The sequence below is a fragment of the Ammospiza nelsoni genome, chromosome 3 (assembly GCF_027579445.1).
Source record: "Ammospiza nelsoni isolate bAmmNel1 chromosome 3, bAmmNel1.pri, whole genome shotgun sequence".
Classification (NCBI taxonomy): Eukaryota; Metazoa; Chordata; class Aves; order Passeriformes; family Passerellidae; genus Ammospiza; species Ammospiza nelsoni.
Genome location: NC_080635.1, coordinates 50,631,494 through 50,703,582, shown reverse-complemented (window position 1 = coordinate 50,703,582; position 72,089 = coordinate 50,631,494). Strand labels below are relative to the sequence as shown.

The 72,089-nt window shown below is 40.7% G+C and overlaps 2 protein-coding genes across 2 annotated transcripts; both read right to left on the bottom strand.

The window, feature by feature from the left end:
- Positions 1-22,748: 22,748 nt before the first annotated feature.
- On the bottom strand, positions 22,749-26,005 carry SLC35D3 (solute carrier family 35 member D3). Its single transcript, XM_059469248.1, has 2 exons — positions 25,570-26,005; positions 22,749-24,461 (listed from the first exon to the last, which is right to left on the bottom strand). Exons 1-2 carry the CDS (start codon positions 26,003-26,005, stop codon positions 23,632-23,634), a joined length of 1,266 nt encoding a protein of 421 aa, XP_059325231.1. The 3' UTR covers positions 22,749-23,631.
- A 3,189-nt stretch (positions 26,006-29,194) lies between these two features.
- On the bottom strand, positions 29,195-71,683 carry PEX7 (peroxisomal biogenesis factor 7). The gene is made up of 10 exons (XM_059468599.1): positions 71,528-71,683; positions 70,163-70,220; positions 68,532-68,682; positions 64,049-64,126; positions 63,637-63,745; positions 53,180-53,286; positions 52,666-52,779; positions 49,606-49,661; positions 43,170-43,269; positions 29,195-31,827 (listed from the first exon to the last, which is right to left on the bottom strand). The coding sequence occupies exons 1-10, from the start codon at positions 71,649-71,651 to the stop codon at positions 31,759-31,761; spliced, it is 966 nt and encodes a 321-aa protein (XP_059324582.1). The 5' UTR covers positions 71,652-71,683; the 3' UTR covers positions 29,195-31,758.
- Positions 71,684-72,089: the final 406 nt, after the last annotated feature.

The following is a 72,089-nucleotide window of genomic DNA, read 5'->3' as shown; positions in this document are numbered from 1 at the left end:
AAGTACTCCTGTTTTCCCAAGATTGCATCAATGCCACTAATAGAAACAAGCTGGCCAAGATTAACGACATAGGGCAGCTAAGCTACAACCTTTTTCTACAGCAGAATGCTGTGCAATATTACATTGCAGCTGGCCTTGGGTCTCTATACTACAGGCTCTATTGTTTTCATTCTCCTGGCTGTAGTACCTTATTACAGCAGGTGTTTTACCCTCCTGCTTTTACCCTGTGCCATGCTCTGTTTCCTCAAATTTTTTAAGGTTAACACCAGTTTTCCTTTCCTAATTAACCTCAAAGGAAATCTCAACTTAATCCTGACGTTTTAGTGCTTCTCTGAGATCCATTGTGTAACCTGGCCGCCTGAGCATGTAGGACATTCAAAAGAAGCCATTGCCAAATTGCCAGCTTTCTTCTCAATGCCACATGAAAAATGTGAGAGAGAGAAATCCATGGCTTCTGCCAGGGCTAAGGAGTTTGAAAAACGGGGTGGTCAGTACCCAAAATACTGTGGTTGCACTGGACACTCCTGCCAAGGATTGGAGCACTTGAAATAGAAATTCCACCTTCTCCCAGGAACGGGAGCTAAGTGCTACATTTGATGTAATACAGATAATAAACTGAACTGGAACTGAAGATTTTGTTCAGAATGCCATGAACATTCTATAACAATTGATAATTTTCTGATATTTCCTGATATTTCATTCAGAAATGCAGAATCTCTCATTACTAGATTTCTTCATAATAACTATGATTGTTTTGAGGTCCATCCTGCAAAAGCAAAACCATTCTACCTATCCTCTGGAGCTTGTGCAGTGATCATGTTACTACTGGCTCCGTTAAAAATTAGCATTTTGCTCATGGCTGATCCAATGCCAAATATTCCAGTAAATAGCAATAATCAAAATCCATTAAGTCAATGGGACAGTTGTGGCTTGTTTTCCCTACCTTTTTACTGTTCTGTTTTTCATTAGTAAGAAGGCAGATCTGTTCCACATAACTTTGTTAACATTTATCTGAAAGTTATCTGCTATAGAGAGGCCATCAGAGTTCCCGGGAAATACAAATAAAGACCAAACCAAGCAACTTTATTGAGACTAGGTTTGTAAATTTGCTTATCTTCTAACTTCTGGTCACCATGACACAGGGCAGATGGCTAAGATTACTTTCAGTCTGATTCGATTTATACTTGTTTTTGTCTCTTCTGCAAGAGAGCACAAGAGATCCCACACTGAGTTAGCTGGGGAGAACCTTGTCCTAACAGTCTCACCAAGGGTATCTCATTACTCCACGATCCAGAGTGCTCTCCAGTCTCAGCAGCAAAGAAACATCAAAAGTCAGTGCACATGGTTGAAATTCAGTTAAAGTGAGCACCTGAAATATATATGTAAATATTATCAGAAATAGAAATAAAAATAGAAATATCATGGCAACAAGAACAGTAGAAATACCAACATGTACCTGCAGTTAGAGATGGAAAACTCTTGGTAGTTCAGATTCAGCTCAGGGATTTAGCACTTAATCCTTAGGCTTGCAACACACTTCACTAGGGCTTCAGGCAAACCAATCTTTTTTCTTCCTGTTTTCTATTTCTGCCTCTATTACTCCACGTTTAGTATTTAGAAAGCTCCCCAAATCTCTCTCAGCTTTGCTCTGCCTGGTGCAGTACATGCAGGGACTCAGACTCTGCCTCAGGCAGTTTTCCTTCTCTGAAGGAAGCAGGAGCATTTTGGCTGCCAAGACAAATTGCAACTTCTTATAACTAACACTGGGAGCTGCAGGGGAAATCCATTGATTCATTCTCTCAACCATGAAAACTGCTTGGCAGAAATGTGTCACACCACTGTGTGTCTTGTCTGCAGGTTCATGAGCACCCCAAGATGAGAAGTCCCTAACTTTCCAAAGCTCTTGCTTCCTCAGAGGGAGGGATTGGAGGCCAGGCCCTCTGTGCCTTACAGAAACCAAGGATGTTTGAGTCTTCCCATGCAGAGGGAAGCCTTCCAAAGGAAGTTGTTCATTGAATAAGAAAATCTTCACAAATTGAGTAGGACTACTCAATGAATGGACTAAATGGATAGACTAAATCTGCTTTATCTTTTTAACATTTTAAAGGTGTTGCCACCAGTGCAAGAGGAAGTAGAGAGCGAGATGCTTGTTAGGCACAGTTTCAAAGAGAGCAGATGACTGGGAATTTAGCTACTCTGAATTATGCTGAACCCCACTGTTCACTGCCTTTTTTCTCAGTTACTCCATTTCTGTGTTACTTGTCTAGGTTTTAAGAGTTTCAGAGCCCAGTTCAGACCCACCTGGTTTCCTCTGCAGCTTGTCAGTAATACAAAAAGGATGAAAATGGCAATGGCACATTCAGCATGGGCCTTCTGGTCTATAATGAGCACATCTTCAGAGGCAAAAACTTGCAGTGGGTGACATCCACTTGTTATTTCAATATCTAAAAACATAAACCAAGTGGATGTCTCCCAGATAAATACATTACAATATATAATATAATGCAATATAATATAACATAATATAATAATAACAACAACAACATCATTTTAGAAGGCTAAACCAGACAGGCTGTTCTGAAGAAGCATGAGTGCGATACATAACTCAGGCTATTGCAGAAACCTGGAGCAGTCTTGGCCCTGTAACTAACCACAAATGAGTACACACACTGCTCAGACTCCCTTTCGTCCATCCATTTGTATTTATTTCCGAATGAGACCTCTTTGGGAAGGCTATCTCATGACTTTGCATCCCGTCTCAATGACTGCTTATAATCTTGCCTGATTTCCATTCATCAAAATTAGTGTCTCACACTAAATAGCATTAGCTGGTTTATCTACCTGGGCAGTTTCATCTATCATGTGTCCAACATCCATGGGAATGTTCCTCTACAGGAAACCTCTGAAGGGAACAAGCTGAAGGGAAACCTCAGATACAGGCACCCAGCTGTTCACCCAGCAGTTCATCCGTCTGCAAGCAGGCCAGCACAAACTCGGGTCTGAGGACACCCTCATATTCAGAGAGAAGAGTCATCTTTTATGGAAGAGGGGGCAATGAGCACTTGGGGATGAGCTCTTGCCGGATGAGTCAGAGGCCTCTGGTCACACTGCCCCAAGCAGGACAGGGGTACCCTTGGATTTCAGGACAAGTGAAAGTAAAACAAAGATTATTTTTTTCTCAACCACTCTTTAAATTCAGAGCCAGAAGGATTATGAGTCCACTTGCAGAATAGGTAACACCAAGAGACTGAGAGATGGGCTTTGTTCCATCCGAGTTTTTATACTTTTCCCTGAACTGCTTGTGAGTTTAGTAAAGACTCAGCCAGAAAACTGTCCATGGTGCAAAAAGGGAATCATGTCACTGAGAACTTATATGAAGCAAATCATGTCACTGAGAACTTCTTATATGAAGCAATCTGTTGAGGGTGAAAAAGCACATGCAGAATTACAGGTCAAAGCAACTGCAATATTAAGGACTTGGTGACTGCCACATTTCAAGGCTTTTGCAGTAATGCCTGAGAGCATCAAAAGAACACATTTCTAATGTAAACCTGGACCCTAACCCTAAGCAGAGAAGGAAAAGCAGCCTTTTCCTGAGGTTCTCACCACATGGGTGGTGCCAAGGACCAAGATGTGGAGGGAGCAATGTTGTGGCAGTGCCATGCTCCCCTTGGCATGCCTTTTGCAGTTATAATGTCCCTGGAGCTTTAAATTTTGTGGGTTTTTTTCAACCCTAATTGTAACCCTAAGCCTAAGCCCAAACACCTCTGAGACCTGGCATACATAACTTCAAGGACTCCTTGCAAAGCTTTTCCTTTCTTCTTTTTGTTACCTACATGAGAATCTTTCTCCAGGCTTCCCAACAACTTCCCCACCAGCACATTCAAGGGAAGAATTAAACCAGCAGCTGGCAGCTGGACTGACTTACCTGTCTAAACCCACAAGTCAATGACATCTCCTGGGGCTCCACAATTTTGCAAGCCAGGCTGATGGCAAGCTTTTAGCTGGGGTGACAGCTTTCTGCATTTCAGTACTTTGGTGTGCCAGTTATTTAGGAGCAGATGAGGGCACTGAACCCACCAAACTCCTGGAACCCATTTGTCCCCCCCACACCTCTGCTGTGGCACACAGAAAGGCCTGTTGGTGCTCCAGCAGTGCTGTGCTTCCCCAGCTCCTGCAGGCAGGTGGGAAAGGATGAGGAGTTTCCTTTGTATTTCTTTCTTTAAAAAGGAGTCAATGTATTTTTGCTTGCTAAAGTGCTTAGTGTGGAGAATGTTACCCTCGATCAAATTGTGGAAAGTGATAGTGTTATTTTAGCACATACCCAAAATACATATTTAGCTTGTTTGGGATGCCCTGAAAGGCACAAATAACCACAGTCTCCGGTGCCTATCTGGAGCATTTGTCACTGACAGCTCTGTAGCACAAGACGTCTTTTCCTCCGAGCATCGCACGGATTACGTTTCCCAATTTTTCCCGTTCCTGATTTTAAGGCGGGGCTTGGCGCCGCCTGGAGGTCACGGTGCGCCCGGCTTTGCTGCGAGGCAGAAGTGAAAGAAAAAAGAGAAAAACGTGATTCCTTTCCCCCCAGTTTCTTAGTTACGTGCACTCGTGTAATTTTTAACACTTCACTTTAAAAGTTCTTAAATACAGCACCAGCTGTGCATCCTTCAAGTGAAATAAAATATAGTCTCCCTGTCCTGATTTCAGCTGGAATAGAGGTAGTTTTCTTCCTAGGTGGCTGGTAGAGTCCTGTGTTTTGGATTTAGGATGAGTGCTAACACACTGACATTGCTGAGTGCAGTGCTTGCTCTAAGTCAAGGACTGCTCAGTTTCCCATGGACTGCCAGTAAGGAAGTGCACAACAAGCTGGGGGGGCCCATGGCCAGGACAGCAGATGGAAACTGGCCAGAGGGACACTCCATCCCAGGGAACATCACGGCCAGTATAAAAACTCTGGGGAATTGGCTGGGAGGGACCAACTGCTGCTTGGGGCTGGGCACATCATTTGCTGGTGGGTGGTGAGCAACTGTATTGTGTTTCTTGGGATTTGTATCTGTCTTCTTCTTATTACTATTATTATCATTATCATCATCATTATTATGTTTTACTTAGTTTCAATTATTAAACTGTCTTAACCCAGCATTTTTATTTTTTCCCCCTGATTTTTCTTTCCATCCCACCGAGGGGGCAGGGGGAGTGAGTGAGCAGCTGTGTGAGACAGTTGCTGCCAGTGCCCCCAATACACTGGAGTTAAACCACCCACTCCTTTTGCAGGTATTTTAACTGCATGAGTGCATCTAGGTTCAAACAAACCTTAGAGAGGATATTTTTCTCTTTATTCTTTTCACAGAAAGGATTCTGTGACAAATGTCCTCACATCAACGACATTTTGGAAAGGGAAGCAGGTTAAATGCAGCTGTTTAAAAGCCATCATCTCTGCCCAAAGTTACACACAGTAACCACCAAAATGCTGGCCACAGAAAGGCAGGCTCTGTAAAGGAACATGTATTGTGGCTCTTTTCATGTGTCTAGAAGCTCCCCATGAGGCTCTTCTCTGAGGGTTGTCCTGTCTTACTTTTTCCAAATTGTGGAGTTGTAGCCCAAAATCTTTCTAGCAGTTCCAAATGCAGTTGATCCTCACAATTCTCTCATTATTTCTGAAATGTATATTTCCCAATTTTTCAAGAAATGGTGAGAGCAAAGCAAAATTCAAGAAAGATTTTAAGTGCAGGAACCTGCTGTGTTAGTGCATCACCACCCTCCCCTGCGCTGGCCTGTCCCTTCTTAAAGAAACCTAAAATATTAGTTCATCACACCAGCCCCAGAGTGGACTCCAGGCTCTGAATTGGTGCCCAAGTTTGTTACTGAAGGACAAAATAGGGACAGTCAGACATCCCATGAAGTGCCAGAGCATTCAGGGTTCAATGGATCTTATGTCACCAAGCCTAGCCACCAAACAGGAATGTGCAGATGGAAATCTCATGCATTTCTAGGGTGTCAGCACCTTGTGCTAAGTGAAAAGACAGGAAGCTCCTACACTCAGTATCCGGAGCCCTGAAATAATACCTTTTGAAACCAGGTATTCTCAGCAAGAAAGGCTCAGTCTTCTCTTGAGCATGATCACTAGATGGTGAGGGGATCACCAGTAAATTTGAAAGGCTGGATCATCCACTCCAGAAGTGGGTCACAGAAATTAACCTCTTCCTCTGCCCAAGGAGGGATCCAAATCCATGTCAGTTTGAATATCCCCCACACCAGGAGCTTTTAAGCCTATATAGAAATTCAAGAAGGAAGACATTCCACCTCTCTTGAAGAACACAAGAGGAAGCAATTGTATCTTTTCTTGTTAGTAATGGGAAGTCATTTATACTTGTCTCTGCTCTCAATCCCAGTTATCTAATTTATGCACAAATGTAAATGCTGCCTACAGAGGAGAAAATGACACCTCCTCTTGATGTCCTGTAGGAGAACACTGCTGCCAGAATAAAACTCGTACAGAGATCAGACTTGTCAGTGTCTATGAGACATTCTCAGGGTAGACAAATTGATAAAGCCCTTAGGGGGATTTAGGGGAAAAAGTTATTTCTGAATCCTAGTCAGACTGAGACATAATTGAGATGTATCTCCTGCCAAGACTCAGATACTGCCAAATCTGAATTACCTTTATCACTATTTAAATAACTGAGTTCCACACACCCCAAACCTCCAGATACTGAAGAATTCTTTTCCCCAAATTGTTATTTTTGTAAAAAAACCCTCCATACTATTGTCATTTGAGAGACTAGAAGCACTTGGATAACTGGGCATAAACTCAGGACTAATCCAAGGATGGTAGCAAACTTTCAGCTTCAGTTGTTACCAGTGAACATGATGAAGGACAGGACGAGCAGGTGGACACAATGCCTCAGAGGCACAGAGATGCTAAACTGTAAATTGCTATCCATGATTTGGAAACAGAATTTAATTACTGAGAGAGAAGAAGGGGGGAAAAAGCTAGAAATGAGAACAAAGTTTCTCATAATTGGAGACCTGAAGCTCTGAAAATCTTTTTGGTAGCAGCAAAGAGCCCAAACCTGGAGCTTCATAAATTAGTGAAGGGGACTAAGGACTAGACTGAAATAATCCCAGATATCCTTAGCAGTTCCAGATTCATCTTTTTAAATCATGGAACAGAGAGTCAACAAAATCCCTTAGAGCTAATCACAGTGACCCTTCTGTAGAACTAAAAATACTGTTAGAATACAAAAAAAAAAAAAAAAAAAAAAAAAAAAAAATCATCCAGATCAAATAATAAGGCAGATGAAGCCAAATTTTGCTTCCAGTTCTTCAGATTTCACATTATCTATGAGTGAAGCTTCCAGTCTTGGCTGTAGTCTATAATTGATATGTTTCAAGCAAGTTTTGGACCATCTCCTCGTTTCCTGCATGGTCACATAGAGGCACAAGTCCTCAAAATAAATGGGAACATTTTGTTACATCTTACTAACAAATGGATGCTTACAGGAATCCTCCATGTCCTGTCCTGCCACTCTTACAAGGAGAAGGCATGAGGCTGCAAAGCCAGGGAAGCAGGGAAGTCTCACAGGCAGGGATGAGAAGGATGACTTTTCTGCAGTGAGTGCTTCCTCTTTCTGCCGAGGCAATGCCAAAAAAAAAGCATTTGAAACATAATTTTCCTTGCACCAGCACTAAGGCACGTAGCCAAAATGTGGTTCTCTTGACTTCTGTTCTGGTCCATCAGGAAAAATGAATTATGGTGTTCCCATCTTTTTTTTTTTTTTTTCATAGAGCTGCTAGAAAATGGCAGATTTGTTCCTGGAAGGGCAAGTGTTCTGAAAGATAAAGCTGGTACTGCCCAAGCTTCCTGGAACATTTTCAGGTCACTGTAAACAGCCTGATAATACTTTGAATCAATGACTCAAGATTAATAAAATTTCAGCAGGTAGGAACATCATAGGTAGAATGACCATGTGAACCTGGTAGCAATCCTGCAGGGATAATAATACCAGAAATTTGTATTGTGCTTTGAATTTATTTTCTTTTTTAGAATTGTTTAAATAATAGCAAACCCTTTTACAGGGAAAAAAAAAAATCAGGAGATCTGTCAAGGCTTCTTGATTTTCTCTTTGAAGATAAATAAGGTGCTTTTATGGTCATATATAGTCTTCTTCTAGGTAACTTCAGCCCATTGGAGACACTGACAGTCTCTGGAAACATCCAAAGGGACAGGAGGCCAGCTTTAATCATTTGCAGATAATACACTGTGCAACATAGAGAGACTGGGGAGAGCAATTCTACATGAGAAGGAAAAAGTACTGTATTCCTTACAATTACCCATCTTCAAAGGAAATAAAGGCTTTGGTGGTATAAAAAAACAAGTAAGAGCGGTGCTGTAGTTATGCCATATTTGCTGTATCCTGTGTGAATTAATTTCATTCAAGTATGAACTGTGCTTGTGGCTCTCTAATTTACATGATGTTGCTGAACAATTTTCTATAGCGCCTTTTGAGAAGAACTTGGGGTTTTGGACAAATTGAATATTGTTCTCTCTTCCATGGAGACCATCCAGAGCCAATGACGCAGTTTTTTATAGCCCTTTTAAAATTTCATCTTATTTTTAGAGTGTAGAACTTTTTTTTGTTGGTTGGAACCTATTCTTTTGCAGAGACACATTGTTTGAGAAATCACAAGTGGCTTCACATAAGCCACATAAATCAGGAAGGATCAGAGACTGGGGAAGCTGTAGAGACTGTAGGAAAAGCTGAGGCTGGAGCATGGCACCATACTGCAATGCAATAGATTGCAGCACATATCAGATGAGGTGGAAGAGCTACCTGCGGTTCAATATACCACATGCTTTTGCCTTGCTTGTGGTGGAGGGAAGGAAGGGAAGAGCTGGGAGCTGCATTTGCTGCAGAACACAGCAGCAACAGCAGGACACAAAGAAACAAATTGGCTGCACCCAGCCATGACAGAGCAATACTGCTGCTTCCCTGGGCAGAGGACAGCCATCTGCTGCCTCTCACAAAATGCAAGCCCTCCCATGTGGGCTCCAGCTCCAATCTTTAAATTCCCAAACCCTCTGACTCTAAGGACTGGGAAATAGAAACCTTAAGCCTGACTCCACTGAGGTCAGGCTTTTCCTCTCTCATGGACATCCCCAGATGAGGACCACAGAGAGAGTCCCTGGAGAAGGCAAACTTGGTTTGTTTGTTGCAACTTTCTGATGGCCACTATCCCATCACTCTCCATCTACAGCATATGGTTCTCACATCCATTTTCACTTGCTTCTCGAGAATAAACCATTCCCTGCTGTAGAAGCAGTTGTCTGTGGCAAGGACAGCAAGTGTACTGTAATAGGTGTCTGGGTAGCTGCTTCTACAGGTCTCACAGCATGCCCTCTGGTGTCAGGAATAGTAGGTTCCTGGTACCTGATTTAAAAATAAATAAATAAACACATTACAGAGGCACAGAAATCTGCCTTGCCAGGGCTTCTGAGGCCAGACATGTGAGTTGGGCAGCTCAGGAGAAGTGCAGCTCTGTTCACATGGTGCTACACCCATGTATATCAACCCAAGTAATCCAGTCTGTCTCTGCACCTAAGGCAATCTGTACCTGTGATAATCTTCCTAAAAACAATAAGGAGCTATTGAGAGTAACTCATACACTAATCCCCAAAGGAATGTTACAACCCAGTTTGTAGAGGAGGAGCAAAACTTGAAAGCCCTGCAGAAGGCTTTGGGCAAGGCAGTACCTGTTTCCAAGGCTCCCTGCTGCCTGTGGAGCCCTCTGCCCCGAGGAGGGATGCAGGCCTGGAGACAGCTCGGGAGAGCAATGGATGGAGCTCTAAGGGCAGGAGCTGGAGGGTCAGGCTGCCACCGTGACCTGCTAACATAGTAAATGCTAATCAAGGCAGTGTTTCTGAAGACACTGTTGTTTCAGCTCTTTTGTTTGTTTGGTGCCCATGGTAATTTGTCTAAAGTCTGAAGTTTGGCATTTGGTAATTTTTGCATAGCTAATGAGAATGTACCCAAGTCCCCAACATCTTGTAGCTCTCTCTCTGTGTTTAGTCACCCCAGAAACTGTCTTCCAAATGTAGATATTAGCCTCCAAAACACAAGAGATTTACAGTATGTGAATACAGCATAGGCTTATACTTACCAGTGAAATGAGTTAAACATTTTTTAGTGAAGCATGAAATTCAGATTTCTTCAAATGACCCCTCATTGTTTGTCTGTTTGATCCCATTGGAGTAATCTATAAAACTCCCATAAACTAAACAAGAAGCACATAAAAAAAGCTGCTTACCACTCACTCTCCACTTATCTTCTGAAGTAAGTCATGCTCATACATGCTCAAGCCCATGTCATCAGTAGCTCCACAAGCAGGAGTGTTTCTCCAAAGCATGTTAAAGAACACCCCACACTTTATTCTCTCTTACTTGGTTCACAGTCAGAGGCAGGTTATTTTTTTTTCCTCTACCAAAGAGTAAAAGGAGCTGTCAGAAGTCCCAGCACCATGTTCTATTTGCAATAAATTTGCTCAATTCCTTGCAGCAGAACCCCAGGCAGTACGAACCTGATCTATGGCTCAGCTGAGCCTTTTGCTGCAAACAATACCCCATGGGCTGGGAGGGCTTTTCTGCACAGAGTAAAAGAACATCTGGTGGCTGCTTTACAGGGCGACTCACTGCACCTTCTTTATCACACTTCTACACCTGTGATCTCTCTTCATTACTTCTTCTTCCTCTCTTCAGATACGAGTTATTACGAATTGTTAAGGAGTATTGCATAATGTCTTCTCCTAAGAAGGATTTACCCACAGATGGAACCTGGTATTAGATGAGGCAATGCTATCTGTCTGCCCTGACAGGTTTGTGAAGTGCAAGCACTTCTATTATGCACTTGATGCAGTTTTATCTTCTAGCAGCACATACAATTGCAGAGGATCATTCAGCGTTGTATTTTGATTGCCAAGTCTTTGGCCTGAGACCATCTCTTTTATAAGCAGAGCCTCATGCACTAGGGACCTCTTTTTGTCTGTGTCCTCCAGATACTTCTGGGATGAAAATTCTAAATATTATCAATCCACGAGACTGAACTATTCCTGAGCCCTTCCACTCCATAAAGTTGGCATAATCCATTTGGTGTTGTGCCAATTGCTTTACAAAGTTAAATCTTTGTACTTTTACTACAAAAGCACAAGGAAAATGTTAAAACTACATGTCCAAGGACAAACACAAACACACAGACATAGTATTTACAGAAATCCTGAGCTGATAAAACTCAGCTGCTGCCTGTCTCTAAAGTCCACAGTCTTTGAATCTTGTCTCATCAGATCACCAACCACCTATAGAACTCCAGCCCTACTCCCAGTTTCCATCAGTGCATCCAACCGTTGCAGCACTCAGAAATTTGTCATATTGTCCCAGTTCTCTTCAAGGCACAGGAGAAAGGGTTGAGCTCTGAGCTGGCTGGCCTAGCCAAAGGGGGGAGGATTGAGCTCCTAACATCAAGCCACAGATGCAACACACACAGCCCCCATCCTACTTTTCACAGCCCTGCTGTCTACACACAGCTCAGGGAAATCTGTACCCCAGCTACTCAGCATAGATACTCCTTGGGCTCCTGGGAGGGGCTGGTCACCTTAATATAGGGGTGGAGAGCTCTGCAACTGGAGGAATAACTAAAACCAGGTTTTGTACCACTGTTTTTTTTTTTTTTATGCCTTTGGAGTGTTCAGCCCTGCCTCTGTTCAGCTGTTAGTGCTTTAAACAGATATTCCAGCCATGTGAATGAAATTATCATTGAATGCAGTGATTTCAAATCAGATCAAGCATGAGTCATTAAATTAAAATATATACAATCAATAGAAGTATTTTACTATTGTACTCTTGGGATTATTTCAGAGATGCAGTTACAGATTTCCATTAGATGTGGCTAACCTGATTTACTAAAGAATTTTGCTGGTTTAAAACTCTCCTCTGTTGCCATGCATAAGACCCAGCTATAAAATCCTGCAGATCCTAATTTTCATCAACTTCAGAGTACCTTCTGTGCCACACCCTGAAGCACATCTATCATCCTGCAAAGCAAAAAGGTGATACTTGCAAAGGATGTGGAAGCAGAAAACAAATGGTGGATACAGCAAAGGAGAAGCATTTAAGACCACTGCCTCCTATAGCTGCAAGCATCTCTTAGTGCTGCACTGCAAGACATCAGCCCAGTTCCACACAAGTTTCATAGAAATGATGGATGGAAGTAAAATGGAGGTTTTGATGACTATCTGCTGACACAGCTTTGTACTGTGCTTGTAAACTGGAGTTTGTCTAGTAGCTCCCTGAGAGAGTTGGACCAGGTACATTATTCATTTATAGGGAATACTTGCTCACTCTTAGGAGCACGGTGTAAGTGGGCATTGCCTGTAATAATGACAGATACCACGTGTCCCTTTGTGATTACAGTGGTGTTTTATAGCAGAGGAGGTGAGGGAATCCAGCAGGTCATACACTCAAAAGCAGTCAGTTCTGGTGAACTTTTTCAGCAGAACTCAAAGCCTTTGCAAGGACCTTTCTTTACTTCTAACTGTGTTGAGTCACTATTTTGGTGCAGCAGGGTAAGCAATTTTCTGAAGGATAGGATTTATAAGACTTTTGAAGATGGAGTGTATCTTGAAGAAACTTTTATTAACTGCTCCTCCTCAAGAATGCATTAAAGAAAACATACAAATTACCAAAGGTTTATCTTGCCTGGTATCCCATTCTCAGCAGCACCACAAGCAGGTTCTCGGGATGAGAGCAGGGGGCTGTGCATGGTACACCCTCTGAATACTCTCCCAGGCTGAACATATTTCAATTTCAAAGAACTTCTTGATGTATATGAGGTTTTCTGTATTTATTGACCCTCAGGTACCTGGAGTACATGGGTGCAAGGAGTTCTCTTCACTGTGCCTATGACATAAAGGAAAGTTTCAGCTTCCACTGCATCCTTTGGCAGCAAGTGCCACCAGTCTAATGCTTCCTGTGTCAAGGACATGTCTATTGCTTTGAACCCAGAACTACAGCACAATCCTCCCATTATATCAGATAATTCTTCTTGGAAAAAAAATATAATGAGAATTACAGTTGTACATGAGACCCAGAAAAAACTCAGGGCCAAACATGGAAGAGGCCAGTCTGCCCTAGATGGCACTGAGTGGTCATGATAATTCTGCACCACTTGCAGTGTAAATATGGCTGGAAGGGTCAGCAATGCAAAACTAGCCTGGGATTTGACATTATGAAATGCAGCAGAAAAGTGAAGGATAAAAGAATGTAACTTCTAGCTAAAGTAAAGATTAATAATTTTAGATGCTGCTACCAGGAAGATGGGATGAGGAACCTGTCAAAGGACAGTCAGAAGTAGAAGGGCATTTATTGCCTCAAGTGGTTCTGGCACAGACTGCGGAAGTTTTCAGCCCCCACTGAGTTCATCCAATCCCCATTTCCTGTGCTGGACATTCCTGCCCCTGAATTTTGCCAAGTAGCAGATTCATGACTTGCAGACTGCATCTGAACTCAAGAGGAAGGTATCTGCACAATGTTTGTGGACACAGATAGTGGGGTGAAAATTAATGTCAAAATCACAGCAAGCCATATAGCACCAAGAGAAACAACAGCCAGTTCAGTCTCTCAGTTTCTGACATCCCTAAATGCAGGTAGACAACAATTCCTACAAGGAACAGTTCCAGAACGTGGGACATATGCAACAAACAAGGCAAAAATCCTGAGCTGCACCTCAGAAGCCCCTAAGACAGGTATATAAAATCACACTCCCCTCACAGGAGTTTTTATGCTTCTCTCTTCTGCCACAGCAGAAAAATGCAGTTTTATGTGCAGCATTTCCTGATCAGGAGAGATGCTTATAGATCATGAGGGACCTATTTGTCCTGAAACAGCTTTTTGCCAATCAATTTCATTGGCATCATTGTGGGACCATGTCAGTGTAGCAGAAGACAGCCAGCTCTTTTCTTGTTTTGAAGACCATTGATCTCTGCAAATATACAGAAGTAACCCACAGTCCAAAATCAATGGATGAAACCCCCAAGTACTCATGTGTCCTCTCACAAGAGTGAGTGACAGCAAAATTTCAGAGGGAGTGCAATTCTATTTACAGCTGAAAAGGTCCCAGCAATGAAAGACCTGGCTATAGTCCAAGTCTGGTGGACTTTGTTTAAACATAGACACCAGCCCTGGAACACAGCAGCTCTTGTCACAAGTGGTGTAACAAAAATGCCAAATTTGATGGATTGTCTAATCTTTATCTCACATATCAGATAGACCAAAAGCAAATGGAGTGGTTCATCTAAATCTTCACCTTTAAGAAAGCAAGTTAGCAGAAAAAAAAAAAAAAAAAGAGATGACTAAATTAACCTGCAGGCTGTGGTAAAAAATTAATCTACACTTCTGGGTTGTTCTTTTCTTTTTTTTTTCCTTTTTTTCTTTTCTGCTATTGTTTTGGGGTTGGTTTTTCATTTCCCCCCACCCCCGGCAATACTGTAATGTGAATGCCAGTTGAGGCATTGTCACAAATAAGAAATCTGGGTAGGGAGACATTTGCTCCTGAAGGAAAACAGTAAGCAAATGAAATGGCTGTAAAGTTTTAAATTTTAAAATTTAAAATTCTATACAAAGACAAAACAAGGCAGCAGATATATTTATTTCCAGCCTCACAGATCCCTGTATGTGGTGGGTTTCTCCAACCTTGAAAGTACTGTGATGCACTGGTATGCTCATGGCTCAGACTCTGGTGAGCTCCCTGCACCTGCATTTGGATCAGATAGCAGCACTGGATTTAAAATAATCAAAATTATTTATGTTCTTCTTGTTATTACTCAAATGTTTACTCATTATTCTGATTGAAAAAGGCTGAGTAACAGCACTGTAAATCTTTGGAAATGTGTCTGTGGGACTCTAGGTTTCTTTGCTTCTTTTGGCTTACCTTCTTCCTAGATAGCTTATAATACTTTATAGCTTATATTACGACTCAAGCTTAGCATTTTTAGTTAAAATGAGAGCAGTTTTTTGCATGAATCTGCAAAACTGCTCCTGTGTGTCTCTACTGGCAGCCACCCACAATCAGACTTTATGCACCCTAATGCTGGAAATGCACTTACCTAAATTAGATGTCCCATTGCAGCAGAGCTCACCGATGGCAGGGTAGATCAGCGCTGCCTACACCCTGGGAATCAGCTGGCCATTCCTTATCTAGCAGCAGATTGAATTTGTGGCATTTTTTATTCTAAGGCTCAGCTGTCAAGATGCCAGAATTGTTTGTCAAGTCAGCTTCAAGAATAATGGCAAATCCCTGACATTCTCAGACAGGCTTGAAGGTTCACTGTAGCAAAGCTGCTTTACAGAACTCATTCCTTATTACAGTCCTTACCTTCACATCTTCTTTTTCCCAGCCACTTCGAAGGCAATGAAAATAAGGCAGCCCCCAACCTAATCCATTCCATACACTGAATGATTTTGCAAGCTCAGCAGGAGTTGTATTGCCTGCAGGACCTACCTCTCTTCTGAAATAAATCTTTTCTTCTATAAAAACTATTAGTGCATTTGCATATTTCCTTTCAGAAGCACAGAGGGAACAGTGCCTGGAAAAAAAATGTAATAAAGGAAGAATTTTGCTGCAGTAATATCTGGACTGCACAGGTAAAATTTGTGCTGTTTCTTTCCCTTTCCATGATACCACTTTGCAGCTGAGCTGACCTGTTACCCTGCACGGGGAGGGACTGGGTTTTCACGTGTCAGCTCCCTGTAAGGAGCTTTGGAAAAGGGGCAAACCCCCGACCCCACAGGAGAGCACTCACCTCTGCAGCTGTAGTGTCCACAGCAACTCTCCAACAGCCTCTGCAGTCACAGCTCTTCATGTTTGAGGGTGCCAGCAGGGCCCTGGCAGCTGGTGGCCCTTCCCTGATGCCACGGAACACATCAAACTGACAGAAACTCCTTTCTCCTGCAGCAGCAGCTTTTACCGTCAGCTGTATTGCCACAGCAATGCCACCTAATAGATTTGGGGCAGAGGGGCTCTTTCTTTGGCTTTGCATTGCTGGAATTCTGAGTGGCAGCTTTTCAAGCACAGATCTCTGCTTGGCAGGATAGAAAATAATCCTAAAATCCACCTCTAACACTCTCCTTGGCTTGGGGAGGTAGAACACCAGACACTAGTGAGCCCCTAATACAGCAAAATGCTTTCATTTGGGCTCATGTCCTACTGAATGAAGGCATGGTCAAGGCAAAAAATGCAGAAATGTTTTAGTGCAATGAATGAGAGCATTCCTGAATGCAAGGAAGGGCTGTGGTGACTGCTCTATATTGCCACCTAGGAATCTGTTCACATCACAGCTTTTCTTTAAAGTTTGCCAATTTATGTGCCAACATGTTGGATCTATACAAAACACAAAGAGGAGCCCCACTAAAAAAATAATCTCCGTTTTCATACCATGCTTTAAATGCAGAGATGCAGCAAAGACTTCTTGGCTGTGAAGGTCTTACTCACTGTGCTTTTCATGATGAGTATGAATCTCAAGTACAGAACAAAGCGTCCTTATTTTTGACCCTGAAAGTGGCATCTGACATTTTTCGTCCACTGGCTACTAGTGTGTGCCAGGCACAGGACTCTGGGTGTTGCGCCCTATCTGATCAGTGACAGGGAGACAGGCAGTGGTGAAGTTTTCAGGAAGAAAAGTAAAGAACAGAAAACTCCATCAAGACCAAAATCAGCAGATTTTGAGGAAAGGCACTGAAGTAGATAAAGATGAGGAAAGACTAAAACTTGGGTAGCAAATAACCCAAACTCCTTCTGCAAAACCTTTTGTTGTCATCCTATTGCAAGGCTCCCATACCTTCTCAGTGATTTCTCAGGGGCAGCTCCTCACAGCACTGACTCCTTCTTCTTTATTGTACAGCCAACAAACTCCAGCTCTCTTCACAACGCAACCAACAAAGCCCAACTCCCTCCTCACCCAGCTAACCCACTTTTGTAGCACACATCTCCTTATTGGACACAGCTGTGGGCTGTTAAGGGCAGGCCTGTTCCTAATCTCTGGTGATTAGTACAGCTGCAACTCCTCAGGGGTGAGACCACCTTCTGCACTATTCTCTTACTTTCTATCCCTCCACAACCTTCCAATGAAAATGCAGCTCTAGCTGTCATTTTCCTCCCCTACATCACTTAGATATTGCTTAGCTTCTTTTCTGAACTGTGGCATTGAATATTTGGAGCAGCTATAAAAGATCTTTATGGATATACAAGCAAACTTAATCACTGTTAAGTAGATTCCCCAGACAGAAAAACAAAGTGTTCTGCTTGTGTTGGATGACAGAGCTGGATACAGCACGAATGACATTGTACTGGTTTTATCAAGCCACTGCAACATGCAGGTGTTGGATGAAGAGTTCAGCATTTAGAATGTACCCCAGGACATAACCAGGTATTACAGATGATTCTGCTCATTCATACTATCTATCAACAAAACAAAAACAAAAACAAAAACAACCCCCAAAAATAAACCAAAAACACAAAAAACCACAACCTCCCCCCCCCAAAAAAAAAAAAAAAAAAAAAAAAAAAAACCCCAAAACTGAGCAATATTGAAATATTGAAAATCCAACCCCATCTCAGGAATCCTGTTGGAAATGTGCTGCTGGCTTGGCAGTGATTCTTCACAGACCTGCATCCCAGCTTCCCTAAGTCAAGAAATTTCTCCCATAGCTCCAGGCAAATGTTTCCCAGTCTCTTTTCTTTCAGAAAATGTTGTAAATCCCAGAGTCAAAACTGTGTGGCTGTGCACTCAGCTGTTTTGTGTGCATCAGCCTTCTGATATTCAATGAAGAATCACTCAGTGGCCTCTTGGCCACTATGCTTAAGGAAACCTACTTTTGTTCCTGCAAAATTGTGATAAGGGAATATTTAGCTGGTTTTCATATGTTTGTAGCAACATATATTGTTGAACATTTTATCTGTTCTCATGAACGTTCACTCACTCAAGAAGATGCACTGACAAAGGGAACCTCTCTGCCCTTCAGACCCCAGGTTTGCCTGTGGCTTGAGAAACAGAAAGAAAAATTCATATTTTACCTTTTAACCAGTAGCACGTTTTGGAATTAGACTAACCATAAGGACAAATTTGCAGAGATACTCTGCAGACAAAAAGTGCACTTAACAGAATTAAGACAATTCAGGACATGAGGAGTTAATGGTTAAACACAGCAGCCTTTAGCTGTTTTCATCTACTGATGATACTGATCATTATTTACAGCAGCTGGTAAACCTGCCTGGTTTACTATATGGCCAGTTCCAAATCATTATTCTGTCTCATTTGACCCCCGTGTCAGGCAAGAAATGGTCTGTGTCTTCAGAGGTTATTGCTGTTTATCAGAGAAATCCTGAATTCTGTTAATAATTGTTGGCATCTTCTTGTTTTGTCAGGAACAAAATCAATAGCACCTAATAAAACAAGTACTGTAATTTTGAGAACAGAGCTGACATTGCTTTTACTTGATAGAAGACAAATTTATTAACAAGATACATGTGCCCAGAGCAAAATTTCTTACAACTGTCCAGTAAAAAAAATAATCACAGAACCACAAAGAATAGATGCAGCCATCTTTCCCCCAGCCAGCTCGCTCACTCTGCCTCTCTCCTTCATGTCCACTGCTCTTCCAGAGTCCAAATTCAAGTGCATTCACTGCAGATTCATCTCACTTTTTGGCCATTGGTTTCTAATGCTGTCACTTTTTTTTTTTCATTCAAGAACATTTTTCCTTTCTGCAAACTATCACATATTCCCCATCCATCCTAATTTGTAGCTCACATATTTTCCCCATCCATCTTTATCCTATCCCATGTACCTCTTTGAGCACTGTTTTCATGCTCTCTACCTGGGTTTTCAATTCAGGCTGCCTCTCTTCTGTTCAAACACAATATCCAGCACTGAAGAAAGCCAGTGTGACTGGCTTTTTAAAGTCTCAACCTACAAAAAAAAACAGAGCCTGGCTCAACAGCAGGTTTATAGCCTTATTACTTAAAATGTTGTTACTACAAGAAGATCTCCTGGTTCTGTGTGTCTAATAAATGTCCCCAAGGGCAGGCCCAGCCAGGTTTCAGTGCTGGCTGTGTGGCAGAGGGGGGGCCCTCACTCCAGAACCTGTCCCGTGCACAGCCCAGCTCCACAGGACACTGGGACACAGCCCAGTGGGCACCGCTCCACGAGAAGCTGGGACACAGCCAGGACTGAGCTATACTGGGATCTGGGATGCAGGGAGCTGGTGGGCAGAAACATGCACAAAGGTAGAAAGAAGCAATCTGGACATTCAAGATCCTGCTGGTCTATCCCTTCCTTGCCCTTCTAGAAAAGAAAAAGCAGGAGAAGCCTCTTTGGCAAGTCCTCCATCACTAGCAGTGATTTTCAGGATGGACACGGGAAAAATATTTGGGAAAAACAGCAGCAACAAAAGAAGAGAAAAGAGGGCATGTGCATGCTCATCAATTCCTGACAGAAACAGGGTTGAAGTGAAAAGCTTCCCGACGACCTTCAACAAGCAACTGAAGCATGAATACAGCAGCTCATTGAGAGCAGAGCTGATTGCCTCCACTGCACTTAGAGACTCCAGTCAGAAAAACACAGAAGAAACCTCGAAGTAATACATGAAATTATACAGGACACAGGCAGAGAGGGATAAGGTGTTAACCCTTCACCATGATTAGCAGCAAAATGCTCAAATGTTAATTTAGAAACCAGAACTGAAGGCCTTGCATCTTTTTGCCTACTAAAGCCTTTGCAGCAAACAGTCATTTTTGCAGCAAACAGAATTACAAGAGGCTATTAAAGACTGGCAATAAACTATCCCAGAACGTATGCAGGGGTCTGAATTGTTGGTTAGTAAACTGTAAAATTTCTCTCATTCTCAGATGGCTCTTCGTAGGTTGCTGCATATTTTCCATGTGGAAGTGATGGCAAATACAAGATTAGTGACGTATGCAAATTTTTAATTTATCCTTAGAAATTTTAACTGTACCTGCCTCAAAATAAACCGTCGTCTCTTTAATTTCTTAGAGAGAAGAATGCATTTCAAAAAAGACAGCCAGTCTGGCTTTTGTTGTCCTGCTGCCTGTGTATTTGTGTGCGTGCATGTGCGCGTACGTGCACGTCTAGGAGTGCTACAGCAGGTGTTACTCAAGGATGTGTTGACACTGAAATTCCTGTTTATTCTCAAAGCAGTCATTGTGCATCAGGTTCATTTATTACCTGACAACAAGGATGGTCTCCTTCTCTAAACCAACCTGCAGGCACATTTGTGTGGAGCTCTAAGATGTATTCGGCAATAACCACCGACCGCAGCCTGGTATGGCACAACCCAGTTTCAGCCACAGGCGTATTATGTACCTTCCATCCAAAGCAAACAGGTAAAAATTAATGCTTGAGTCATCTCCTAGTGCTGCCGTGCGACATAGATGATAATACAAATACTTAACATTGTAAAATGAAATTAATATTATGTCCTTTAATAATGCTGTCATTTTATAATGGAACTATTAATAACAAGCTTCATCTTACTTTTATTAATTCTAGAGTTATAACAGCTACACCAGTGACATTAAATTATCTTAAATATGTAACCAAAAAAAATCACCACTGAGAACCACTGAAATTTTGAGCTGTACCGAGGTTCCAGCACTTCAGAATCCTGTGCTCCTTTGTCTGTCCTTAGCCCCTCTGTCCGTGACAGTATTTATAGTGTGTAGTCACATGTTGAGGAAACTTGGATGGTATAAAGGCACAAGAATAACTATAAATGAAGCAAAAATGAGCACCCTGGAGTAGCAACAATAAGAAAAGCAGAAAGCTTTTGGAAAGCAGTGCATTTTATTCCCACATCTCATTCTACCGTCTTCCGCTGACGCTATTAAAATACCTCAGCACGAGGCAGTATTTTCATTTTATTGTGCGACAGTGTCTGTTACTGAAAAACTGGATTGCATTTGCCAAATTCCCATTTTAATTTAGGGAATTTACAGGTAAAAACAGAATACAATATAATCACATTTCGACTATACATGCAAATGTACAACATTGTAACAGCAGCTTTTTTAATAGTCAAAACTGTTTGAATTTCCATAGATTTCTACTAATAATTTAACAACAGTAAGTGGCAAAACATTTAACCTCCCCACAGGAAAAAGTCCTGAAACAAGAGTCCAGTGGGAGAGCTTCCTAGAGCACATGTCAAACACGGTATGTGCACTACAGCATCTAAGACTGGCATCCAGGTGGTAAGAAGATCCACATTTTTTGTGGACAGAAAACACTGAGCACAGTGAGGACAGATCAGAATTGTGTGTTTCTCTCCAGCCATCTGTATGATTACAATGCAGTTCAATATCGCAATGAGTTCGGTAACACAGCGACTATAAGTAATAGGCACAAACTTCTTTAGCCTAGGATGCATTTGAAAAACTAACAAAAGCCCGATTATATTAGCCTAGAAACAATAAATAGTACTTTTATTGAAAATCTCCCATATGGAGCTCGAACAGAAGGTAAACGTATTTTGGCAAACAGCCAGTTCCTCTTAAACACAAGCTATACATAACATGTGATGTACAGAGCTCCCTGCCCTGTCCCCCAGCTCAGCAGCTCCAGGCTTTTAGCATAAATGTCCTTTTAGCCTTCTCTTTCAAAATTCATGGGTGATGCCAGGAGAGCCAACTTCTGCAATCATTCTGAAAACACACTGCCACAGCACCTGATGTTTCTGCCTGCATTTATTGACAAGAACCTAAAGCTCCCCCAGAGAGCAGTTTTGCAAATATTCCCTGCTGGGCAAATTGCTCACTTCAGACTGAACACGCTGTGAGGCTAATGCTGCCTGCTCAGCTGGAGAGAGCACTGGGCCAGGCACTGGGTAATTAGGGCTGTGGGAATAGCTGATTTTCAGTTCAGTGGCTTAATAGATAATAATAAATAATTATTAATAACAACAATAACAATATTGAAAACAACAACAACAACAAACGTGGTTCATTTTTTCAGAAAATGGTAACAACTTGTTTCAGTCTGTTGTCAAGGTGGCCTCAATGGCTGCAGCACCCTTTTGGGGTGAGAAGTACTCCCAATCAAATCTCTTCTCTGTCTAGTTCCACCCAAGTACTCCCGCCTACCAAACGGGTATCTTCAGGCATAGAAACACTCAAACATTTTTTTCCACAGTCCTCTCAGTTAAACAGATGTGGGACAAAATACTAGTGTATTCAGCTGAGCCTCGCTGGAGTGCCTGCTTCCCGCTTCCCACACGGGCGCTTGAGTTCCCAAGGGGAAAGGCAGCTCTGCCCCTCGCAGCCCATGGGGACAGGGACAGTCAGGGCGCTGGGGAGCTGCCTCTGCCAAAGCCATGGGTGTCCCTGTGCCGGGCACACTGAGCATCCCGCTCCCCAAGCACTGGGCTGTGGGATCTGCCGGAGCCCCGGGCAGCTCCTGCTGCCTGCCCGTGCTTTGTTCCACAGGACAGCCCAGCACAGGGACAGTGAGGGAGGATACACACAAAGCCATGTACCAGCACGTGGCCAGGATGTAGCACAGCTGTCCTGCAAAAGCACCCCTGGGAACTTCAGAGTTGCTGTCCCCAGCTCTGCTCTCAGCCTCTGCTTGTGACAGAATGAATGGAGAGGACACCTGGGTTCCAGTCCAGGCTCTGATTCATCTGACTTTAGGGTACCAGGAGGGATAACACAAGGCACACACTTTCTCCTTAAATTTTTATAGCCCTCCCAAATCCAATCAATACATACCAACATTTCCAAACTCTTTTATTTGAGTCAAGCTAATATTCCAAATGCTACTTATAGTTAAAGCTCATAGACAAACATCCTTTTTCTGCCAGCCAAAGCTTCTCAGAAGCTCAGATCTGGTTCTGCTTTCACGTACACCACCACAAGACTAAAGGATTTCTACTGAAGACACAAAGCACCCAAGGTAAACCAGGTCCAAGGCTTAGCCCGGAGGGCTTCAATTCATCAGAGAAAAGAGTGATTTCACACCAATATAACTGAAGTGGCACAACCTCTAGCTCTGTTGTAATTGTACTGACACAGAGGAGCACAAAAAAGTACAGTTAAATACGAGTTTATATTGTAGGAATTGGTTACGTAGAGTACCTATAATTGGATGGATACAGATACAGAAGCACACTGACAGAGGCTCCAAATGTGTAAAAATCACTAGGCTCCAGACACAATCTAAGGTATAGACCACTGCTGTGTCACTGGTACTGCCAAGTATCCCAGTGGCACTGATATCCCTCATATTCCCAGCTGCTGAGCAAGCCCCTTCCCCTTCCCCAGCTCTCTCTGTGTCTGCAGCAGAGTGTCAGCACCTTAGCTGAGGTGGGTCTAAAGTGACATACTGAAAGCAGCTGAAAGCAAGCCCAAAGCATGAGCAAACTATGATCTTTTGCTTTTTGACAATGAGGTAAAGTCATCCTGAATGATCTGGATTTGTAAGCATTGATGTGGAAATGTATGCTCTGCCTTCCCCCTGTACAGAAAACCAGGTGTCTGTCCTCAAACAATAGGTTTTCGAATCTGCTTTTTAAGGGTTTGGTAGCTCTTCATTTTCTATCAAATAATCCTTCTTTATATAATTAGCACCCCTCACCAACCTCCATACTCCAAGATAGGCTTCTTTCAGCGAGCTTCTGTTCACTTCTTGTGTGACGGTGGATTTTCCCTGAGCCACAAGTGTCGTGGCTGATTTCTCAGTGACGTCCTTCTCTTCCTCTCCACTCTGTCTCTGCCCTGTGGATGGTCCTTCCACCGCTGCTTCCTCGGCCCCCTTCCCCTGGGAAATTGTCTCCATGGCAAACAGAGCTTGGTCCCCAGCCTGCCTTTTCCCCTCCTCTTCTCTAGCTTCTTTCTCCAGGTCCTCATAGTTGCTTTGCCGCCTGGTCTCAACGTACTTGGCCACGCAGTAAATGACAGACCCCAAGGTGTTGACCACAACCCCAGCTATAAATAACTTTGTGGGCTCCACATCATTGAATGCCACCATGCCTACCGTGATGGTGGCTATGCTCTTCACCACCCCTACAAAGCTGGTGGTCACAGCCGAGTTAATGTAGGTGCAGTGAAGGGTGGTGAAGTTCATGGCACAGCTAATCAGGACACAAGCAATAAAGATGCATACCATGGCAGGGTCCTTCCAGCCCGGGAAGGACCAGACGTTGATGGAATCCATGCTGGCAAAGGAGCAGATGATGAGGAAAGGGGTGGCCGAAACAGCGATGGCATACTGAGCTGTCAGGGGTCCATATTCACTGTCTACACTGGTTTTCTGAATGAGCACCAGGTAGGCAGCGTGTATCAGCACAGCCAGCACGCCTGTCACATAGCCCATAGCGTCCCCAGTCAGGTCACCAGCTCCTGTCACGAGAGTCACAGAGAGAAATAAGCATAGGTGGTGTACGGAGAGAGCACCGTTCTGGACTAGAGGGATATTTAGGAAACAGGCATTACTGCACTTTCCATAACCCCTAGGATTTGTCGTGCTTGTCCAAGTCTTGCCTCCCAACAAATCTCTTATGCATTTTTTAAAGCTGCAAACATACTGAGTGTTTTTTCATACCCCCTCTAAATCCCCAGCCAAAATCAGATTGCCTTCTCCCTTTTGTGAAGACACTGTGGAAGATCTGTAGCTGAAACCACACACACACACACACACACAGAGCGACCCTGAGCATCCTCTTGCCAGCACAGACACATGGCAGCTCTGGCTGCCTGGGCTGCCTGCCCTCCAACCCACTGGCCATTCTGCACCCTCTAGTCATGAAGCTCTGTGGGATTTCTGAAAGAACACCTCCCTCCCGAGCCCCCTGTCAGTCTCTTTGCAGATTAAATTATTCACTGTGCATGTGCTCTGCTGTCCGAGGCAGCCGCCAGCCCAGGAGTGCTGTCGGGCCACAAAGTGCCAGCTTTGCCTCCCACCCCACCCACCCCTCGGCTGGACAGCAGCACGGGTCCTGCTGGCCCCAGAGGGCTGTAGCTCACCCCTAAGTTTGCACCACACTTGGCCCCAGCAAGGCAGAAGTTGTCCCACGGGCTTGCGGCTGCTCTCAGAACATTACATCTACCCCTGTAGGTTCACGCACCCGCCATAAGGCTACAATTCCCTCCATAAGGTTGCACTTTCCCTAGTAGGGTTGCAATAAGGTCGCAGCTACTCCTGCACGGGCCCGCATAAGGATGCACCTATCTCCAAAAGGTTGTACCGAGGCCTCCAAGAATGTGCCAGTCAGAGCGGGGCTGCATCCAGCTCTGCAAGGCTGCACCTGCCCGCCCGTGAGGCTCCGTGGGGCCGCAGCTGTCCCCCAGCACTGCACGCACCCCGTATCCTCGCGTCTTTCTCCCGGTCCGGCGCCCGAAGCCCGGAGGGAGCGGCTACCGCTGCGGCCGCCCGTCCCGTCCCGTCCTATCCAGTCCCGTCCCGTCCCGTCCCGCCCGGTGCCCTCGGTGCGGTCGCGGTCGCGCTCACCGGCCAGCGCGGCGCCGCAGGTGGTGATGAGGACGGCGACGAGGACGCCGGGCGATGGCATGCCGTCGCGGAGCACCAGGGCGCCGGTGACCAGCGTGACGAGGGGCAGGCAGCGCTTGAAGACCACATACATGGGGAGGCTGAGGCCGCGCAGCGACCAGAGGGTGAGGGTGGACTGCAGGGTAGCCAGGGCGGCCACGGCGGCGAAGGGGCGCGCCAGGCGGGGCCCGAAGGGCGGCAGCGCCGCCAGCCCCCGCCGCCGCAGCGCCTCCAGCCCCAGCGCCGCCGCCGCGCTGCTGAGGCACTGCAGCAGCGTCAGGAAGGCGAAGTGGTAGCGGGCCAGCAGGAACTTCAGCAGGATGTTCAGCGAGCCCGAGCACAGCCCGTGCGCCACCGCCACCGCGACGCCCCGCGCCCGGCCCCGCCAGCGGAGCATCCTGCCCGCGCCCGGCCCCGCCGCCGGGCCCCCGGCTCTGCCGCCCGCCCGGCCACCCGCCGCGGCGGCGGCGGCGCGGGGGGACGGCGACGAGCGGAGGCAGGGGGCGGGAGGAGGCAGGACGCGCTCCCGGCAGGGCGGCCGCCGCCCCCGACGTGTCCCCCCCGCGCCGCCCCCAGCGTGGCTCCCCTCCTATCCGCGTCCCCTCCCCGCCCCCGGTGTGTCCCCGCGCCATCCCCGGTGTGTCTGCGTCCCCGCTCTCGGTGTCCCCCATCCGGCCGCCCCCGCCCCCCGCGTTTCCAGGCTCGTCCCGCGGTGTCCCCCGGAGCACGCCCGGCTCGGCGGGATGGGAAGCCCCCGCTGTCCGCAAGCCCTCCCGACCCCGCTCGGGTGCAGCAGGACGGGCAGCGGGAGCGGGCGCTCAGGTGCTTTCCCTGCCCAGAAAGCCGCGGGGCGCCGGCATATCCGCAGCCGAGTGCCACCGGCCCGAAAATAGTGTGGAAGAGCCGTGGGAAACCCCACGTCTCCCGGAGAGGGGAGATCAGTGCAGGTCCGCGCATTCCCAAGCAGGGAGTACCGCTTTTCCTACTCTCCAAAAGTATCCGGCCTCACGGGAAAAAGCATCTACCGAGCCTGCCGGCAGCATCCCTCCCACTGCCCCCCTGCTGCCTCGGCTTCTCGGGCTGCGAACGGCAGAGACAGGGACCGCTGCTAAGAAAAGCAGGGAGAACCGGGTTCTAGCAGAGGGAATTGCCTTGAGAAGTCACCAAAACCTGGTAGCCACACAGGTTTCAAAAGTGATGTTTTAAAGCCTGGTAAAGCTTAAATAAGCTGATGGTTTCTCCCGACTTTACAGATGAAAGTTTTAACAGGAGATGGCAATAGACCATATCGACTCCAAGGGAAAGGCAAAAGCAAAAGCAGTTCTCACGGGCAGCCAGTCCCCTCCACCACTCTCCTGCAGTGTCAGGCAACACAAGGAAAGGAAAAACTACAATTTTATTCAGAGCTACCTTATAATCATCCATTGATTTCTCTCATCAGGGCAGGCAGGGTAAAGGACACAGGGCAAGGTTTATAAAATGAAATAAGGTACACATTAAGAATGAATGTCTGAAGATGAAAACTGGTAATGCAGGAAAAGAAAACGTAGGTACTGGAGACCAAGCCTGGCTTCAGAACCCAATGGAGAAATGTGCCAATACATTTACATCAGCCTCTATTTGGACTCACCCCAAGCCCACATGCAACACAATTTAAAGAAAAGTGGGGATCACCTTGACAGTGTTTGCACATGTGATAAAAACAACTCCTTCTGCCAGGTAAGTGCAGATGGAAAAAAATCAGACTGTGCTTTCGGGAAATACTGTAGTAATTTGGACTATACCTGAGTGCACCCTCTGGCAGAAACCATTTAGTCACCTCACTGGTGAAATTGTCACGAGAAGTGAACGTCTGACATTGCAGAGCATCAGGCTGAAAAACTGCTTTGGGGGCTAAATATTTCCTTGACTGAAACACAAAAAACAAATGTATCAGAAACAAAAATTTTAATAGACTATTTCATTTGTATGGACTGTAGAATGATCATCCTAGTCCAACTGCCTGACCAATTCAGGGCTGAACAGAAATTAAATCATGTTGTTAAGGGCATTCTACAAATGCCACTTAAACACTTAAACAAGCTTGGGACATCGACCACCTCTCTAGGAAGCCTGTTTGTGTTTGAATGCCTGCTTAGTAAAGAAATGCTTCTGAATGTCCAGTCCAAACCTCCTCTGGTGCATCTTTGAACCATTCCCACACATTTTGAGTCCCAAGGGGAAGAGATCAGCAGTTCCCTATCCTCTTGCCCTCCTTGGGAAGCATCAGAAAGTGATGATGTTTCCTCTCAGTCTCCTTTGCTCCAAACTAGACAAGCCCAAAGCCCTCAGCTTCTCCTCACAGGACATGCCTTCCAGCTTTTCATCAGCTTTGAGGTACACTTCTGGATGCATTCAAGGACCTTCAAATCCTCCTTATTGTGGGGCCCAGAACTAAATGGAGAACTCAAAGAGCAGCTGCACCAATGCTCATTTTGGAAAGTCAATTGTTCAAAGTGCCAAATCCTATCTTTTGGATCTCACTTGTGCTATAAGGGCAGCTTCTCTTGCAATATCTCTCATGGTACTCCTAATTTTGTCTATAGACAGGAAAGGGAGGTGGAGAGGAAGCTGTTGTCCCTTGCCAAACCACCCTTTTCTCAACATGGATGGAGGCCAGGTTCATTACTAGTCTTCCACTGCCTCTCCACCACTCCACAGTCACACAAAGCGTTCTCCTGCTCTTTACTGGGGAGGAACTGAATAAAGCAACAGGGAGGTGGCATCAGAGGTGACACTGCAGTGAAGGAACTTTCCCCACACTGGCTGTTCATGTGTCCAGAGGGAACAGTGGCTGCTCAGTTCATACATCAACTCTGTTAAATTTTGGCCTGGCAGTGGGGCAGTTCATAGCAATGAATGGCTCTGTGGTTCCTTACCCTAATGAGATGATTATGATACCTTAACTCTCATTGTTTAAAGGAAATTATGCTCAGATTTGCATTTCACCTAGCTGCAATTACACAGGTGAGAGGAAAACAAAAAATGCAGCAAATTGGTGTCTTCCTAAGGGCATAGATTTTTTATAATGGCTTCTTGGATGAAAATGTTCAAGACCTCTATAAAATGTTTTATGGGAAATTTGCCTTAATTAGAGTCTAATGCAACCATCAGGTCCATCAGGGAAGAACTGTGTAGAGTTGTATCCATTCCCCATTCCATGACCCTGAGCACAGCTGAGCAGTACTACTGAAAGGCACAGAACAGCCTGCTTATGCAGCAAAATTTGAGGCCAGCACTATACTTAGCCAGAAGAAAGAGATCAGTTCATCACTGACACATACTCTGCACAAGCAGACACAAAGAATGATTTAAAATAGCTTTCCTTTATGAAAATAAAGATGGGGCACACAGCTAGGAAAAGTTGCATAAAGTATGGTCCCTACCAGTACAGGGGAAAAATGTGACCATCACCCAGTATTCATACATTAAATAAACCATGGTTACGATATTCTTCTTAGAAGATACTCTCAGTATCTTTCACAGCACTTACTTTTTGAACAACATTTCTTAATTGGGGAAGTGAACACAAGAGTATAGCCAAAGATATTGTGTGCAATTAATTTAATAGCATTATAGAACAACAAATCCATGCCTTTAGAACTTGATTAATCAAAACATTTCTTAAACCAAAGAGAAACCCAGACTTAAATAAAACAAAATCTTTCACAGGAGCAAGTTTGAAAGCAGAACACATTACAGGTTTTAGATTGTTGTTGTTAACTGTTTCAGTAAATGAAAAAAAAATTGGAAGCTAGTATTTTGGTCATAAAATAAGTATTTTTTCAAAACAACTATAGCAATATTCCCTGAGAATTAAGAACCAGCAACAACTATTGCCAAATTGTTTTTTCTGTTACAGTGCAGAAATGTTACAGCACATTCTCACCATTCAAAGATCACAGAGCAAGAATAAAGGCCACAGTTTTTATTTACTATGTGCATCTTCTGGATGCGCTCAGCTTTCAAGAGAAATAAATCTGGATACAGCAACCCTCAGCATTGAAGTTAACCAAGACATGAAGGGAGAGAAAGCAGTTGAGGAAAGATTTAATCCATGTGCTGAGTGTGCATGTTCAGAATTCCTAATTTTTCCCCCTGCACTAGGTTTTCTACATTTTCCCTTCCAAGTGATAGGCTATGGCAGCATTCTAGGATAACCCACTCTCTCTGTCCCCCCAGAACATGCATATAAAATACACACCTGCCACCAAAATGTTCCACTCAGACAAGCAACTAGTAATCAAAGCAGAAAAGGGAGATAAAACAGAAGAGTGGAGGAACTATTGAAGTTGAAATAATCAATTTTAATGCCTAAAATTAGATTTTATGGCCCATGGTACTGCTGAAAGCTGCATGCAGCACAGCTTTATTTTGCATTATTCCTCAGCACACAGAATTAAAGTGCAGTAAAAGGTTCAGATTTGGTACAGCACACTGTCATAAAAAAAAAAGATAAAATCTATTTTTGTTAATAATTCAACTCAAAAAGATGTAAGTCTGGGGGCAGTTTGCATTTGACCAAGAAAAATACAGGATCCAAATGGGATCCAAATTGTCATGTTGTAGAAGAAAGTTTCTTCCTGTCCAGCCCTATATACCCCATCAATATATATCACATGTCTCCCTGTGGCTACCTGTAAGTTTCCTGGCTCTTTCTCCAAGATAGAATAACGATTCTTTCCTTGCAATTTGCGGGTCTTAGCTCAGCTGAATTCTTTCCTTCATGGCTTCAAAGCACCCAGCAGATCTGTCAGTGTCTGCTATTGGCTGATCTATGAGTGCTGCAACCCAGAAGGGTACAGCATTTATTAACACCACTATGAAAACCTGAACAGAGATCTGCAAAGACCCAACCTGCAAAGAGCCTTTTGATGGTAGTGTAGTTGAGATGGACTAACAGCAGAAAGGAGACAGTTTAAAAAAGGTAAAAAAAATGGCTAGCAGGAAATGAGGAAAGGCTAACACATACCAATGAGTGCTGCAATACTAAAACACTATTCAGAGATGTTTGCATAAACAAAACATCTGAACATCTCTACTTGCCCCAGAAAACTTAGATGGAAGTACCAGCATGTGGGCTGAGGGGACAAACTGGGAAGGCAAAGTATTCAACATCCCTGGAACATGTTGTGCATATTGTAGTGACTGCAATAGTTTGGCCATGCTGGATCTGTTATGCTTATATCATGCAACTAATCTGCATGTATATAGGTCAACTGGTCTGGACATCACTTCTCACTTTGGCCAGGCTATCACAGGTCCTGAAACACTGGATTTATGGCCACTTTCCACTTCTATTTCTTGGAAGAACTTTCTAAGTGAAAATAGAAGACAAGTCTAATAGAAGAGATGGTTGCCCTATCTCTAAATCTTGAGGATTGTGATCCAATTAGTTTTGTATATATTTCATTTTTTCATAACCATTTTCTCTATTATCAGAGCATCTTTCTACATAACTTCATCAACTGTTTTACTCAAAGAGATATAAAGGAAAAATATATGAAAATAATCTTTACCATCTTTGTGAAGCAGCAATCAAAAAGGTCAAACAAATCAGCTGGCTACAAACTATGACATTTACTGTCGATCAAGAGTAAATGCATCATATTGCAAAAAAAAAATAATGCAACATGACTCACAGCAAAACATAAATGCATCTGGGTGATACAAACTTCAGTTGACATTACAGTACTTTACAGTAAAAAGTCTTTATTTTCTTTTCCTTTCTTTTCTTTTCTACAGTGACATCTCAAAACACACTGCCAGTTTTTTTTTTATCTTTATAAGGAACAAGAAGATTCAGGCCTCTGCTCTCATCATTAGCCAGACAGATCACAAATTCATGCTGGTTATTCTGTTCTGAAGACACCACTGATATCTGCTATGGCCACTCTTCAGCCTCTGAGGAGCTGTGGAACATTTTGCTACTCAAGTACTACCTGCACAGCCGACCAAGCCCTGAAGTCTCCACATGTTCAAGGGCACAACACTCCATTCAAGAAGTTCTACTTGTAAAGAGACACTGAGATTAGTGACACTGTGACACTTTAGCACAAGTCTGGTTGTGGGGGGAGAGAGAAAGGTTCCTGGCGTGTCATATCATCTCTTCTAAACAGGAACTGCCAGACACGATGGAGTATAGATCTTGACTAGTTCATCCCAAGCACAGTCCACCACCTACAAAGCAAACAAAATCTATTTAGGTCCTTCACAATTGTCATTTTTACAAAAAACACAGGGAACTTAATGCATATTGTAGATTTAGTATCAGTTGGTACTCTGACTTAGCATGCTTAAAAATTATAAAATAACTAAAATGGTTTTGGTTTGGGTCTTTTTTTTAAACTTTAACTTTACTGAAAAACATGAAAATTAACAAACTCCTATTTTTCATGCTCCTCATGAGGAAAGCAGGGAAACGTTTAGGTTTCAATTGATTGTTCCAAATAGGCAAAAAAATGTAACTGAAAATTAAATTAAGGAAGGACACACAAATGTCCCGACCCTGCCATGTTTCTTCTCTTTGCAGAGTCATAGGATCCTTTCACCATAATATCTAAATATTTCATGACCAAATCTGAAAAACCTTCTTATACTTGCAGATACAGAAATTTCTTATAGACATTTTCCTAATGTCTAGTGCTGAGGAATGGAAAACCAAAAGAGTTCAATGAAATTATACAGGAAGTTTCCTGAAGAATTAACCCAGAATTTCAGTCTCACGCTTGATAAGCCATGAGGTCACTGTCAATTGTTGAGAAGAGAGATGTGTACTTGCTGATCATTGGGATTTGGGGGCCACAGTGTTGCTTCAAGCACTACCTAGACCCCCACTAGTCTAGTAAGAAGTGGTGCCACTTGTGACAAAGGCATCTTATAAACACAGTGACTGATTTGAGTATAACCACAACTTCTCTGAATTCATCATCCCAGGCTCTATCCTAGATGAAGGCTTGAACTTAAAACCAGAAACCCAGAAGGTTAACCTGAGTCTGTAGTGCTTAAAGATCTTAATAAATAACAAGACTCCAAGGAAAAAGACTACAGAATGCTTTAGGTTTGAAAATTAACTGAAAATGCACTTTAGAGTCTGTAACAAAGTGAAAGGGTTAACCGCATTGACAATGACTCAAGAAGATGACCTAGGTATGATATATATTCACAAAATATTGTAGGAGACAAGAATTAAGGCAAATAGAACAAAGAGGAGAGCTAAAGAGAAAAACCTCAGGAGGTCCACAAATAAATGCCAGCAAATCTGGCTGAAACCATATTGCATTATCTTTACAATGTCATTTCCAGTTGGGATTACAAAAGATACAGTATTGGATCCTCTGCACAACAAGCTTCCTTCTGCTGCAGCCTGCAATTCCTGTTCTCTCCTAGAGCCAGAATGAACAGCTGCACACTAAAAATTTGGAAATCCAACTACAGTATTTGATTTCAGACTATAATTAGCCCATTTTGTGTTTACTATACTGCACTATTATTCATTTTCATTGCTTCCTTAGCTGGTTCTACTTAGTTATTTGAAGTGCTTTCCATATACATCTAAATGGGTCAAAAAAACTCTTGACAATATGTCTGTCTATTCATACAACATAATAGAGCTTTCTGTAGCAAATGTTCTTTCTGCTGCATTGCAGTCTCTCAAATCATACCAAAAAGAAAATTTGAGTTTTCCACTAAATACTGTGTAGAAGCTGGCAATCACATAAACTGCAGGTTTTTTACTATTCTCCACAGCTACAGATCAATGCTCTATAGGCAATATTTTCTATTTTTGTAAAGAAACAAGAAACAAAAATAACATTTGGAAAAAATCCCATGGGAATTCCCACCTGTTATCAATGTAATTAGCATCCCTGAAATTGCCTCTGAACAAATATAGTTATAAAACCATTTAATCTAGCAACATTAAAAATAAACAGCGGATATTAAAAGAGTTTGAAAAGGATCACATGCGATAAGTTGCCCAACTCATTGACTTAATGATACCACGTGAAAGGAGAAAACACAGCCAGCCAGCAAGAGGAAAACAAAAGCTACAGTAAGTAACAGTGAATCAAGTTCTCCTGTGCAGCAGGAAGTGTATAATGAAATGCTGATACCAGAAACCTTGATGAAAATACACATGTGAAGTACAGAACACAGGTATCTATGGGAAACTGGGACACTGCAGCATGGCAGAACATCAAAAAAGGAATGACATTGCCATTTCTCCTTACTTTCTCCAAAATACAGGCAAGACTGTCAGAGAAAGGGGCAACTGTAGGCTAGGAGTGCTGCAGCCAGTATTTTTTGATGGAGAGTGCCACGTGCCCTTTTGCTGTAGCTCAGAGATTGTCACTGCCTCCAATACAAATGACTAAGATGAATCCTAAGACGAAGAGAAGGACTTGTTCATACAGCAACTGCATTCGTTTAGAAAATGTCTTCTCCCTGCATTTTGCCTTTTATCTTGTGACCTGTCTTATACAGTGGTCTTAGAACACTTGTACAACAGTTGTGTGCCTTTCCCCAGAAGAGGAGAATGTGGGATATTGAATGTAAGTGCTTTAAAAGTATGTAGAAACGTCAGTTCTCCTGTGACATACGACCATTTGTAATATATACTTCAAAGCAATTTAGTCTTTTTTTAAAAATAAACTAAATGGTACTTCATTTAAATATTAAAATAGAGGTAGAAATTTCATTGGGATGAAGGCTCATCCAGCATACCATGGTCAATAAATATAGCATACAAAATGGGCAAGTTCCTGGAGTTTATATTTTGATCAATGAGATGATGTTACTGACAGGTGAAGAAAGTTCTTCTGTGGTGGGATGAAGACAAAGGAAAACTGAAAATGGACTCACACTTGATTTGCGAACCTGATAAAAATCCCTCCATTAGGAGCATGAAGGGATGGAAGTTTGTCATCCTGTAAAAATGTCTGCTGTTTTGTGGACAAATTTTACTCTGATATTCAAACAAATCTCACGGTATTTTTGGGTCGTTGAACTGTATAAATTGCAATATCCTTATAATATTGACTATTTTGCACGGCAAATTTTGTATATCATGCAAGTTCCATTATCATTTATGAATAGCCTTGTAACTATAGAATGCAGTTTTACCATGGAAACTTTTAACTATTGAAGAGCAGGGAAAAGCAGAATAATTAGAGCTTAACTGTAAAACAAGAATATTCTTTGTTTCACTGACTGGTAAACTATATCAAGAGAATAGCACAAATAGAAGAAGCATTCTAAGCCTGGTAATTTTCATTGTAACTAAAGCTACATGGAACAAAGGCAGTCTAACAAAATTACATTTATTAATTGTCTTTATTGCTTTTATTTCAGTAGCAAAGTTATGGCACCAGCATATACACTAAAGGTATTATACTGTTGTTACTGCAGAATAAATATCTTGCCAATTTATCTGCCAGCAAAAATACAAAAACAAGTACAAAAAATGGGGATCACTGAATTTTTTTCAAGTAAAGCCAGAAAAGCAAGCAAAGAAACAAAAAACCTGCAGTCATCCCAGAAAGCTAATTGCTTGACTATAAAATCATAGTTCAACTCCGCTAAAACAGCTATCCCGTATTTTATTGAAATGTTTATCCTTGTCCCAGAGTTTAACAATGTTTTCCACCAACGGATTTAATACTGACATCCATTCATTTATCAGAGCCATTTCCATTGACTCACTAACTGATTTACTCCCTTGACAGGCCCTCTGTTTCCTATTCATCACAATCATCTTGCCTTGCAATAGACTTAGACCTTTGCCAGCACCCCAGGGCAATCCACTCAGTCTAGTGCAATTACCTGCATGACATTCGGCCTCTTTACTCTTCAGAAGAAGCAAGAGAACAAGAGAAAACTCCCAAGTTTGCCACCAACTTTTTTATTCACTACTTGAAGACACAATAAATCTGCTAGCATAATCAAAATTAAAAATATTCAGAAGAACAGCTAAAAACTAAAGAGTTCAATTACCCTTTATGAAAGGGTTTAATCAGAACAAAGCACAGACCTCTCTAGATTAGTATCTCCAGAACTATCTTGGTGCCACTAAGTTTCCAGAGCACTCATAATGAATCATGTGATAATATGTAAATGTGCCTGAGAGAGACCCATTTCTCAGCTTCTCCCCATCCCATTTTCAAATAAGATCTGTCTTTTCTTTTTTCTGTACCGGAGCCAGCAGAAAAAAAAATTCAGTTCTTGACACTCATTAGTTGTGTTTCCTTTCCTCTTTTAGTTTCTTATCTTCTGTGTCTTCTCAAACATAACTTAATGGTCTATTTAAATCATTATTACATGTTTTTGAGGGATCCTGAACATCCTCTAAGCTTGTGGGACGGAGATTGATTGAAGATAAAGCAAGCTATTAGGTTTGCTACTCAAATGATTTTCACAGGTGAACATTAAAACTAATTGGTCAAGTCCATAATGGATCATGCATGAGTTTAAACTCATTCAATACCTATTTTCTTCTAGAAAATCTGGACCACTACTGTGGCCTGTTTGGTTAGCAGTTTCCCGAGTGAACTGCATGATGCCAACCTTCACATGAGACTGAAAGTGATGGGAGTTTGCAAATAAAACTTCTTATTTTCAATGTTCAGTAACACCAATATTTTTTAATTTACTTTTCAGAAAATACACCTTGATTTAATTATTCTTTCCAGTAAAGACAAAATGAAACAAACCCAGAACAGAACTTCTTACAAAGGTCTAGGTTAAAATTAGAGTTATCAGAAGCAGATGCCCCAAATGCTGCTTAAAAAATCCATTTATTTCTTAAGGAAAAAAAGAGATAAGAAACTTGAGGGGCATTATTTTTCACATTGCAGAGATACATCATAAAGAACTGATCTAAGAAGCCAAGAGCTGTTTCATCATTTGTTCTGTCGTTCTGACATGGGTAATGGGAAGATGACTTGGAAGTTAAGCCACACACTCCTGAATCCAAGTCTTCCAAGTAGGCTTTCATCAGTAAGTTGTAAAGGAAATGGAGATGCGAGTTGCAGGTTAGAAAATAATCCTTGAAATCTCCAGATTTGGTAGCAATTCCTCTGTACTCTAAAAATTAGGAGGAAGACTCAGACTTCCAAGAACTGGTTTAATTGATTAGTCAATTTTAAGTTCTGTAAAAGGTACACTGGAACTGCAAAATGCCTTTCTGTGCTGATACTGACCTTGGTTACCCCAAATGCAGTCAATTTCTACTAGTGAAACTGTTTTCTAATGACCCTATTTGACCTTCAAATTCATCCTACAGCTCAAAGTTCAGTTCCTTCCTTTTGGGATATAATTACAAGTAATCATAAGCCAAACAGTATTTTCAGTAACAGCTGCATCATTCTGCTGTCTTCTCCTGAGTTTCACTTGTGCAATTCCCTGGGACTTCTCAAATGTTTACTGGTCATGAGGAGAGTAACAGAATCCACTACACTGAGTAAAAGATGGGGCTCAAAGAAGTAGCAAGTATTTGTAAGCCATTGCACCAAATAAAATGCACAAGCAATACATTTACTGAGTAAGAAAGCACCGTCTCCCATCCTCCCCAGTACTTCAGTATCAAAATTTATTTTCCTCTCCAAACACTTGCAGCATTTACAAAATTGTGATGCCTGACAGAAACCTTTCCAAACACCAAGAAACTCTTGCTGATAATGGCAAATAGTGACCATTACTCATGAGTGCCTGGCTTTGACTTACACAGCGAAAGTTTAATTTTCACAGTTTGGGAAAGACATACAGTAAGCACCACTAAGAAATATCTCCTTCTTTTAGCCCCTCCAACTCAGTAAGGTGTTCAGATTGGTTTAACACTTGCAGCTGTGAAATCTGAGTGAAATCTCATATTTTATGGAAAAATCCACTCTGAAATTTGGTAAGTAGGTTCTTTTTATCTCAAAGAATCAAAGAAACTGCATAACTTCAGTAGGATCCTAGAGAAGGACCATAAGGAGAGACTAAAATGAAGTACAGATAATGTTATAATTATAGCAGTGGCTTAGCCACAACAGCTGGGTGGAAGCTATCAGGTCCTTAGTAATTAAGTGTAAAAGATAAGAGCAAGTGATCAAAAGAAAAAAAGCAGAGAGTATCTGTTCTTCTGTACATTTCCACAAGATGTAACTCCACTTTTACATGGAACAATCAACATTTCTGGGCCTCTTGAGCATCCACAATTACTTTAAATGAACAGCAAAACACATAGCCAAACAGCCTTACTAAAGACATCATCTGCATTTGTATTTGGCTATACTGGTTAAGCCAGCTTCTGCAGCCTCTCCTGTCCCTTCTGTTTCCTGTGTTGGCACAGCAAATGCAGCACACTGCAAAAGCTGCACAAAGAAAATGAGTCAACAAACCTGCACACCAAAACTTGACAATGATCAAAAATTCCCCCATAAAGCTGGATGAATTTAGAACTAGATTTCAAGCTACCTTCAGGGCATGCAGGTCAAGTGTATACAGTTTGGCCATGACCTCCCTCCAGCTAGTAAGGAATTACAGCTTTAAAATTTTAGTGACTCAGGATACCATCAGTTTCACTGGATCAGCACACCAATGCAGGCACCTCTTCTCAGCTCTAAGTACCACTGGCCAGGTGCAGGGAAGGAGCAGACAGTGGTTGTGCAGAACATGCTGGTGACACCCCACAGCTTTAGGAAGAAGAGAGTGGAAGTTCAGGAGGGCCAAATCACGAAGCCAGTGTAACACAAAGCACAAGAGCCATGGGCACCACACTGGTACCACCACTGTCTCCATGACACACACACAGCACCACTGGGGTGCTGTGTGTGTGTCATGGTTCAATCCCCACCAGCAACAGAGTACCACACTGCTGCTCACTCACCCTGACCCCACCAGGTTGGATGGGGAGGAGAATTGTAGCCAGAAGGTTAGAGAAACCAAGTTTTCTCCCAAACTTGTTGACAGAAATAGCTATTTACACAGACAGCTGCCCTTTTGTAGTGCAATTATGATCAAAACACACAGTAGAACCACAGGAGAAGCAAATCCTAAGTGATCACTATTGGTGTTGTACACATGTCATTCTAAAACCTAGACTTCAGCAAGCATTCAGGTAACAGATGATTTTGAACTAGAGAATGGACACCTGGTTCATTCTCATTTGGAGCTGAAAATTTTGAATTTCCAAAAGGAGCACCTCAGCACAGTACACTGTGGAGTCCTGTTCTGATCTGGCATGTCTCAGAAGTCTAATGTGCTTCTCACATACCAAGTGCTCCCTCCACCACTTTCCATCACTCCCACTGAAAATTACGTATCCTTGCAGTTTAGGAATGGCATTGTTCATAGCACAGAAGAATAGAGAAATTTAAAGATTCCTCTCCTGTTCCCATCAGATACTTAATCTGTTCTCAGCAGCACAACAGAAACCCTGACTCAATGGAAATCATTAATTTATACTTTCTACTGCCTGCGTTACAGAGTTCAGAACAGATGTGAGGTGTAGCTAAAGAAGATTTTCAGACAAAATTAGTGTCAGGTTTTTTTACATTTGTGTTACGCAAAATTGTTTTAGAACTGCAACAGAAAGGGCTGGGTATCTTTTGTCCATTATTTAAAGAAATTCATTATACATGTGTATTTTCCATTCTTTACATACTTATGGAAATAATTTCAGAATCGAGTCAAGAAAGGAATGTTTAAAGGATCTGTACTTTTATCTGTGTCATTAATGGATTGCCTGAAGATATTTAAAAAGCATTCATTACTTCCATATGGCATTTAACCTACAGCAGAAGAAAAAGGCTGCTTTTAAATAAAGCTGCACAAGTAACACCAAAGGAAGTAACCTACAGCATGTAAACATGAATGTAACACAGCAAAATCCCAGGAAGAGATGGCTTAAAGGAATATGATATTTTTATTATACAGAGCACAACTCCACTACATGGTCTAGCATTACCAGCCCAAAACAATGAGTAGTTTATGGCTGATAACCATTTTTTAGTCCTTACATACATCCTATGTCTATCTAGTGCATATAGAGGGAAGCAAGCTTCAGTTGTTTTTCTTATCCTTAAACTTTGGAAAGAACTATCTGGTTTTAAAAACTGCATACTCTTAATGTTGCTGACAGGGTAAAAAGACTTTGTCAGTTCTTAATACTATACAACATCACAAATTTAACAGATTTTTGGTGCTTAGGGTCTTGTCACTGTTCTCATGTGTGCCGAGGTTGAAAGCTGGAGTTCTCCTGGAAAACATGCCTGGCAAACTCTCACATCAGGACTTGCAGTTTAACAGAGGAATACACTGAATATCATAAGGATCATTTCTGTTAATGCTTTGCACTGCAAAATGCACATTTTTCTATGCACCTGAAAGTTTGTTTGTTGTCTCAAATTTCTATGAATCTGATACTAACATTATGGTGGGGGGAAAAAACCCCAAACCAAACAATATCTGATTTTTAAAATTCAAAGCTTTCAAAAAACACCTACTTTACATAGAGGCAGATAATCCAAAACAGATACTAGAATATTTAATCAAGCACAAAGGAGTTTACTGTTTCAGATAGCTAATACTAGTGGGTCTCTTCACATTCTTTATGACCAGATTCTTTTCCACGTTGCCTCCCTGAGCACAAGAACCAGCTTGAACCTCTCTGCCTGAGGGTTCTGTTCAAAGCTCAATCAGCTCCACAGGAATGTCTTGTAACTCCTAGATTACTAGCTACTTAATCCCAATATCTATTCTGAACACTTTCAATAATGCATATAATTTTTTTCCTTGATGCGTAAAAAAATGCTTCAAAAATGCTGAAGTTCATTGTGCAAAGCCAAAGAAAACAATCTGTCTAGACAACAAAAGATATCATTAAGAATGAAAGCAAAGGTTAATGACCAGAATGGTACTTAATTTGAGCATAAATGAATAGCTTCTCCATTATAAACAAAATACCCTGCATTCTCCCTGGATCCTTCTCTTTTTCCCTGGAGGAGAGAAGCAGTTCAAATCTGAAGTCATAACTCCTTATAAAGCAAACAGTGAAAATCACAAATCATGCAAATAAATGAAGAAAACAAATAAAGGAGGTCATCATCAGATTTATAAAGAACAGACATAAAGACAACCTACTTATTGGGAACAGCAGCATAAACTTTAAGCAAATAATCTTTGTTGGATGGATGCAGAAGCCAGGGAATGACTCCAAGGGCTCATACTGAAAGCAACTATTCAGCAGGTGCTCATAGAATCATAGAATGGTTTGGGCTGGAAGGGACCTTAAAGATCATCTAGTTCAAACCTCCCCCCAACATGCACAAGGATACCTTTCACTAGACCAGGTTATTCCAAGTCCCTCTCAGCCTGGCCTTGAACACTTCCATCCACAACCTGTTCCAGTGTCTCATCAAACTCACAGTAAAGAATTTCTTCCTTATACCTACCAATGATCTCTCAGTTTGAAGCCATTACCCCTTGCCCTATCACTACATATCCTTCTAAAAAGTTCCTTTCCAGCTCTCTCCGAGGATCCCTTTAGGTACTGGAAGGCTTCTACAAGGTCTTCCTGGAGCCTTGTCTTTTCCAGGCTGAACAACCCCAATTCTCTCAGCCTGTCTTTGTATGAGAGATGTTTCAGCCCTCTGATCATCTTCATGGCCTTTCTCTGGACTCATTCCAACAGGTCCATGTCCTTCTCAGAGCTGAACAAAGTATACTCAAGGTGATATCCCATGGGTCTTCCTATAAAAATGGGGCTATGTTTCCCTTGTGTTCACTCCTAAACTTAGTGAGAGTTTAATTTTATCACAGATTTTTAAACTTCTTTTAAAAAAACCCATTCACAATTTGCATTGCTGTGATATCCAACCCTTTGAATACATTAAATCAACTCAATGGAAAAAAACAGAGGAATATCAAAGCTGCTGCAAATGCCAAACTTCTGTCTGGAACGCACATTGGCACTCAGTAAATATGGATATGTACCCCAGATTTATAGATTTTGTGCACTAAGTCCAACATCAGACTTGCAGAATTTCTGTGTGGGAAAAGAAGATACCTGAATGCACAAATGTCCTAGTGTTGATGGCGATGCACACCAACATTTTCCTTTTTTCAATGTAAAAGTGCATGTGCGCTTTTCTTTCAATTAATTATCTACCATGAAGCAATGGGCTTGTAGTCAAAGTAATCACATTCTCAATACAAAATGAAAGAAAAAAATCTTCTTTCTTCATTCAGACCAAATGCAAATCCACACCAACTCCATGGAAAACTGAGCTGGGCTCAGCACATGTGGGACTGTGAAGCCTAAATGCACTATGCTATGCTTGCTACCCCCTCTGGACCCAGTGCAGCCCAATCACATATGTGCAGTCACTCGGGATGAAGTTTCCATCCCCAGCAACTGGCCCTTAAGTATTCTTGCCTTGCACTGATGAAAAATAACCTGAACCTTGAAAGCTTTTTTGAGCCTTACAAATTTCCCCATGCTCACAGCACAGCCTTGTGTACAGTAACTGCAGCCCCACTGAAGCAACAGAATTTAAGGAAGAACAACCACACAGAAAACCCATCAAGCTATCATTTAACTAGAATCGCTCCATGTGCAGTAAGCTAAGTATTTGGCCAAACTTACACCTTTCTCCTGTGTCATTTTACCAGCAGAAATGGTTTTAATGACAATGGTTTTAATTTGCTTTGTCCAAACAGAATGTGAATGCAGATGTTACAATTTTTATTTGGGGTAAAAAAAAAATCATTTGACTGTGAATTTGAGAATAATCTAGATGTAGATTATATCTCTGGCATGTTAAATAGTGCATTAGGAACAGTTAATATCTTGACAGTAATTTTTGTGTGGAAAACTAAAGGCTTTCTCATTTTGAAGTAAAAAATTAAGTTATGTTTTTCAAAGTTTCTTGTCTAAAAATCATTTCGTACTACAAAGAAAGAATCCTCTGTTTACAAAACAGAAACAACTGTAGCAACAGAAGGAGAGGGGAATCCTTACAGAACCAGTACATAAATAAGGGCTACTGATAAAATAGGTTCTACTTCTTCACTTTAATAGCTGAGGGTTTTTGAATTTCAGCCAAGATTAAGCCTCTCCTAGTCCTCTAGACAGTATGCCAAACCAGGTCTAGGCATCCTGTGTGACACTACCAACATTTAACTTGACAATTTAAGTAGATGGAAGAAAGCTCTGTATCTCAGCTCAGCATTCTAGACTCTTCTCTACTATTCTTCCTTCTGAAACAAAATACTTCATTTTCCCAGAGCTCACCATGGCTTTCTGCTATCTGATTTTGCAATCTTGTCCGTTCTGCCCTCCTGTCCTACCCAATGCAAGGAACTGCTTCACAAAAAAAAATGGACCCGAAATGAGGCTTATTTGATAAGCATTCAGCCAGACTCACTTCCAGAAGCTTACTGCAATCTGGTGACTTATTCAGGATCTGAGTCCTGCAGCCCAGCCATGACCACAGTGCCTATAACAGGCAAGGGAACAGTAAATGCCTCCCAGCTCTTACCTGACCACGGTTGTGAAGACTTAAATCGAGACCACATGTAAATTCAGTGTGATGCTCAACTGTCTCCAGCAAAGGATTAGGCTTGGAAAAGTCCCAGAATCTATAGATAGAATAAAGGAGGGAGAGAGAAAGGGAAAAAAAATCAAACAAACCACAATTAAAGTAATTGAAAGGCCATTTCAAAAATATAATGCAAGATATTGACAAATCTGTCGCTGTCAGGGTATTTAAAAAAGCAAACTCATCCACTTAAGAAACATAACAAATCATACTCCTGGTAAAGCCATCTGCTGATTTGCATAAATTAAACCCCACTGGGCAAAGCCATCTTTGTGTCCTGTTGCAGAAACTGAGATCAAAATTTGGCACCAAGGAGCAGTCATTGGGACATCATTAAAAGAGAAGAAAAAATGTAGGCTAGAATATTCTTGTTATATTTCTTGATGGCTGGGGAATTTTATCCCTGAAAGATATTAGCACAATTTGTGATTTTTCTCAGTTTTTGGCATCATTAACTATGGGGTCTTTATTTATATAAAAATTACACAATCATTTAGAGATCTCAGTCATGCACATTGTCAAATTTGAGACTGTGTTCCTGCAAAACAGAATTTAGTTTTATAATTTAGTAACAAATTTGTACTATGCTGCCTTACACAGTTAATTCCACTAGTTCATACTTTTAAAGTGAGTTTTTCTTTCGAGTCTTGGTTATTTAAAAAATACCTAGAAAATAATTCTGAGGTCTTCTACTTCTCCCAGCTACTGTCCCAAGAGATGCAGTGTCTATCAATGCAACTAACAGGAAGTATGAGAGATGTAAGAGTAGATGGGATTAAAACAGAGGTAAAAGGCACCTCAGCCATGAAAAAAAGGATTCAGACACAGAACTTTCAGATCATAACACACTGACAAAAACCTGTATGCCAGCACAGAACAAAGATTTATTCTCTTTCTTGTGTTGTATATACCACTGAGAAAAGTCCACAGACTGCACAGCACGGCACATTTTGTGGGCTGTCAGCTGTAATCAAATTTTTTACAGCCCACATTTTCACACAGGGGTCAATTATATGCTTTACTACTTCTGTAACAATCATAAAGGTCTCTTTGCCTTGTCTTTATTGGGAAAAGTGACAATACTTAACAAGAACAGACAAGAACAGCTCATTATCAGACCAACTGCAGTGGAAGTACTGTAAGTTCAAACCAATTCAGGGAAAATAGCAAACACTGGAGCCAGCAGGGTCAGTTTGTTTAATATGTAGATGTTATCTCCTTCATAAACAAGGAGAGTGGTATCAGCACAATGGCTATGCCATAGCAACAACCCTCTTAATTTTTTCCTAGTACCTGAGATCTAAAATAAACAACTTATTTTGCAGGAGAGAGGAGCAAAAGACCATTTCAGCATTTTCATCCTCCCACATTTGTTCAAAAGAAGGCAAGGAAACAAATATTTTTGTTACTAAGTAATAGTGTTAGTTCTTAGTAATAGTGTTAGCCTCCACGTGAGCTCTCGAATATTAAATTCTTGAAAGATAAATGCTCAAAACTGAAAACGATTAAAGGAGATAACTTCGGATCTACATGAATAAAGAACCTAAAAAGACCTTTTGATCAATTTAAAAAATAGCAGGACAATATAGTGCTTGTTATATGGAGTCATGTTGTAAAGAAGCAGTTTAGAGATTAAGAATACTGCAACTTAGTTCAAGTTCAACAGACTGACTAAAAGCTTTGATACATTTTTAAATATATAAATAATTACTAGTGAAAGCTCAAAAAAATGTTCATTGTCAGGACTGATAACCATTGATGACAAATTAATGACGTTTCTCATAACAATTTTGCACTTCAAAGTGAGAAACACTGGTCTATTGCACAGCTTTCAAAACCACCATGGTGACAGCAATGCTTTGCTCAGAGTCGACTTCCACCACATTCTGCAGACTGAGAGGGCAATGCAATTTTTCTAAGACACTGTTTACCACAGCAGGAAGGCTGTACAGAGAACTGAAGATGCACTCACAGCACCAGTAGGTGGGCTTGCATAATTTCAGTTGTAAGTGTATCTACAGAGTTAGCAGCATTAACTTAAAACACAGGCCAGACAACCACAGAGGCTTTTAGGGTCCCTTACAGGTTTGTACAGCCTGTACAATCACAGGTGTGTCACTTAAATCGTTATTTTTACCTATGTTATGTATGAAGCCACCACTTCAGTCACATCTGCACAGATCACAAAACCCCAGAACCTGTATGAGTGCATCTTCTTAAACTTTTTAAGGCTGGAATTGTTAAAAATATAACTTCTCCCTCATTTCTCTACAGTTTCTTTGTTTTACATGTACCTGGCATGCAGTTCATCGGCTGCACATATATTGCATGTGCAGAATAAGTGGACTGCTTATTCTGAACAAGACATTATGAGAAGAGAAAAAGCCTGTCAAGTTATGGATTTTATAATTTGTACCACCCACAGCAGTGTCACAAAGACCCGAGCTCCCTGACCAATTCACTTTTGCCAACCCAAATATAGTCTGTCCTGCATTTCTTCTACCTTGTCCTCACCCCCACCCTACCCTTACCAAGTGTCCCTGCACCTTCACTACTGGCTGGGAAAAAAGAGGTAGGGAGTATCATTCCAGGTCCAGTGTCTTTACAATGCCTGTGCTGTGGCACCCTGGTGCTGCACGGTGAGGAGCTAGCAGATCAGTAGGAAGGTTACTTGTGGTGAATTCATGCTACGTCTCTCACCTTCCTTAAGGCAGTACTTGGGGTTCCCCTCTCTTGCATGCTCAGGAGTTTCCATTAAATTTGTGAAAACTTAAAGCTTTGTAAATTCAGACTACAAGTTTCCTGTTAAATCTAGTTAAGTTTTCAACAGGTTCAAAAGCTACTCCAGGAAATGATTCTATGAAAATGCACAGATGGAAGCACAAAGAACAACTCATCAAGTCTACATCCTCCTGGGTAAGAAAAAAATATTATGATAAATATTCATGAAAGCTTTACTAATGTTCTTAGGCTACATTATGTCTTCATACATAATATTTTTAGGTGGGTGTGAAGCAGATGTTTAGAGGGTGCTTTCCATACAAGCCCACTCAACAACTAATGCTAGCATTCACACACAACCACACCAGACACAAGTCACAGTAGCATGTGGATGTATAAAGCCAAGAACCTTTCAAGGGCAAGAGAGAACTCAGTGCCAGCTTACTACAGGTGTATCACACAATTCATCCCCCTGCTCCTGTTATCTAATTCCTGCTCTGACTTGTAAAAGTTCTTCCTGCAAACTAGAAAAACTGTCAGAGGAGAGCTTAGTGTCAAGCTACTTTTGGATACAGGCTGATCAGGGCAATGATGTTACTTCAGGCATTAACTGGGAACATCTAACTATTTACACACTAATATTCTAAAGAGATTATTTCATTATAGTTCCAGTGAAGTATCAACATTATGAAGCAATTTGGGTACAGAAGGACATTTTCCATTTGAGGAAAATAAGAAAAAAAAGAGCAAATGAGCAAACACCCACTTTTTTCACCTTGAACGAACATACCAGAAAAAGAATACAAGGATAGTAAGGATACCTAGATGAAATGAAACACAGTTTATTTTATGATCAGCCTTATTCTTTAAGATTTATTTGTGATCTGAGTTACTAAACTTGACATAGTGATGGAGAGCTGGAGATAGTGGTTTACCTTACAGTGTGTTGCAGAGATGATGTCCAATATAAAAAGTACAACTTTTAACAAAAATTGCCTTTCTGCCTTAGGGATAAGCTTCTGTGAATATGATCAAAGCTCTGGCCTGATACCAGCTTAATGAAGCTCTATAATTTATCAGCTCTTCTGTTTAGATTTTGGTGAGCACTGTCTGTGACTAATGCACCAAGATTTCTTCTTTATATGGAAGAGTCCAAAAATACAAAATGGTGATTCCAGTAAAAGATGACACTGGTGTTCTTACAAACTTAATTTTGACAGTGATAGCATTTAAGAATATGCATGCAGACCTAAAGTAGTTCTGGAAACATTACAGTACTTTGTGTATTTCCTGGCATTTTAATGATTCATTTGTGTTCAATCTGCTCTTTAATTAGCCTACATTTTTTTCTGAGCTCTTCCAAAGAGTAAGGAAATGGTACAGAAAACATTTGTCTAAATGAAGCATTTACTGGACAGGGATTATAAACCATTATACCAAGGTATGTAAAAACTCAAGTTCAAATCAACATCCTCATCCTCTTTTTCTCAGCTCCCAGTACCAAGTTGTGAACTAGGTTTCTTCTCAGTAGCTTGACTACAGTGCTTACATTCCATGATTATACTATTTGCAAAGTTAACAAAGCTAAGCATTGTTAACTTTGTTTTCAACCTATTTTTTTCTTTTAGATAACCAGTCGTGATTATGTGCCAAACTAGCTGTATGACCTGAAATAAATAAAACCTCTGCTTTTTACATGGTAGTTTGATAATCTGAACTAATACTTGCAGCTGTTTAGTTAAACTATAAAGCTTCAGTAACTTTTAAGTTTACATAACTCTGACAGTAAAGGATTGCTCCAACACTATGCTGTATCTGTTATCTACTATAAACTAATGCTTTCAGGTAATTCTGAGCTTCAAACAGACACACCAAAGAACAGAAATGAACAATATCATAAAGTGCTATTAAAATAACACTGCAATGAATCTGTTTTTAAGGGGCTGCCATACCATGCTGTTCTAGGAAACAAAATTCAGCAACCCCCCACCAAATGGGGCTAAAATGTCACAGGCCTTGAGTAGATTCAACAAGATCCATAATTAAGTCCATGTACTAGAATCCCTACTTCTCTTCCACCTTTTATACACTGATCAAGGATTTTTATTCTTAAATTAAAACGTATGTGTATGTGTGCATATATTCACATCCATGTGTGTGTGGGGTACATGGATGTGCACATATGACAGGATGTGTGCATGTATGTACCTGTGGAGTCTATGGTGCATCTAGTAAAATGAGCCTATGTGGTAGAGGTACAATATAGCCTTTAAAAGAGATGTTCCCAAATTCTTACGGCAACAATTTTCCTCCATTATACAGAATATTCTGCTTGTGACACCTTTTCCAAAGACTTTCACTTAGTCTTCTCTGTCGTTTGTTCACTCATACCAAATCCAACAGTTTTACTAAACTGTTAAAAATCTTTATTTGATCTCTTCGAGTATGCTGTCTCCCCTTAGTAATGACAAGTAAATCTTGGAACAGAAAAATTATGCCTAGAGGGAATTTTGTGAAAAGGTCCCCAGGCTCTACATTTATAGACATGATGCTTTGTGAGCTAGTAGCTCTCTCTGCCTTTTCTGACAATTTCCACATAGGAAAATGTCAGAGATGAAATTGCACTACATTTCAGTACTGCATGAAGCACATTAGCACCAAACCTGAAGGATATATAACTGGTGTCAAAAAGGGGAAGAGCATGACAGCACAATCAAGTCACTTCAATGCTCAATGGGTTAACTTCATGATGCAACTTTATATGATGCTATAGCAGAAGACTGGATAGATTTATGATTTGGCAACACATAGAGGCACTGAGAATTAGCAACAGAACCCTTTGGCAGCAGAACCTCTCTAGGTCTGCTGTCAGACCAATCAGGACACAGCCAGAAGTGACATTACTTGAGATGATGTGGACAAGTGGGATAACTTTGCAGTCCTTTATGAGGACATATGAGGACTATGCAAGAGGGCTTCTCCCATTTCTTAATGTACTGCCTATTACATTCAGTCCATGTTAGAAAATTAAAATGTATATCAAGCAATTTGGTTGAGGTATTCAGGAATATTTCATAGTGCATTGACTTGTGATACCATGTATCTTAGAGAAATCCCAGTATCAAATCAAACTTATTTAGGACCTTAAATCAGCTTTAAAACAACAGTACTACGAGATCCTCAGCAGTATCAGATATACTGAGCAACCAGGGGAACTTGCAGAAGTGCTGTCTAAATTCAGCATACCCATTATGGAACACTACTAAAGCTTCCTCAGATACTGGTAGCACAAAAACATTGTTCATAAAAAGCCTAAATAAAAATGTGCCACAGAAACATATGAACTCACCTAACTAATTTAATTTAGGGGGGTATTACCTTCTTATCAGACATTATCCCAGCTGGATGCAACTATGCTCAGCAGAGTGATGTGAAAAGGATTGCAGAAAGCATCTGACAGAGCAGATATTGCTCAGCAGAGTGACTGAGCTGGGCTTTAAGTGACAAACCCATGTGTTTTCAACATAGCTTATGAAGCATCTGACAGCAACATTAACTGCTCTCCAATATATCCACTCTGGAACTGTTTTCTATTGCAAGCCATATTAAAATACATCACTTTTCTGTTTTTATCCAGTTAGAGAAAATACTGTACCTTACAGTAAAATCATAGGAGCAAGAGGCCAATATAGTTGCATGGAATGGTGAAAACTGCAAAAAAACAAAACAATTTTTAAAGTTAAAACATTGTGAACACATACAGGCTTACTGTAAGCAGCAAGTTATCAAAGTTTAACTACTTAAATGGTTTTGGTTCATATCACATCATGCTGCAACAAAACAGACTACATCAATGTATTTCTCCCCCATGCTTCTAATTACAAAGAATCATAGAATTAATAATCACAAGGACTGCTCTGTGGGATCCTGTTTTGCTTAGATTTCATTACAGCAGTACCAAATAACTCTGCTGTAAAGTTAAGAAGTTCTGGAACAGTCATATAAACTGTCATTAAGTTTTGCTTTTGGCTAATAGACTAAGTTTCATCTTGTTATGTAAATCAAGTTTCAAACCAGCTATGTGACCAGTTAATTATTTTCAGAGAGACAAAATCTGTGCCATACTTCAGAGAATATAAGATATATTACCATCATTATTCTATATCCCCACAATTTTGAAATGATTTATACAAATGGGAAAATTGGAGATAAGTGGAAAAACTGAAGGCAATATAACATCACTTCATGATTTCCCCCTCTCCTACACAGCATTTTACAGGATACACTCTTCCATGGACTCTTGCAGACTGGTCTAACAACTGCAGCATAAAAAGGATGCAGTTATGCAAAAATTATTCATCTCAGCTCCAGTTTTTTTGCAACCTTCAGTTTCCAACTATTTTAAAATCTGTACTTCTCAGTAAGAAATACAACAAGCCACTGACATAACTTGAGTTTGAAATGCAGGTCCCCCACATTGTGGTTCACAGTTAAGTCTTCCTGCAAGACTTCTAATATTATTCACAGCAATTACAAAGTCAAAAGTTAAGTCTAGGCTATTGCCACAACCACCCAGCTTGTCAAGAGAGCAGCGTATGTTGATGGCTGCTGAAGTCTGCTGACAGAGCTCTCTTTATTATAGCAGAATTGAGGAATGTGCATGCTGGAACTTGAACCTCTGCAGAGTTCCTGCCATTTTTTTTGAGGGGAAAAAAACCCCAAAACAAAACAGGTTCTGCACCTCAGGAAAATGAATACTAGAGGGGAAGAAGTCTGACGGGCAACAAAAAGCAATGGTACAATTCCATAAGCCCCTTTTGCATATTCTCATAGTTTAAGATAAAGCAAAACCATACTGTCAAAGTTTTATTTAAATCTTAAGTATCCTAGAAACTTACCTAAGCAAACTCTATCAAAATACTTAGCAGAGTGCTACACATGTAAGTTGAAAAAATTTGCATAATTTCTTTCTGCTACAAGAGAAAATTCTGTTCAATTTAGCTGTAAGATAGTACAATTTTAGCATCTGCCTGCTATACAGGCAGAAGACCACCACATCATCCATCCTGATTCCAACATATCCAAATATCTTTTTAGGTAAATTTGGAAACTATAACTGTATTTCAGTGTAAGACATTGAAGCCAGCTAAGAATGTGAGGATCAAATGCACCAACATCAAAATCACCCAAAAAGGACTCCAGATGACCTCAGTGCACTGATAATGCCCTGTACTGCAGTGAAAGACCAAAATAAATCTGCAGGAATCCTCACAGTTTTGTGTTGGGTAGAATTCCTTGCCAGCCTCAGATCTGCTGCCAAGACTTGTGGTTTCCACTTTCTTTTCCACTTCAAACTGTGTGCTCCTGTACCCCTCCTTTGTGTCAAGGCTTGCAATTGTGTGGTTGAGCAACAAATTGAAACAGCTTAATGATCCAGACAGAAACTAGTCACTTCCAGGGACAGGGTTTTCAGTCAGAGCCATCAGCTGAAGCTTTACAATTGCTTGTGTCAGCACAGCACAGGGGAAGGGATATCAGTAGAGGCAGCTGCCTCTATAGAGGCAGCATCCAGGTCTCTCTCTCAACTCACTGTGACTGGTGAGTTACACCACACAAGTGGAGATACTGCACCACCTCGAAGGGCTGGCCCACACTGTCATATCTTATGTGCTCAGGGACCATGGCTGTCTTGAAATGGAAGCAATGAAAGCCTGGTAAGATGGAATAGAAGTCATGTACTCTCAGTGAGCCTCCTTTGTACATGGATGCATCTTCTCCTATGAAAAATATTTTACAGAGCCAGGTTAGAGAATAGCCATGCAGGCCTTAAATTAGAAAAAAAGACTCAGCATCAAACACCAGTGAGGAGAGCAGACCAGGAGTAGCTGGGATAAGTAGAGCAGGGGTTTCTCATGTTGTATGACCATGAAAAGGATTTGTGATACAGAATGACTACCTGAATCACACCCTTTTCTGACAAATTACAGACTAAGCACAGTAACTTCTAAATATGTTAGAAACAAATCAAGGCCATGTGAAGCAAAAAACCAACCAAGGATAACTTCTTCTGCCAGAAAAAGTTTCTTTCCTAGAAAATATTAATAAACATACCTGTTCTAGAAAGGCTTTAAAAGAATTAGGTACTATCTCCTTTTCCAGGAGACTTAGATATTGATGTATTTGACCCTCACACTCTTTGCTAGTTTCAATATTTCACACTGAAACACAGTTTTAGATTTTGAGCTTACCTAAAAAGATATTTGGATACATATTTTTATACAACATGATAAAAATGTCATTGTGCATTGAAAGCAAATTCTTATTGGTGGGTGTTCTAGCTGTACACAGATCTAGTAAAGTCATCTGTAGCCTTTCAGGCATAAAGTTTCAAAATCCCTTTGAATGCATTAATATTTTCTTTGTATACACAAAAGTATATATTCACAATGTGTTTTGTATCTTGTTTTCTGTGAATACAGGCCCTTTGTGTAGAAAGAGAAAAGCATAATTTAGAAATGAGTAAGGGAACATGTTTTCCCCATCTCAAATTTCCCTCATAATTTAGCTGAAAGTAACCTTCAAACCCTCTCCCAAGCCCTCTAACACCCTGTTGTTTTTTTTCCTTAGCTATTAGATAACATAAAATATTAGTGGCTTACAGAAAAATCTGTGTACTAATTCAGTGATGGTCACTGGGAAATAAAACACAACTTACTTTTACTCTTCTGATGGCATAGGTATGACCAAGCAAGACGAACACTGGTTGCCGGATGTTTCTCAAATCCCAGCCTTTTAAGCTACAGTCAACTGCACCGGTCACCAGCAAGTTCTGATGATTTCACAAAACAAAGATATATCATGACAATTTAATTACTAAATTGTAGCAATGTATATGTTGGATACAAAAGTTAGATAAATCAAAAAATACAGATTCATAAATCATAAATGAAGTGACACCCACAGTATGTAAATTAAAGAGCACAGACAAACACAAACTGGTCTTCCACTTCTGACTACTCTGCTCGCTAGAGTTAAGCAAAATCTCTGATCTGCTTGGGCTGACCATCTCTTAGAACAAAGCTCTTCTGGAGATGCAATAGTGAATGAGAGCAACAATGCAACTAGGCATGTTTTCATAAAGAGAAGATGCAATAATGTTGCAGTAAAACCCCCTGCTATTTAATGAGAGTGGTTCAATTAGCAAAACAGTGGGATGAACGGTTTTATACCTCATCATATTTGCACCAGTCACAGCTCAAGACCTCAGCCTGGTGGGCTGGTATCACAAGTTTGACTCCTGGAGTTTTCACATCCCAAATTCTTAAAGTCTGATCACCTGAAACAAAGAGAAATCGATCCAATGTTGTTGCATCAGTTACAAGTTTCAGTTAATCCATTAGTACTTAGCAGACAAGTGTTTCTTAGCTTTCTCATCTACCCCTAAAGACCTACAGCATTTGTATATACCCTTCTTACAAATTCAGTTCCTAACAGTTTGTAAAGATATTGAAAGCTGCATCAGCTGACAGGACAACTAAGCTTTTCAATTTTTAAAATTGGGATTTTAAAGCCCTGAATATTTAGCTTTGTGTCAACAAAAAGAGATTCTCTAGCTCTCTAGCTTCCAGAGAGAGAAAATTAATTAGAATTTATTATTACTATGCTTATGTTCATTCAAGAGACAAGTTTCATCACTAAAAGATGATTAAAACACTCATGATTTCTATATCAATAGAATCAATACTTGTATCAATACTACCTAAATTTAAAAAACACCGGTTTATGCTGCTACTGAAGAAATTATTGATAATTCTGTATAATGATTGTTTTCATGCCCTTTATATACAAGCACTTTGATGGTTTTAGTGCCCTGTTGGTCACTGGCTGTAAAGTATACAGCTGGGCACAAGAAAAATCATAGCTCTTTTCAAGAAACTGGCTAGAGATCAAACCCACTCCTAGAGCCACAGCAACACTCCTAGCTGCACGAACCACCAGACTCTGCAGACTTCCCAAAACAAAAATCTCATGAAACATTTGGAAGTTTAAATAAATAAGGCAGAGAGAGCTTAGTTCACTACATGTCACAAGTCCAGCCTTCTGACCACAGAGACCATGAGGAGCTTGCTCTGGTGTTGGCTGGCTCGTCCTCAGCCCTCAGGACCGGGAGAGACACTGCACTCTTGGTGGATAAATTCCCCATCTGTAAGGTGGGAACAACACCCAATTTCTCCCTGTTTTCACTGCCCTCCCCTACTGTCAAGAGGAAGACTGCTGCTCAGTACAGGGATAGCACTCCTGACAATGGCACCCTGCAGGCAGCTGAAGCCTCAAACATCGCTGCAGAGCTTATAAAAACAGGGCAACATATGGAGAGGAAGAAACACGAGCAGCAGGGTTTTGGCAAAAGAACAGGTAGCATGCCCTGGATCCACTCTCCATTAGCCTTGCTAATCTGCTTGCCTGCAGAGGACAGTTCAGTTTAAGTCTTTCTGAGATATTATAATGGACTTCTTATAAAGCTTTTATTTTAATTTCATCAGATAACATAGATTTGAAGGGGAAACACATATTTCACGACAGACAGGATCATTTTCCCCAAGCAATATATAAATTCAGGTGAACTAGAATGAACTGCTACAGAGATGCTACAGTAGCATTATAAGGGCCAAATGCATTTGGAAAAGTAAGTTAATCAGCCAGTATCAATTTTGACACTAAATGTAAAATTGCCTCAATTACTTCTTTTTAAATAGAAAATGCTGATGCATGAGAAAATGAAAAAAATTGTTATTTTTCCATGGTTTTTTGTTGTTGTTGTTGGTTTTGGTGGTGTTTTTTAAATTTGAAAATGCTAGAGTTAGCAGTTATAATTCTGGCTGGCACTATTAGTGAAATGTTTTTAATGGAGTAACACAACATGCAAGTGAACCTTTCTGTGAATAGAAAAGACTGATTTAAAACCAAACAAAAATCCAATTTTTCCATTTAAGTGGAAAAATCAGATTAATAAAAACCCCCCTGATAAACAGTGTAATCCTGACTCAGTGCGCCTTTTAACAAACTTTTTTTAACCTCAAGCTTATTTCCATTCATACATATATATTTACATATAATTTCAACAAAACCTGCAGTAAAAAATTTGCAATTTCCACATTTCAATAAGTACTACAAATACTGAGGATGCACTTCTCTCACAAGATAAAGCAAAAGTAGGATAATAATAATAGAAACTACAAGGAAAGCACACCTAGTACAACCATATCTATTAACAGACACTTCTAGCTGACACACTAAAGTAAGCAACCAGAAAAGTACCCACCATTTCCCCCCTAAAATATTTCTATTTTTGTAAGAAGCAGTTTCTCTATGGCAACAGACTTTTACTGGTCCATTAGATAATTTATTATGATTTCAGAATTGTTTATACATTGTACTGCTTTCTTTCTTTCTAATGAATATTTGTTAAATCTTGGACGAATCAATAAAACTACACAATGTACACTCATCTATTCAAAACTTTTCAATTGATGCTAATCTACAAGTACATCATTCTTATACAGAAGATAAAGATTGCTAATGTGAATGACAATGTCTAATAGTGAAAAGATAAAGTATTTTCAAGATTTAAATTTCATGTAGGCTTAATACTATCTTTTATTTTCACAGATATATTTTACCCAAATTCATAAATCATCATCTCCAAAGTCCTGTGAGAACAACTAGCTAAGCAATCATTTCTAAACAGTGCAGAGGTATAACAGTAACTACAAAAAATAGCTAGGTATTTGGGAGGTTAATAAAACCCCATGAAACCTTAAAACTATCTGAAGGAGAAAAAAATTCTAACTAGGACAGGTACAATGTTTTTCAGGAACCAGCTTCCACTAGACCAGGTTGTTCAAAGCCCCATCCAAACTGGTGTTGAACACTTCCACGGATGAGGCATCCACAGCTTCTCTGGGCAACCTGTTCTGGTGCCTCATCACCCTCCAAGTACAGAATTTCTTCCTAATACTTAACCTAAACCTACCCTCTTTCAGTTTAAAGCATTACCTCTACTTCACTACATTCATTTGTAAAAAGACAAAACCATCACAATTAAAGCAGTGCCACTGAATGATTACAAGTTTACATTACTTGCTACCTTACATGTATTTTTAAATACTGAACCAGATTAAATTATTTAGCCTGAATTAAACAGAAAATCTGTGGGAAAATAAAAAGCAGAACCCAAATCTCATGACTCTCAAAACCAATCTTTTTATGTGTATTAAAATGATTGTGCTGATTGCTTCTATCACAGATAATTGTTCTGATTTTGGCTGAAATATTTTTCTTCCAAGTAGCTGGTACAGTGCTGTGATTTGGATTTAAGATGAGAATGATGTTGATAACACACTGATGTTTTGGTTGTCACTGAGGAGTGCTTACACTAAGTCAAAGACCTTTCATCTCGTCATGGTGCCCTGCCAGTGTGGGGCTGGCGTTGCACAAGAAGCTGGAAGGGGACACAGCCAGAACAGCTGACCAAAGGGATACCCCATAACACAAGGCATCATGCTTAGCCTACAAAGCTGGGAGAAAATAAAAGGAAGAAAGAGATGTTTGGAGGGATGGCACCTGTCTTCCCAAGTAACCATTATGCATGATGGAACCATGCTTTCCAAGACACGCCAGAACACATGCCTGCCCATGGAAAGCTGTGAATGAATTCCTTGTTTTGCTCTGACATTCACAGCTTTTGCTTCACCTATTAAACTGTCTTTACCCCAACCCATGAGTTTTCCAGCTTTGACCCTTCTGATTCTCCCTTCTCCCACTGTGGGGGAGTGACTGAGTGGCTGTGTGAGGCTGAGCTGTCAATGGGGGTTAAACCAATACAACAGTACAAGAAAACTTAGAACAGGAATAATAAAGCTCATGGAATTCCACACAAAGTGACAGATACAACAGTGACACAAATAACAGCTTCAGTTAAATCATCCAAGAGTACTACCGAATACACAAAATTATCACCATGTAGCACAACTTACCCAGCAAGTACACATAATTACCAGTGGAAACATACTCTCCAACTGGTCAATTCTAGTCGGATACAAAATGCCATCAAGCTAAAAATTACAAGGGTATTAAATTACTTTAGGGAAGAGCCCGACTAATTCTTTTTCTAAAAAGAATAAGAAAAATGAAATGAAATGAAATGAAATGAAATGAAATGAAATGAAATGAAATGAAATGAAATGAATAAAATAATTACTTTTTTAAAAGTTAGTGATATCTTTATTTCAGTGTTGCCCAAGAGGATTATACATAAATTTTGGGACAATTTTTTTTTTTCAAAATTGACCAAAGTTAGGACTTATGATTAAGCCATTCTTCAGCAAATGGCAATATCTGTTAGATGCCTACCTGTAACCCAAATGACACAACCCAGATTAATTTACTGTAAAAAACTGTTACTGATTATTTCTTCTGAATACTAAAGTGTTTCATAACATGAATATTTTATATATAATATATAAATATTTTGTATTTTAATACAAAATACTACAACCTGAAAGTGCTTTATATTATAGCATGTGCTACATACAATACTTTACCATAGTTAGCACATAGTATAAACTGAGGGATAAACTCATTTCCTGAGAAACACTTCAGCTTGTGCATTAGGGAATGACTTAGTAAAGCTTATTTGATGCACTGGTTTTGGCCAGGGTAGGTTTAATTTTCTTCACAGTGGCTGGTATGGGGCTATGTTCTGGATTTGTGCTGAGCACAGGGTTAACATCGAGAAGTTTTGTTATTGCTGAGCAGGGCTTACACAGAGCCAAGGCCTTTCCTTCTTTTCATACTGCCCTGCTGATGAGGGGGCTGGGGATGCACGGGATATTGGGAGGAGACACAGCTGGGACAGGTGACCCCAACTGACCAAAGGCATATTCCAGACCTCTGACAGCATTCTCAGTATATAAAGTAGGGGAAGGAAGGAGGAAGTGGGAGGACATTTGGAGAGATGATATTTGTCTTCACGAGTCACCGTCACACATAATGGGGCCCTGCTGTCCTGGAGATGGCTGAACATCTGCCTGCCCATGTCAAGCTGCGAATTAGTCCCTTGTTTTAATTTACTTGTATGCACAGCTTTTGCTTTTTTCCTATTAAAGTGTCTTTATCTCAATCCATGAGTTTTCTCACTTCTATCCTGCCTATTCTCTCCCTGATCCTACTGGTGGGGCTTGGTGGCTGGCTGGGGTCAAACTCCAACACTGTAGCACAAGACTTGGAGGAATTCAATAATGTACTGGTAAGGCATGAAATAACAGATTACAAGTGAAAACACTCCCCTCACATCACTACATAAATCTGACATAACAAACTAAGCCAGTAAATTGTATTTCAAACACTTCTAGCATAAACAGCAGCCACAGTAACTCCACAGTCAGCTTGCTCTCTAGATGCTTGATTTGTACAAGCACTTGTACAAATTGAAGCATCTCATTCTTTTATCCCTTTAGGGTTTGGTTTCAAAAATGACCATTTTTTTGCAAAGCCTTGAACCTTTTTCACTATGACATTTCTCCTAACACATTGAACAGGAAAATAACAGGAGTCATAAGAAGCAAAAAGTGGACCCACACTGCATTCAAACGGATTGAATATAAGCCACTAGAAAACAGTGCTTGGAACTCATGAGAAACCAATGTCATAGCCAAACAGCAGATTATTTCTTCCATTTTTACAGAACCTCAACAAACAAGCATTTTTGGAATTACTTATCTGCAAGTCCTACTCTCCAATGGCTCCTTCTTTTGCTCAGTGCTACTTCTGAGGCAGGAATGTGAACTGAAACTTTAGAAAACTGATGTCAAAAACCTGACAATCCCAAATTTTGATCCAGAAACACAAAAAACACCTCTTCTGAGAAGCTGCACTAATTCAGTAAATGTTCTCTCACTACAACACCTAGTGTACACCTTCCCCAGCTCATTATTTCATGCAGTATGATTTGTTCAATCATAGATGTGTTTACAATTTGAATACCAAACACAGAAAGGTGCAGCAAGACTACATGCCAGCCTGATCTATGAAACTACAGCTTGGCAATCCCCTTACTACACACATTTATCACCAAGAGACCAGTAAGCAAGAAGAGACTTCTTAAAAAGCAACTCACTAACTCAGGGCTGGCAGTAAAACAGAACGTGAAATAAAAAATGGGTTTTAGTTTCAATGTTAAAGTGTAGCACTCAATGCAAGGACTTACAAGAGTGGGATCTGGATTTACAGATTCATTTGTAAAGTAGCAAAGTTACAGTCATCCAACACTTTTGCCAGCATAATAAAACTGTATCAGAAATTATCACATCTTGTTGTGATACAAGAAAATTTTTTGCCCTGGGCTTTGAGTCTGAAAAACAAGTCTTTGAGCAAAGAATACAATTAATTGATCTATTCTGATGAATACACACATTGTCAGGCAGATTTCAAAAAAATTTCTTTCCCTTATTAATGAATTAAGATATTATTAAAATTATGTACCTGCCCTGATCAGTAAACTTAAAGACTGATTTAAAAAGGAAAGCAGTATTAAAACTAAGAGCCCAGTATTTAATAAAATAGCTATCAGTCATTCTAAATCTGGGCTTTGTTAAATCCAAAACATCCATATTTTTATTTGTCAGTGTTGTATCTGTATCGAAGAATACTTGCAGATAAAGTTAAAATGGTATTTATTAGGTACTTTATATTGTTAAAGGACAATAAACCAAATTGATACTAAAAAGGATGCTTTCTTTATAAACCACAGGACTAAGCAAGGCCTATTGCTCTGTAGCCATGGAGAATCATTTAGCAGAACTGATTAACATTTGACTAAATACTACTGTTGTGTGCATTTCAAATGTTTTTTATAAGATTCTTACCAATTTGCTCTCTGCATTAAAAAAAAATAAAAAAATCTAGGCAAATGACATAATGACTCATTAAACCCCTTTAGCCATGAGGCTGCTGTTAATGCTGTTAGTGGCTTCATGTCACTTCTTTAATGACATTTTCCACATCAGTGTGTTTCCAGTGTAAGGCAGACATTTACCAGGGCTCTGGTTTGGTGCCACACGTACACCTGAACACCCTGCTTATCTGCTCAGAAATTGTTACTGACATCACAACAGCACTTATTTACACATCCAGAATTAACAGTTTGCTCTGTTACTATGAACTCCCAATTTAAAAAATAACAATAACAAAAAAAAGATAAGACATTTACTTTCAGGTTTTGAAGTACAAATGATTGTGAATGAAGACAAGAGCATGGTAAAACACCTCACATGTCCCTGTAAATGTTAAATTGAAGTTTATTAGATGCTGAATAAAACCTAATTTGACTGAAGCATGAGACATATATATCTTCTGCAATTCAACTGCATTTTATTGTCCGCTGCAGACAAGCTCAGTTTTCTTGTATGTATTCAGAATGGAGACTTAATGAAGCAAAATAAGCTATACCCAAAATCTTTCTCAATTGCTTTTTATTGCCATCTTGGATTTCTCATTTTCTTCACTTGTATTCCTCTTCTAGTCTCATAATAGCTTGGGAAAAAGCCATATTTCAAAATCAAATATAAGCTTCAGGCATAGGTTGATCCTTTTGAACAGCTATTTTACTGTGGTTTGCAATTCTGTATGGTTTTCTGTTTTCAGTGTTCACAAACTAATTAGTTACATGGAAATTAAACTTCTGCAGGATTCTATGGGGATTCAAATAAAGGCAAAAAATGGCAGGGGTGTGGCATGCAATATGATTTTAGATCTTCTTTCCCCTTGCTCACATCCTTTAAAAGAAAAACAAGAGTGCATTGTTTTACTTACATTTAGTTTAATCTGAAGTATTTAAAGAGCAACATTTTTTCCAATCTGTGGTTCACAACATACCTAACTTACCTTACTCATACATGCAGAATTGAAGATGCTGCCACATGAAACAGTTCAATTCTCAAGCATTACAACTTCACTATTAAGATAGCAGTAAGTACATGGTTGTGAGTAGGTATGTGTGAGGTGGGATGAGAAAGGAGACAAGTGGGGCAAAAGAGAGAAAAAAAAAGACACAGACATACAGATACCCTACAATCTCAAAGCAGTACAGACTCCTTCAAGAAAAGAATGGTTCAATAATCTTTAACAACATCCAAAAAAAGCTATTGTTTTTAAAAGTGAAGAAATACAAGTGAGATGAAAAGAAGTATGAAAAGAAGTGCATAAAGTTTCCCTCCAGATGCATTTCAGTTACTAATTTTCAAGACAACAAAAAGTTGCATAATAAGAGACCACAGAACTGCAGGTCAACCTTTCCAGCAAGCACATCCCAAAGAAGGGAACAGCTCTAAATTTGACACAGTACTATCACATTGAGATTCAAGTTTCTCTCCAGCTCCAACTTTAGCTCAATAGAAGATGAATCATCAGTGAAATTTAGCTTTCTGTCCCATGATTTTCTGTCATCCTCATAGAGTATGCAGATCATAGCAAGTTTTAAATGAGGACAACCAGCCTCCTTGAACAGTTCCACTTTACTCTCATCACATACCTTGACTGACAGACTAGAATGCCATTAAGCACTGAACAATAAACTCTCTGAACACCAGCTGTGTGATGTACGTTTCTTACAAGGAACTGACCTTTACACACAGAGCTAGAGGGTCATGAGTCCTTCTACTATCCACAATCCTGACCAAAGAAATGACTGCCAATATGTATTTTCTATAGTAAAACAATCCAATCAAACCATAGGAAAATTACAATGCAAACACAAAACCTTTTCCACATCAGCATGTCATGATTTCTATGTTATTTCATCTAGAAGTACACCAGACATTTTATTTTGGAAACTGTAAGAAAGTTCATCATCATTTTGAAGACTTCTTCTAAAATCTAATCATTTTATACCCAGAATTACACTATCAGTGCACCAATAGCAGATTTTTATTTCACACCCAAGTGAGAACTTCACACTTAGAGAACAAAAATAATGTGTCTTTTGTGCATGTTGTTTTTCCATCAATGAGTGAAAACTGACTGCAATTAGCTTTAGGCTCCAATAGCGTAATAGTCCCTTTCAAGCATCAAAGTAAAAATTCACAAAAAAGTAGGAACTCTGTAGTGTTCTAGTCAAAACTTCCAACAGCTGCACCCACTGAGTCACTCAAAGATCAGATCAATTGTTGTACCAAATTTAGGTACCACAACATACGGCATCTAACAATCAATGTTTCCCAAAATTCTTCAAGGGGCAATCTATTAGAAGAAAGTTTGGCTACATATCCTAGAGGTTCAAATATGAAGTAATTAGTTGTATCAGCAAAGCCCTTTTGTTCATCTAGAATGCCACAAATTTTGTATGGCTAAGACTACCATGGACAGGAGGGTTCTAAGCAGGACTTTGAAGAGAACATTCCTTAGAACTTGCAAAAAACACTTAAGCACTTAACCTTGACCAAATGGTACTTAGGTACTTATTTTGTTTGTAGTATATAGATAGTTGCATTTCAGTAGAACTGTTCATACAGTGTACAGGCCTCAATCCCACAAGTTTCTGCACATCATGCTAGACAGGTATCCATCACATAATGTGGAAAAACCCATGCTCCAACATTTGGCTTTCAAGCACTACTATGTAGAACAAATAAATGTTACTCATTCATCATTCTAGCTAAACTCTACAGGCAGAATCAGTTGGAAACAGCCAGACTGAAATTTTATGAAAGCCACATGTACTTTTTCATCTGGCTTCCCACAGAATAGGAAAAACTAGTATCTGTGTGTACATACTGCCTCTCCAACTTCAGCAACAGGAACATAGTTATGTTTACCCTCTCAACATTAGAGCCAAACAATTTCTATTAAAATCAGTACAGAAGTACAACAGATATGAAATCTGAGAAATTTAGGCCACCAGAGTTAATCTACCAATATTTGTATTAAGACAGTTCCTTATAGCCCTTTTAATTCCCAGGCAAACTCTGTGGCTCACAGCACCTCTCTCCCAGTTAATCATCAGCAGGGCCCTAGGTTTCACTGCAGAGCTCTCCTTGTGCCTCTGAAGCAGGAGCAGTGTTTGGAAAACACTACCATTTCACCTCTCTCTGCCACTGTGTACACCCAACTCAACTGTGATTGTATTTACCAGCAAGACCCACAGCCCCTGCCAAAGCAGAGAACAAAAATTGATTGAGCAAGGCACAGAGATCTACAGAATTGCTTAAAAAAGCTCAGTGGGAACTGACTACATTTCTCACAGAGTTAACAGTCTACCAACACTTGAGATAATTTGAGCAAAAACATAAGCCAAAACACAAAATAAATTATAAAACATGATTTAGCGCTCAATAACAAGAGTGAGAGGAATGGAAGAGATATACATAAAATAACAGAAAAAACTGCCACAAGGTCACTGCTAGAAAACTGCTGAGCCCCATTTAAATGGCCAAGAGGATGATCTACTGACTGTAACAGAACCTACAAATCCAGCTGCAGAAATACATTTACCTTTCCTTGTTCCACTTTTATAGAACAAGCGTATATGACACACACTACCATCTGCTGGAAAAAGTGCTGAACTGATCCACTAACAGAGAAGGCAGCTTTTGGGTTTTTGTTGTGAGAACCTCTTTACCATCATGCTTACCTGAGGCAGATGCAAAACAACCTGGGATGTGTGGAGACCATATAGTGCTGTAAATTACTGCTTCATGGCCTTTAAAAGTGCATAATGACTTCCCCACAGCTGGATCCCACTGAATAAAGGAAAAAAGAAGATTGTTGAGATATACATTTAATAAGAAATGAAAGGTTTCATACATTAAAAAAACCCCAGCTTTATACATACAGAAAGGATTAGATTAATGTTTTTTAAAAAAGGCATTTTTAAGCTTAAACTGGTATCATCTCAAAGTTTAAGCAACCTCTCAATTAAAGCAGAATTTCAGCTGCAGAGTAAAAATAAACAGGAAAAGAGAATCCATGTTGTTTCTTAACACAAAGGACTATGAGATCCAAAAGAAATCACACTTTTCACCTTCAACAGAAAACCAACATACCAGCTTGGCTGTTTGATCCCATGAACCAGACACCACTAGCTGCTCTCCTCTAGTTTGGCTCCAGTCAACACTATATGCCTGTAAATGACATAAGAGTATAGTTTAGAAGGAGCATTAGAATACAAGTTTCAGGCTGTAGTTAGCCAGAATTTCACAAAATAAACTGGGATTTGCAGATTGTATTCTAGTCATCTGAAGTACAGCAAAACCTCCCAACAATACCATTTGCCTGAACAAAAATCAAATGCAGCCTCTCAGTCAGACATTAAAGGTACATACAGGCTAAGAAAAGTATCTGAAAAAGCAAAGATGGGCCAAAATGGAGGAAAAAGAAAAGTTGCAACCACATCCACATACATCTACCATCACTAGGAGTCTACCACTTTAAAAGCCATAATTCAGACTTGATTTCTTATCGCTGATCCAATTTTATTTAGAGATCTACAGTTTCCAATTGCTAGCCATCTCTCATTGTAAATGCAATCTCTCTTCACAGGTGACTTTGAGATTTTGACTGACTAACAATAAATGCTTTTTTATTATATTTTTTATTATATCTAGCTCTCCTAAGAAATATATGTCATAAAATACTCCTGGTTACCATATTTTCTAGGTTCTATGGCACTCTTTTTTGATCATCCAAATCATCAAACAAGTAAAATAAGATAAATTTAAAACTCACTTTCCCTCATAACTACCCATTTCAGCTATTAAGAAATTACTTTCCACCGTGTAGTTGAAATAAGCTCCCTCTTCCCTGACAGCATATTCTAATGCTGGCCCCTGCTTTGACAGAAGATACCTTACCTCCACCCTTCACTGCTGATTTTTCAGCTCTGCTGCCTCACAAAAACAAATGCACTACGGTAGTTCTTCAAATTATTTAAAATCCTCAGGTGTCAAGTACATGTACAACTTCATTCTTCAAATTCACATCTTTACTTGATGGTACATTCTGTTTTGTCTGGTTTTACCTCACACCAAAGTGATTCAATAAGCTGCACTGGGGCACAAACCATTTCAGTGTAAGGTGGATAAATATTACATAAAACAGTTCATCCACTTCACCTCCTGACCCAATCAGAGCTCCCAGGACACTTCTCAGAAATGTGGTCGTTACCTATGAGTAGTAGGTGGCACTGCCCTCAACAGCTGGGTCACTAAACCACCAAGGATTTGTACTCCACCTGGGATAATCTAGTTCTAGCACAGCACTGGTCTGCAAGTCAACAAATGTTGGGTTTGCCTTGGATAGATGGAACTGTGCATTTAATAACAGCAACCCTGTTTTGAAGGTGGAAGTGCTTGGATCTGTGTCACCAGATTAAAAGAGCAGAGTAGCTGAAAGGGAAAGAAATCCAGCAACTGTTTGGAAGTCTTCTATGGAAAGCATCCTGTGTGAGAATGGAAATTGAGGCAATATTTAGCTATTTCTAAGCATTTTCATTTCTAAGAAATATTTCAGCCTATGATAGATCCAGCTTAGATGAACTGGTTTTCATTGATTTGCTTATCTTCCATAAGTCAAACACAACCACTGCCCAGAGAAAAACAAGCTGCTTTATCTGCAACTCTCCTTTTTTTATTTGACAAAGTCCTACTTTCCATATACTGAAAGCCAAACTGCTCTAGAACCATTTTGTACTGAACTCCCTTTCTTGAGGAGCGTACAGCTCAAATGTACAAGACACTGGGACAGTAGTTAACAAAAGCCATATACCCAACTGAGAGGTAATTATTTTGGGATTTTTTACCAACCATACTCTTGACTTTTCTACTTTTGTTAGCTAACTAATTATCCTACAGTTCATTAAAACATGCTCCTTTCCATTCTAACTCTTCCACTAAAATAGTGGAAGGAAACACATCAGTACCTCTCCATAGATTCTAAGAACAGAAGACACGACACTTCTCCAAACTAGCTCCCAAGCTCCTCACAAATATTTCTCTCTTTGCCTTTGAACCTCTGTGATGGCCTGAGCTCAACTCCTAAGCTGCTGCTGTTTGGAAATGCCCCTAATTGCATCACTACACAGTATGCCTCACTCACACAGCAGCTCAGTAAGTATTTGGTTCTCATATTCATATTCAAGATTTTCCAGAGAGAAACAGATCTTTGGGAAACATGCACCTGTGTCACACAATCCACACAGCTGGCATTCAATACATGGTACGTGGGATGTATCAGATCTGCTGCAGGGATAAGGCAAAGCACACACAGGGCTCCCAGCTCCCTCCCAAGCAATCAGCACGTAGATCTGCAGAGCAGGTGCTGTGACACAGGCCTGGGCACATATGGCACACAGGGCTGGCGCTGCTCAGCGCTCTGCAGCTGCAGCAGAGGCAGCAGCACCTGGGCGAACTCTGCTTCGGGCAAGAATTACCAACAGAACAGACAACAGGCTCAGGAAAAACAAGAGATCCTGTCCATTTGGCATGTGACAGGTCTAGCTAATAGGGAGAGGACGGAAAGAAGACAGTGGGACTAACCCAGTAAGGTTCACTTTTACTCTTCTTTCTTTCTCATGCCATCCTCCAACATAAACGTAAAGACACTTCAATGGAAGCTGCGTTGAGCAACTGGGAAAGACTAATAACACAGCATAAACCTTAGCTGTTAATCTTTTAGTGCTTTATCTTCAATCCTAAAATAAATGAACCCTAGCTTATTCCTAAACAGCAGCAAGAAATGCCTCTGGCAAGATGAAAAAATGAAGGAAAAAAAGATGTAAAAACATAAAAAATAGCTTAAAATAAATGTTCAGGTTCACTTTACAAGACAAATTTAATTCAAGCATTCTATTAGCTCACAATCCAGTGAGATTTCACCAAAACCAAAGGAAATTAGACTAATTTATTCATAAGATTCAGCAATTGGCTAGTGCTGGAATAAAACTCATCATCCTTTGATAATACAAATTCACTTTTAAATTAAAAATGCACATTCTTTTTGAGATGGAACAATGATCTCATTTAGGAAAAAAAAAAGAAACAGATCCCTGTCAATCATGCATTAGAAATAATATAAAATGCAGTGACAAAACTGCCATTAAAAATGTCAGATAGGGATTAAGGATTAGGAAGGTAGTGAGAACACTGTCTGCACCAGTGTTTGCCAGAAATTGCTAGGTAAATTCCTTCTGAAATCTATCCTCTTAACACAAGTTCATAAAGAATCAATACAAACCTTTCATATCTCACAATAAATTCTCACTCAGCCCATGTTTCCTATTCTGTCTTTCTGAGCACAGCTGAATATGCCCACCTCCCATGCTACCAGCTCAGCTAAGACATAGACACAGAAATGTTTATTTCACAAACAACAGATGGTGTAACAGAACCAAATAAACTTACTGACGCAATTTCAATGAGAAAATGGCAGAAACAAACAAAACAAAATTTTGGTACTATGCTTCACCTACATCTTTCTGTAACTACTATGAGCCTTTGAATATTATCAAAATCCTGATCACAACTAGAAACTCCTCTCTCAAAATTCTCAGTTTATCCAGTAAGTGTATTAAACCAAAGTAGAAAAACTACCAAGAACTAAGCTATAGAAGATGGGCTCTTGTGTAACTACAGTCACTCAGCTTTTAGCCTAGTGCTTCATATCTGAAAAAATCCTGAGATTTTTGGGAATTAAATTGAATTCCCTCAATCAGTTTTTTGACTGCATATCTACTAGATTATTTTATTAAGATCGATGTGCTTTAGATAAAGTATCAGTAAAGTCCAAGCTGAAACTCATTGCATCTTAAGTTCAAAGACTTAACAGAAGTGAGTGGAGGGTCAGAAGGAAAGCTTAAAAGAAAAGGGAAGAAAAATCACTTTAGGGAAGATAGATGTAGTACAGAACAAATAACCTTAAAACTATGCAAATGTATTTATGAACCTGAATATAATATTCTTCTCTACCCATACACCACTGCACAAAGAGACTGAGATTTTAAGAAAATCAAATGTAACAGTATCAAACCAAGGCTAAAAAAACATACACACTGGCCCAATATTTGACTGCTGTTATTTGAGTAGGAGCTCACAGATGCTAGGAGGGAAAAGGATAAGCAGATCTGAGTGCAACCCCCTTGCTAAGGATGTGCATAATGTGTATCACTCCACAACCTCAAGAATAAGACTGATATATCAGCTGTCTGATTTAGGCCTAGCTAATAAGGCTCTCTAAAAATCACAGTGTAACTGCAGTAATTTCATACATCACAATAATTACTTAGGCTGTAAGGAATTACAAATGCTATTTTCTGAATATATTAGATTTGTGTAATCAAGCAGCACCTACTACAGTGTATGAACATGCACAAGAATATGTACATCCACTTTATATTCAAGTTATTAATTCAAACCACAGGCTCAAAAAAGTTAGAAAATAACAAGCTACTTTTGATTATAAGACTACAAATAAATATTTTAATTATTCAAACATAAGAGCATCCATTACATTTTTTAAGTTTGCCTGATTTACCTCCAGAGTGTGTTCCTTATAGACTTGCAGCGGACCTTTGGTTTTAGCCATATCCCAAACTTGCAGAGATCCATCTCCACTACAAGTGATCAACATGTTTTCATTGTTCTCACTCCAGGTCACATCAAACAGGCCATCATTCCAGTCAAAACTAAATTGGAAAAATGAAGATATTTGTCTGTGAGAAAGCATGACATAAAACATGGACTAGTTCCATGCAAAGAAAGTCTTTAAATTGCCTTTTTTACCATTCTAAACAGCATTTTTACATATTTGAGTTTCAAGTGAACTTCCTATTAATTTACTTGTTTGAATGTCAATTTCTACAATCCTATGCCAGAACAGATTGATTAACTTAAAGCATAAGTGAGCCAAGGACATTCCACAGACAAAGAAGGAACTCTGATTCCAGTCTAAAACTTGCCACACAAACAGAGGTACAACATGACTCAGTCTGATTTATGGTTTCTCCAGAATGCAAGAGGCAGTTTGTTTCTAACAACTGTGATAAAGAAAGAAATAAAACTGTGTTGGAAGAGCCTTATCCAATTCACACCACTATGAATCTGAGTCACAATGAAAACTCAACAGAAGCTCAGTCATGAATTTACAGAACTCTACACACCCTTGAAAATGCTCCCAACACACCTACAATTCACCATATGGTATCTGATGCCATACTCTGCAACAGCTTCCAATTACTGCAATATTATCTGATGAGAAAAAAGAATTTCTTTACCCCCTTTTCACTGAAGGTTTAGCTAAGCTTAGGTCAAATTTGATGGCATCCTGCAGCAATGATCAGGTGCACATGGAACACTTTGATAAACCACACAGTCTGTGGGTCAGGACTTAAGAGGACTTTCTACCACAAAATAAGTGGAGTCCCTGAAAACAGAAATGAACTGTACTAAACCAGAGTACTTGCCAGAAGTAACAGAGAGTTGAACATCTTCAAAGAGTATTGCTTTACAATTATGAATCAAAAAAGGTTTCTTGGAATATGATTAATTATTTTTAATCATTTCCACATCAGCCACCTTAATCTAAACAAATACTGCTTCAAGACTTTCCTTAAAACATTTTAGGTTAACAACAGACAAGTATTAAACCCTCTCCTTTCTAACCTTTCTCCCTCTTCTATCCACAACAAAATCAATCTCCTTAAAACCCCTAGAAAACTGTATCTCCTAGGAAGGACCTCCATGACTTGACGTAGCTTCCTGCTCTATTTTCAGTATAAATCAATCATAAGGGCATAAATCTAGGTGTCAAGGCACTATTCCAAAAAAGGTAGAACTTATAATTTCAAGCTAGGGCAGAGAAGCTGCTCTTAATTCACATTGTCAGTTTTCCACAAAATGGTTTACACTATGGAAATGGTGCAAACCAGATGATTTCCCATAACAAAATCGATGCAATGTAAACACATCTTTTGTACTGTATGTAAATACAAATACATCAATTTCTATGTAAATAAAAAGACTGCATCCAGTAGTTACTTCAGAACTGAAAAGATACTTTATATCGCCAAAAATAACTAAAAATATTTCAATTGTGCCTGGTACTCACAAGTACAAAGTACAAAGTAAGTTTTTATCTTACAAAAATAAAAGATAGACCTGCATTACCTCCTGAGCAGAATAATCCCAGCTTCGTTTTGTTCCAACACTGCCAGAGTTCCACAACCTAAACCAGTAAAACAAAACAAAACATCACAACTAATTCCCCAATGCCAATGCAAACTGGAGTGGTTCTGAAGCAGCTTCAGAGTGCAAACACAAAGGGCACGTGAACTTTAGGAAGCCTAACAATTACTTGCATAATTAAACATCTTGTGGTCTCATGCTCTCTAAAACAGTAATTAATTTACATCACATTCTTCTGGTTCGATTTTGGTTTTTTGGTGGTGGGGTTTTTTTTTTTGGCTTTTTTGTTTCTATTTTACTCCAGTGTATCTGTCGGTGAGGTTGAAAAAGACTTGCTTATAAAGCATAAAAGTGCATTTTCCCCATGGGCCTCACATGACAGACATACCAACAAAGAGTTCCCTTTTGTCTTTTTGATGGCACAGGCGAGCAAACACTTTTTTCATCCCTTCCTGAATATAGTAATACAAACACAGCTCACCAGAAACTAAATGAATAATTCAGTTCTGATAAAACACACATCGGTTCTGCTTCCTCATCTGATGGGGATATTGTTAAAGTAATTCTACACTTGGAATTTTTTCTTTAAATTAATGTTTTGGGGAGCAATATTCCCATTGGAAATGAAAAAGATGCCAGTATTGAAGAGTGCCAGACTGGCTCTTCCAAGAGACGGGGTCAGCGGGGCCTGCCTGGACGCTCAGGGACTAAAACAAGAAGAGCTCAAGAAGGTGCAGAACCACAGAATAAGCTGAGTTGGAGAGGACCCACTAGGATCCAGTCCAACTCCCGGCCCTGCACAGCACCATCCCAAAGAGAACATTGTCCGAACACTTCTTGAGCTTGTCCGACTTGGTGGTGTGACAGCTTCCCTGGGGAGCCTGTTCCAGTGCCCAACCACCCTCGGGGCGAAGAACCTTTTCCTGATATCCAACCTAAACCTCCCCTGACGCTACTTCAGGCCGTTCCCTCGGGTCCTGTCACCGGAGAAAGTTACCTTCAGACATTTTATTCACACTGTGTACGTCTTTACTGCCACATTTATTCTCGACCCTGACAAACGAGCGCTCCCCCCGAGGGCGCTGTGAGAAGCACCAGGGCAGCGGCGGGCTGGGAAGAGGCGAATCCCGCCGGGCTGTGGAGGGCGAGGGGCAGCACCCGCGACACCCCCGGCCCGCGGCGGGCACAGTCGCCGTCTCACGGCAGAACAAATGCAGCGGAAAGTGAAGCCGTCCCCAAATGCTCTGGCATTTGACAGACACCGTCTGTCCTTCCGCACACCCACGTTTCCAGCCTCCTCCTGCTCAGCCACGCTCCCGGTCACCCCCGCCGCGCCGCCCCCCGCACCTGCCATGCCGTAGTACTGCGCGGCGGCGCAGGCCACGCGCCCCGGGCAGTATGGCGAGAACTCCACCGCGTACCCGTGCAGCCCGGGCAGCCGCAGGGCGCCCGCGCCCGCCGCCGTGCCCATGGCACCCGCCCGGGCCTCCGCCGAGCCGCGGAGGAGCCGCGGAGGAGCCGCCGCGCCCCCGGCCCCGGCGGAAGCGCCCGCCCGCCGGGCGGTGCCGGAGCCGCGGCGCCGCCACCGCCATCTTTGGCCATGGCAGGGGGCGGCCCAGCGCTGGCAGCGCGGCGAGCCGGGCAAAGCCGGCCCTCAGGATCGCCTTGTGCCCAGGGGGAATCGCTGCCAAACTGCAGGAACAATCCGCTCTGTTATACGCCGCATAGATCGGCTCGGTGTGCGTGCATCAGCTTGAACACATGAGACGTGTCAGTCATAAGTGTGTGCGTTAGCTTTCATTTTTCCTTTTAAAAAGACCTTCTAAGGTTCTCATTCTAATTTCTTGAATAGATCTGCATATTTTATCATTTTTCTCGGTATGCAATTGTTCTTTATGGTAGTCCTTTT

Coding starts and splice junctions, on each gene's coding strand:
- SLC35D3 (XM_059469248.1), bottom strand. CDS start 26,005: ATGCTCCGCTGGCGGGGCCGGGCGCGGGGCGTCGCGGTGGCGGTGGCG. Junction 24,462..25,569: donor CTGCGGCGCCGCGCTGGCCG/GTGAGCGCGACC, acceptor CTCTCGTGACAG/GAGCTGGTGACCTGACTGGG.
- PEX7 (XM_059468599.1), bottom strand. CDS start 71,651: ATGGGCACGGCGGCGGGCGCGGGCGCCCTGCGGCTGCCCGGGCTGCAC. Junction 53,287..63,636: donor TTGTTTTGCATCTGCCTCAG/GTAAGCATGATG, acceptor TCTTTGTTTCAG/GTGATCAGACTTTAAGAATT. Junction 52,780..53,179: donor ACTGGTGCAAATATGATGAG/GTATAAAACCGT, acceptor TGAAATCATCAG/AACTTGCTGGTGACCGGTGC.